This window comes from Megascapheus bottae, chromosome 2 (assembly GCF_031878675.1).
Source record: "Megascapheus bottae isolate mThoBot1 chromosome 2, mThoBot2.hap1, whole genome shotgun sequence".
NCBI classification, from domain to species: Eukaryota; Metazoa; Chordata; class Mammalia; order Rodentia; family Geomyidae; genus Megascapheus; species Megascapheus bottae.
In genome coordinates, this window is record NC_143510.1 from 18,854,699 (window position 1) to 18,926,787 (window position 72,089).

The window sequence follows — 72,089 nt, forward strand, 5'->3', positions numbered from 1 at the left end:
CAGATTTGAGTCTGACAGGAGCTGAGAGAGGGGTTAGTCTAAACCCAGGAAGAGGGATCACCAGCTCCCACCAAAGTCCACTGCCTGAGAATGTCACAGGGCTAAATGACAATCAAGGCAGATGCCATCTGTCACCAGTCCTCCTTTCTTAGTGGAACCTAACTTCGTTCAGAAATTGAGCAGTAGATAGTTGTAGGAGTCTGAGCCATCTTTAACCAATAAAAACTGGGCATGTGCTGTGTGTCATAGCTATTCAGGAAGCACACATATTCAGGATCACAAATGGACCAGGTGAAAAGTGAGACCATGTATGAAAAAGAACAGAAGCAAAAAGGGCTGGGGATGGGCACAAGTGTTAGAGTGCTTGTATACCAAGTGAATAAGCCAGCCCTAAGTTCAAACCTCAGTACTGCTCCCCCAAACTTAAACATTTATATTTCCTAAAGCATTTACTTCCTTTGTTATTTAAGCCATTTCGTATGTTTTCTAGCTTTTACCTTTTTTTGTTGGGGGGTGCTTGAACTCAGGGCCTAGCCACTGTCCTTGTGCTTAACTCAAAGCTAGTGCTCTACCACTTGAGCCACAGCAACACGTTTCGCTTTTTCTATGTATATGGTACTGGGGAATCGAACCCAGGGCTTCATGCATGCTGGGCAAGCACTCTATCACTAGGCTATGCTCCTGGCCCTAATTTTTGTTTTTGAAGTCATGTATATATGTATGTATATGTATAGATTAGATAGATGAATAGATAGATAGATCTACTTTCAGTTAATTTTTTTTCTGTCAAAAAGTCATCAGTAACAAACACACAAATAATCCCTTAAAAGTGGACAAAGGACCTGAGGAGACATTTCTGCACAGCACAAGAGAGGTGTTCAGCTTCACTTGTTGCTATGGAGATGCAAATCAACACAATAAGGAACCACTTCACATTACTAAGATGGCTGTGATAATAATACATCCAAAAATCATGAGCCAGGCAAGGTGATAGCACCTGTAATCCCAGCTAGCTGGAAGATGGATGTAGGATCATCCTAATCTGAGACAATCCAGACAAAACTCTTTGACAAAAGTGTTTTTTGTTTGTTTGCTTTTTTTAATTGTCAGGGTAATGTATAGAGGGGTTAGTTACATTTGCCAGTTAGTGGTTACATTACTTCTCATACATTAATACTCCTTCTCATGTTTTTGTCCTAACTTTCCTCCCCTCTCCAATCATCTTGTTTTCCTCCCTTCCCTTTCCTATTTCAAATGTGTTTTTTAAGTATAAAAATCATCAAATCATAAGTATTGGTGAAGAGACATTGCTGGTGGTAAGAAGGAAATGTGTTCTACTGCCATGGGAATTGTTGACAGCTCCTCTGATGATGAATCTTTTCCACACCCAGGCATAGAACCAAAAGAACTGGAAACAGACTCAAACTAGTTCCTGGACACAGATGCTGACAGAGGTGCTAGTTACAAAAACAAAAAGTACAAGCAAACCAAACTTCCATTGATGGATGAGTGGATTAAGAAATGTATATACATACAGTGGAATAGTATTCAGCCACAAGTTAGAAAACATACCATGAAAGACATTGTTTACAGAGGCTTCAGCAATAGCAACAAAATCACAGGAAGTCAGAGTCAACAAGAAGAAATACAGAACTGAAGACATAAAACCATGACTTGGAATGCAGGGAAATGTCATGCGTTTGATCAAATCAGTCTGTAAAGTTATTAGATCTTTAAGTCTTAGGTACAGAGGGATAGTACTAAGGTTTGAATTCTGATCTTCGTACTTTCTAGGCAGGAGCTTCACTACTTGAACCATGTGTCCGTGTGTCTGTGTGTGTGTGTTTGCCCAGAGCAGACCTGGATCATGATCCACCTCTACATTTCCCTGGTAGCTGAGATGAGAGGTTCTTGCCACCTTCATTTCATTTGTTGAGATGAGGCATCTCATTAATCATTTGCTAACATTTTCCCAGCCTGGCCTCAAACCCAATCTCAACTTCCCAGATAGCTAAGAGTACAGACATGAACCTTACACACTGGCTAACACACTGAATTTTAAACTATACCACAATAATAAATCTTGAAGAAAAATGGTTGTATTGTGTGTGTGTGTGTGTGTGTGTGTGTGTGTGCGCACACGTGCGTGTGTGCATGTGCGTGTGTGTTGATCCTGGGACTCTGAGCTCAGAACCTGGGTGCCATCCCTGAACTATTTTTTTTTCTCAAGGCTAGAACTCTACTTCTTTTTTTCCAGATTTTTTTTTTGCCAGTCACAGGGCTTGAATTCAGGGCCTAAGCACTGTCCTTGGGCTTTTCCATGGCTAGTGCTCTATCACTTGAGCCACAGCACCACATCCAGCTTTTTCTATATATGTAGTATTAAGGAATCAAACCCAGGTCTTTGTGCATGCTAGGCGAGCACTCGTACCACTAGGCCAAACTCCCAGCCCTATTTCCAGCTTTTTGCTAGTTAATTGGAGATAAAAGTTTCAAGGACTTACTTGTCTGGGCTAGTTTTGAATGGCAATACTCAGATATCAGCCTCCCAAACAGCTAGGATTACAAACTTGAGTCACATGTCTCACAAATAAAGGAAACAGATCGTTCTACATAATCACACATATTTCAAATTTACTGTCATTTGGGAAGTTATCAACCTAAGAAAAAATGGTTATTATACCAGAAATCTAGAGAGTAGAATATACATATACTAACATGGGTATTTACAGGGAAAAGAACAGTCAGCTAAGACTACATACTAAAGTAAATTCTAAGTGAATGAAATGTTTAAATAGTAAAACATAACCACCATAAATCTAGAAGAAAATCTAAGTAAATATTTATGTCATAGTATGGGGAGAGCCAGGCCATGCAGGAGTTACAGGGAAATAGCTATCAGTACAGAAGAAAATTAGAGATGTTTGTGATATATATCGATAATACACAATATCATCTGTGGTTGGGCCATGTACCCCAGAGTTCACATTTTTTGGTATGTGTCAGTCATGGGGCTTGAACTCTGGGCTCTTCAGCTCAAGGTTACCGCCCTACCCCTTGAGCCACAGCACGACTTGTGGTTTTTTGGTGATTAATTGGAGAAAAGAATCTCAAGTACTTTTCAGTGACTGGTCTGGCTTTGAACCATGACCCTCAGATCTCAGCCTCCTTCGTAGCTAGGATTGCAGGCATGAGCCACCATACCTGTTCACATTTGAAAATGTAATTTCCAAAGTCAGATCTGAGGGTAATTAGGGTGGTAATTACATGTGGCTGAGATCATGGAGGAGTCTGTGGCTTTATAGAGGAAGAAAGGCCTGAGCTGACACACTAGCCTTCGTGGTGCTCTTTGGTGCAGAAGGAAGCCCTCCTAGAGGCTTAGCAAGTGCTTAGTCTCATGCTGTTGGGATTCCCAGCTTCTAGAGTGGAAAGCCCAATCAGCTTCTATTTTGTTAGAGCAGCAAAAAGTAGTCTAAGCCAATATTCAATATATGTAACAAGCCTTTACAAATCAATGAAAGTACAGCAATATATCAATAGAGAAATAAGCCACATATATACACAGAAACTTACTGAAAGAAGAAACATGGAAATGCTTGCTAACAACCTTGTAAGTAGTAGACTAGTAGTTAAAAATGTAAGCATAGTTATGAGTTTTGTTAAATTAGGAAAGATTCAAAAGTTCTAAAAGCAAGAATGCAAGGCAGGGGGATTCTTTAATTTGACAAAACTATTCTGCAAGGGGATTTGACAGCTTAGTGAGTCTTTATGTGCCTCTGCAAAGAAACAGAAGTTACACATTTGTATTTTTTAAAGTGTTAGTCCTGGGGCTTGAACTCAGGACCTGGGTGCTGTCCCTGAGCATTTTTGTTCAAGGCTTGAAGTCTACCACTTGAGTCACAGCTCCACTTCTGACTTTTTGATAGTTAATTGGAGATAGTAGTCTCACAGACTTTCTTGCCTGGGCTGGCTTTGAACTGTGATCCTCAGATCTCAATTTCCTATGTAGCTAGGACTACAAGCATGAGCCACTGGCACCAGACACATTTGGAAATTTTTTTGAAAAAAATAAAATAAAAAGGGATGTTGGGTGCAGTGGCACATGTCCTAATCTCAGCTACTTAGGAAATGGGGATCATGAGGATTACAAGTCAAGACCCTGGCACAAAATTAGGGAGACACCCATCTCAACCAATAAGCTAGGCATTGTGATTTATACCTGTCATCCCAGGTACATAGGAGATATAGGTAGGAGGGTCACAGTTTGAGGACAGCCCTGGACAAAACCATGATTCCCTACCTGGAAAATAACTAGGGCAAAAAAGGCAAGGGGCCTGACTCAAGTGGTGGACCACACTGGTGAGACTGGCTCAGTACTGCTGGCTAGGGGAAAAAAACCAAGCAAACAAAAACACAAATGCAGTTTGACTTTATAACAAATCTACTGCCAAAACAAACTTGTGACCTGCACAGGTGAGACTATTCACACCTATGAAACAATACCAGGAGAAGGGGGGTGAATTGGGGTCTCCCTAAGCCCTAGGGTAGAGCTGGGGCTGATCCTCCCTGAGGCTTTCAGCCTCCATATGTGCACTGGAAATCCACAGTTAACCTCCTGGCTTTTCCATTTTTCCTCACTGGCTTTCATCACAGCTGGCTGAGGGGGCAGGTTGTGGGGGGGAGAGAAAAGAGCTGCTGTGTCATTTCTAATTGTCCAGAGCAGCTGATGGGTGTCTGTGTGATTTCTTGAACAAAGAGTGGATTGCAGTCTTTCTGTTTATTTCATTTAACATGTAAGACATGTCAACGGAGACACACAAACACTTGCTCCCTAGGCAAAGGATTAAGGCAAATTTCATTTTATGCTTGGCACCAGAGTCATGCTATATTGTGTGTTGAAAGGCCCCTTTAAAAAATGAAAGAAAAGGAGGAGAAAGAGAGGAAACAATTCTGACTTAAAAATTCCCTAAGAATGGAAGAAAAGCAATTTCCACTGGGGCATTGTCCTTGAAAGCTTTGTTGGCTTGAAGCGCTCTCTACTGGGGCCACTGAGAATTACAGAAGGGCTGTTACAGCCTTGAACACAAAGGTGGTCAAGGGCTGGGAATGTGATTCTGAGGATTTCCTGTAGATACAATCTCCAAGTTCTGTCTCTGCTTCCAGTTAGTTACATAACTTTGTTTTTGTATTCACCTGCTCTGCCCTTGGGGATCTCATCTAAAGTGAGTGTTCCCAAAGCCTTCTCTGAAGTGCTGCGAGGTCAAGGAGGGGTAAGTTTGAAGTAAGATGAAAGTCAAGGTGCTGACGTGATGCCATGAGACACAGGCTCACCTTCAGAAATGAGTTTCCCAACAGTTGGGAAAAATGGCAGCTATCCTCAGGGTTGAGTGGAGCAGGGAGCTGTGGGGGCTGAGATCAAGTAGACACCCATCTTCTTTTAGGGATCCTCAGTTGAGGGTGGCCTGGAAGAGGTGCTGGATTTTCCTGTATACCAAAGGAAACCAACTTCCCAGGCAGTATCTCTTACTTTCCAAACTTCGAAAGTAAACAAGGGGCTGAGAAATGCTATGTGAGCACTGAGTTTGAGTTCAGCTTGTGTGTGTGTGTGTGTGTGTGTGTGTGTGTGTGTGTGTGTGTGTGTGTGTCACCAGATTGGGGGGTGGGGAAAGAGGGGGAAGGAGATGGAAGGGCCCTTCTGCTTTCCAGTCTTCCACACCATCACAGGTCCTTGAGATGAGCTCAGGAAAAGCATTTCAAGGTGTCTCCCAACTAGGAGAGTCTCACAGGGTGAAGTTTTAGCCAAGATGTTAGCAATTCAGTGCAAGAGTAAAGGAGGGAGAGACGAGGGGAAGGAGAGATGTTCCCTGCTCCACCAGCAGGAAATGGAAGCAAAGATCCAAAATGGCAGGCAGCTCCTATCTGTGGCCTTTACACTGGCTGAGCTGGGACATTTCACCCTGATCCCCAGACATTGGGTCGTCAAGATGGGTGTTGTTAACTGTTCTAGGATATGGAGATGCCACCTTTGGCCCCAAATGTGAGGATAATAGAGCCAAGGACTATTATAGGGAAATTCAATCAGTGAGACACAGATAAGTGCCACACTCTGAGAGATCAAATCAAGTGTCTATTAGAAAGCCAGAAACTGCAGGTGCACTAGCATCCCAAGGAATCTGAAGTCCCAAAGGTAGTTATTGCAAAGCTTATAAAGGCAAGAACCACATCAAGGCAGATGGCACATGGTATGAGGACTAGCAAAGCTTGTTCTGTTATAGTGAACTATCTAGAGGGACAATTAAGGAAAACCAAGGGCAAGTATTCTCTGGAGCAAATGTTTCCTGGACCTAACTAAGCAACTGATGACACACCTACAACTCAAAGAATACCACTTGTATCTTGCTCAACAACCCATAGATAACACTGCTGCAGATCAAAGAAAATCCTACATCTCTTCTAGAGTTCCTGGAACTGGGTGAAAATTCCCCATCAGCTATTAAGATGCCAAAATGGTATCTGGCTCCCAGTTTCTACAGATGAGAGAACTGGTGGTGTCAGGAGCTCAGGGCCTTCAGAGTGGGCAGGAGAGTAGGTGTCGAGTAACATCACTGGGGGAGAAAAGTATTTTGGCTTCAAAATGAACATCAGTCAAGTGAGGCCTCCCCTGTTGTCCAGCATCTCTGCCTGGACATCATGCCCTTCTTCTCTCCCAGAACTGTGAGATTTCCTTCTGAGAGCTTCCAAGATCCAGGTAGTCACTGGATCCCACCAGGGGAACTGTCTCTTGCTGCGTAGCTCTGAGGCAGATTAGCTATAGGGAAATAATGCTGAAACCTACCCCGTTCCCAGTCATGCCCTAAAGACATCCCTGTGCCCCATTTCTTCCCCAGTGCCTCCTATGGCCACTCCACCTTAGGAGTAACCTGTCACTTTGCCATTTGGATTTCTCCCTAGGGGAAGAAAAACTTCCAGAATCTGGGATCCTTATCTCCAGGACCACCCATCCACTGCTAATAGCTTTACCTTCTGAGACTGCTCATTTGTCATGTGAGGAGGGAGAGAGATGCCTTTCCTGGCTTGGTAGGATGGTACAGTAGAACTGTGAGTGAGACAGTGCCTGATAATCTCATAAATTCAGAAGTGTCTGGTTATTTTAAAACCAGGATGTCTACTTTGAATAATTCTTAAATGTTGCAAATCCAGTGTTAAAGAATTGTCCACTGTTGAGTCATTCTCATTCAACAAACACACATTGGGCACTATTATGTGTCAGGCTCCTCTCAGAAGTAATTAAGACCAACATGGACTTCCTGTCACACAATGTCAATTCTAGAGAAGGAGGTAGGAAAAGGAAGTGGAGACTAGGTGTAACTAAGCCTATCAGTAGCTTGAAAGTGGTGGATAGTGAGTAGGGTTGTTGGTGTGTGTGTGTGTGTGTGTGTGTGTGTGTGTGTGTGTGTGTGTATGAGTGTGTGTGTGTGAGAGATAAGAATCTCCCTGATTTTCCTACCATGGCTGGCTTCAAATCTTGATCCTTAGATCTTCCTCTTCTGAGCAGTTATGATTACAGGTGTGAGCCACAGGGGCCCAGCAGCATTTGTTCTTGGATCAGCTATTGGATAAAAGATGGAGTCACTGCTGGTGAATCAGATAGAAAGACTCCCTGCCCACAATGAGCTTATAGTTTACTGGGAGAAAGAAAACATGCTAGGAATTTATAAACAAGTCTGAAATTACATGGTTAATGGATGACACAGAACACAGGAAACCTCAGGAGACCTAGCCCCATCTGGAAGCGACATTGAACTTTTATCAAGACAGGTAAGGAAACATTTAGGATATTTCCCCATCATTCTAACCTGGTTATGCAGTAAAGTCAGCTCTTAGTAATGGAGCAGAGTAGAGAGGAAGCAGGAATCTGTGAGTCTTCTCTCTGTCCCAGCCATCTTCCTGCCAGCCTCTATGCTTCGCCTCTTCAATCCCAGAGCTAAATCAAATCGTGTGGAAAACCTGGGGAAACAGGTTGCCTAGTGGAAGGAGAAACAAAGACAATAGGGCTGTTAGTGTATGGGTCATTTAACAATTTGGAAAAGAAGGATTAGCAGGCACCCTGATGAGGAGAGCTTCTTTAGGGCATCACTTAGATCTCCCTATGTAGAGCACCATAGGATTGTACACAGGACTGTGATAATTCCAAGATTGAGATGGCATAGTAAAGTAGTCCTTAGACTTAGGGATTCAAGTTTTCCACCTTTGGCTCTGCCATGTGCTACTGTCTTTCAGAGCAATGAGAGACACAACTGCAAAGCCTGCCCAATACAGTCCTCCTAAGGTTAAAGGCATCACGTGGGCAGTCACATGAGCTAAACGATCATTGTTTTACCACACTGAGGTTTAGGGAGGTTTGTTACATAGCACTAGCTGGCAAATACATGGCTTTTGACTGTGTGTTGTTCTACAATGTAATTTCCCCAGTGGTTCCTCTTCCTAAGACTGAAATAAAAGTGCTTGCCAGAGGGTCACCCGATTTTATATATTTTTTTAATAATTTCACTCTGATGAGACTGTACAAGAGTTTTATGAAGTTAGTTACCTATACTCAGATCTTGCCATTATCCACATAAAGCTCCTCTATGGTGTTTTCCAGAAAATTGATACTACTTTTCTGTAATATTTTGCTTTTCTCATGTCTGTATCCCTCTACTTATTAATCTTATATTAACTACTATAAAATAGTATAACAATTCTAAATTCCATGCCCAGAATTTAAATCATGTTTCCATCTTTTGTGTGTGTGTGTTTGCACCAGCACTGAGGCTTGAACCTAGGGCCTGGGCTCTGCCCCTTTGTTTTTTACATTTGCTGCTAGTGCTCTACCACTTGAGCCATAGCTACACTTCCAGCTTTCCTGGTGGTTAATTGGAGATAAGAGTCTCATGGACTTTGCTGCCTGGGCTGACTCTGAACTGCGATCCTCAGATCTCAGATTCCTGAGTAGGATTAAAAGCATGAGTCAACAGTGTCTGACAGAAATTGCAGTTTTTAAAAAGACCAGTTACAATAACATAAAAGAAAAGAGAATACAATCCTGTGACAACTTCATCCCATGCAGGATTTGGCTCTGGGACCTGCAACTTGCCTCAATCAAGAGAAAACTTAAATATATAAATTGGGAAAAGGCATTCTCTTGTTTTCAGTAAAACTTGGGTAAGACCCATTCTCAGTATGTCTCCCCTTTCCCACAGCAGTCTTACATGTGTAAAAAGGATAGAACAAAAGCCAAGAAATAAGCCTATTGAGTCTTAGCTGTGGACTGCAGTTTTCTGAGTTAGAAGCTAGGGTCTGGAGTGGGATATCTCTGCTCCCAGTGTATTTCTAGTGGAACTGAGACTGAAAAATAGTATTTAAAAGATCTTAAGTGAAACTGGTGGCTAATGCTTATAGTCCTAGCTTCCTAGGAGGCTGATATCTGAAAGATCATGGTTCAAAGTCAGCTTAGGCAAAAAAATCCACCAGATTTCGTCTCCAAAATAGCCAGTTTACAAGTAGGATTGTCTGGGCAACAGTGGCTCACACCTGTAATCCTAGCTAAGCAAGAGGCTGAGATTTGAGGATTACAGTTTGAAGATAACCTTGCAGAAAAGACTGCAAGACTTTAACTACCAAAAAGCTGGAAGTGGAGGTATGGCTCAAGTGGTAAAGTACCAGCCTTGACTGAAAAGGCTAATGGCAGTGGATAGGTTCTGAAGTCAAGCCCCAAGAGCAGCACCCATAAAAGCTAGGCTAGAGGTATGGCTCAAGTGGTAAGAGCTTCAGCTGAGAAAATTCTAGTCCCTGAGTTTAAGCCTTTGTACTAATAAAAAAAAACCCAATTTCAAGCGAACTATGGTATATCCAAAGCAATAAAAAATAGCATGAGTTCATGAGTTGAAAGAATGTTGCTAAAATGTTCATACTTCCTAAAATGAGCTATGGATTTAATTCAGCTCCAAACAAAAGTGAACTTGGGCCCTGATTTCAAATCCCAGTACCACCAACAGAAATAATAAAAAGAAAAAAAAACTTTAGTAAGTGCTCAGTAGTACAGTATTTACCTACCATATGTGAAACCCTGGGTTCCATCTTTAGCACCACAGAAAAAGGGGGTTATGTATATATGGGAAACATAGCTTAAGTGATAAGATTCAGGCTTTGAATCTTTCAATTTTTGGCATTGAAAAAAAAAAACAAAACCTGGGCACTGGTGGCTCAGCAGTTGTAATTCCAGCTACTCAGAAGGCTGATATCTGGGGGCTGGTAGTTTGAAGTCAGCCTGGGCAAAAACGTTTATAAAACTTCAACTCCAATTAACCAACAAAAAAGACAAGCTGAAAGTATAGCTCAAGTGATAGAGCACCAGCTTAGTAAGTATACTGGGTAAGTGCAAGGTCTTGAGTGCAAACTTTGGTTACATATATACATATATATAAAATATTATATATATATATTATATATATATGTAGTACCAGAAGTCAGATAACCCAAAACAAGTATAGAATTGGTATTAAAAACCAAACTGGGGGCCAGGAGTTTGGCCTAGTAGTAGAGTGCTTGCCTAGCATGCATGAAGACCCAGGTTCGATTCCTCAGTACCACATACATAGAAAAAAGCTGGAAATGGTGCTGTGGCTCAAATGGTAGAGCTCTAGCTTTGAGAAAGTCCAAGGATAGTGCTCAAGCCCTGAGCTCAAGCCCAGGACTAACAAAAAGAAAAAAAAAAAGGGCCAGGAGTTTGGCCTAGTGGTAAGAGTGCTTGCCTAGCATGCACAAAGACCCAGGTTCGATTCCTCGGTACCACATACGTAGAAAAAAGCCAGAAGTGGTGCTGGCTCAAGTGGTAGAGCTCTAGCCTTGAGAAAGCCTTGAGAAAAACCCAAGGATGGTACTCAGGCCCTGAGTCTAAGCCCAGGACTGGCAATAAAACAAAACAAAACACAAAACCAAACCGTGGGCCGGGAGTTTGGCCTAGTGGTAGAGTGCCTGCCTAGCATGCATGAAGACCTGTGTTTGATTCCTTGGTACCACATACATAGAAAAAAATGCTGGAAATGGTGCTATGGTTCAATTGGTAGAGCTCTTGCCTTGAGAAAGCCCAAGAACAGTGCTCAGGCTCTGAGTTCAAGCCCCAGGACAGGAAAATAAAACCAAACCCCTATACTACTTACAATTAGGAGCCCAGAAAAATAAAGTACACATACATATTATCAACTAGTATTTGGAAGAGCACCAATAATTACATAATAGGGAAAGGAAGATCAAATCAATAAATGTAATGGAGAAATGGCTACTCACTTGCAAAAGAATGAAGTTGGTTAGGTGTAGTGGTGCCTGCCTGGAATACCAGTACTTGGGAGTTCTAAGTAGGAGAATATTGAGTTTGAGGTCAGCCTGGGCTACAAGTGAGATCCTGTCTTATAGAACAAACAAACAAAAAACCAAAAAAACAAAAAAGAAATGGGATCCTCATCTTATACTATTCACAAAAACTAAAACTCCTAGAAGCCAGCTCCTTGACATCTGTTTTGGTGATGAAATTTTGGATATCATAAATCCAGAGAATAAACCCCAGAATAAATTAATGCATCAAAGCAAGGAGCTACACACATCCAAGGAAAAAAATGAAAAGGAAGAAAATATTTACTACTCATGTAGCTGATAGAAGTAACAGCTGAAGTTTACAGGAAAATCATACAGCCAAACAGCTTTAAAAAAAAATCAAATAATGACAAAGGATCTGAACATGTATTTCTGCAAAGAAATGTATATGGTTTATCAGGTTATCAGGTATCTGAAATGGAATTGGTCATCACTAATAACCAGACAAATGGAACTCCAAACTACAATGAGATATTACCTATTATCTAATAGGATAACCATTATACAAAAATAAAACAAAAACAAAAACAACATATAGAAGTTGGGTGCCAGTGGCTCACTCCTGTAATCTTAGATTTTTGAGTGATAAGATCACAAAGATTTGGTTTGAGGCCAGCCCATGTAGAAAAGTTCACAGGACTCTTTTTTTGACCTGTCATATCAAACTACATGGGAAGCTGAGATTAGGAGGACTGAAGTGTCAGACCAGCCCAGGAAGCAAAGTCCAGGAGTCTTCAAGCTGGTCACTGTCATCATGGGAAACTTGAGGTAGACTGACCAAGATGTTTGCCCAAGTGGGAAATGACATTCTATTCTAAAATAATCAAGTCTGGCAGTTATGCTCAAGTGGTAGAACACAAACCAAGATCCTAAGTTCAAACTTCAGTGCCTCTTGTTTCCAATAGGCCATATATAAGATCATTTCTGTGTCTGTCAATGAATGGCTGGGAAAGAAAATGTATATAAAAAGATGACAATATCTTTAACATTCTTAGTTTTAAATTGATGGCTTAAGGCCAGTAGATTAACATGAGAATCATCCATTAAAAGGTGGAAATCTTGCCACTCAGGACAACATTGATGAACACAGAGGACATGATGCTAAATAAAATCAGCCAGACACAGGGAAACTCCAGCTATTCCATCTCCCTCTATAAAAGTCAGACTCACTGAAACAGTAGAATTCTGATTGCTAGGATATGAGTATGGCAAATGTGGAATCACTGACCTAAAGGTGCAAATGCTCAGTTCTGAGAATATACTGTAAGGTATATGAAGACAGATCTGTTGATTTGGTTTGGTAAACATGACATAACTAGACTGTTCTGCCTGGGTAGGCTTCAAACTGTGTTCCTCAGAACTCAGGTTCCTGAATAGTTTGTATTACAGACATGAGCTACCAGGTGAGATCATCTATTTAGCTGAAATCTGAAATGCAACTTTCCTAGAGGGCTGAGATAGCACCTGAGCCCAGGTATCATATACTTGTCATTTAGGGCTAAAGCCATGACCCTGTGTCTTAAGTGCCATGACAAGCTCCAACCAGCAAGTTACAAAGTTCCTTTCAGTTAGCATCTATACTCCTGTCTTTTCTAAGCCCCCCCAGTTACCAAAGATGAGAGGAGAGACACTTCACAAAAACTCTGCATTCATTTCATGAGGCCCACTGAATACCCACATGCTAGGCACATGACAATGAACAAATCAGCATCTTCAGCATGCCTGTCCTGAAAGGACTGACAAAGCAATCAATAAGAGGTACCTAGTATCTAGGAAGTACAAAGAGTAATGTCAACTTCATGGTGTGTCTGAACACCAAACTTTTTATTAGATTTGTTTTTATGTTGTCACTGTAGAAAATTCAAACAATTCAGAATAATATAAAGACAACATAAAAAGTCCCTGAAATGTAAATATCAAAAAATTAGTGCCAAGAGTTGATGTCTCACACCTGTAATCCCAGCTGCTGAGGAAGCTGAGATCTGAGGATTGTGACTCAAAGCAACCTTGGGAAGGAAAGGCCATATGAGTAGTATCTCCAATTAACTACCAGAAAACTGGAAGTGGAACTGTGATTCAAGTAGAAGAACACTAGCCTTAAGTAGAAAAGCAAAGGGGCATCACTCAGGCCCCAAGTTCAAGCTCCATGACTAGCAATACAAAAAGAAAATGAGGATCACTAACATTTGGTGAATATCTTTTCTATTTAAGTATTAGACACATGGGAACTATACTCAAAATGCTGTGTCCTGGTTTTGTGTGTGTGTGTGTGTCTATATCCATGTATGTGCATATGTGCTGGTATAAGACTCAAGAGTCTTATATTCTCATTTGGCTTTTCTGATCAAGGTTGGTACTTTTTTTTTTTTTTTTTTGCGTCAGTCCTGGGCTTGAGCTCAGGGCCTGAGCACTGTCCTTGGACTTTCTCAAGGCTAGAGCTCTACCACTTGACCTCAGCACCACTTCCGGCTTTTTTCTACATGTGGTGCCGAGGAATCGAACCTGGGTTTTCATGCATGCTAGGCAAGCACTTTAACCACTAGGCCAAACTCCCGGCCCCAAGGTTGGTACTCTTATCACTTGAGTTTCTTTCGGTCCTTTGCTGGTTAATTGAAGATAACAGTCTCATGGAACTTTTCTCCCTGGGTTGACTCTGAACTGTTATCCTCAGGTGTCAGCTAGGATTAGAGATGTGAGCCACCAACCCCTGATTTCAGCCTTTCTTTTCTAAGCACCAGTATGTGGATTTCCTAAGATGTCCTTAAACTTCTTTTTAAAGGTAGTAATCTCACTATTATCATTATGTGCCTTGTCATAAAGTCTGGAGAATCTTATGGAAGCCACTGTCTTCATTCATTTCCACCTTAACATTCCTTGTTCCACTTCAAAGATGTAATGATGGTGGGCAGAGAAATATTTGTTATGCAAGAGTCACAGGAAGACAGCACCTTCAACCCATTTTTAGATATTTTTAGGGTGCAGATGTTACGCTTTATGCTTTAACAGACAGTGCACTGGGGGTGGAAAAGGAGGCATGCATAATTGGTAAGCAGTCCTGGTCAAAACACAGTATGGCTGATAATTATTTCAGTCCTTGTTTGGGGAGGGGGTCAGGAGATGGTCACTTTTCTCATTGGTCAGTATAAATAAGTCAGCATTGACTGAAAGGTGGTCTGTCCTAAGGAAGCTCCTTAGGGGGGCGTTTTAGTCCCCATAAAGATGCTATTAGTTAATCCTGTCCTACCTAGAGGCAAGGTGATTATTGCAATGTGACTGCAGGTAAATTGGCAGATGCACAGACAATGGAGACGTAGAGTTTTTCTCCTGTTTCCAAGTCATAGACCCAGTAAAAGCTACTTTTAAGAATTTCTTGCAGGATCAGGATGGACAATAAAGCACTCCTTGATCACTGGGAGTCTATACACTTATGGAGAAGACAAGACAAAAGCAAGGCACAAAATACCTTATAGAAGACTGCCTCTTTTGTGTCCAGGTACTACACTGAATATCCCTCTTTAAATATGTGAATCAAATCAATCCACTGCTTTACTCAGGCATTCCAGTAACCCTAAATTCATTCCAAGTAAATTCTAAGAGAAGCTGTGTGAACTAGCTACCCATTTATACATCTGTTCCTATCTTCTACTCCTTTTCAAAAAACCATGAGCCAAAAGAACTTGCCAAGTGAACTAGGGGTATGGCTTAAAAGGTAGAATATTTTTCTAGCATGTGCAAGGCCCTGAGTTCAATTTCCAGCACTGAAATAAAACATTGCAAGTGGGCCAAAGGCATCATGCCCCTCCAGAAGACAAGAATGGTATCTCTGCCTCAACAATGTCTACCCTGCCCCATTCTGCTTGAGCACAGGCTTCATCCTACATCTTACTGTATTTGGCCTGGGAATCTCATGTCTACCTTCTATCATTTATTTCTGACCACAAGTCATAGTTTTCATACTTTGTTTGATCCAGTTATCAGCCTGTTCAGACTCCAACTTGCCTGTAATAGCTGCACTCATGGGTCATAAACATGACATGGAAAGATGGAAATAAAAAGGAATTCCTTTAGTCATAATGGACTTGGCAGATGTTTCCCAAACTGTTAATTCTGTAAGTAGAGGCTGTGTGGGATGATCCTCTGAGATCCTCTCAAGGGGCCATACTTCAAAAGTGCATGTTGTACAGATCTAAGCCACCTGTGACACTTAAAAAACACTTACTTGCAGGTTCACCAGGCCTTCGGAATAAGAGCATGTGAGAATGGAGTTTGGGAATTTGCAATTTCTTTTCCTGAGAGGTGTGTGTTTGGGGGGAGGGGGTTGTTCTGGTACTGGAGCTTGAACTCAGGACCTGGGTGCTATTCCTGAGCTTTTTCCATCAGTATAGCACTCTACACAGCTCCACTTCTGGTCTTTTGATGGTTAATTGCAGGTGAAAATCTCCGTGTTTCCTGCGTGGGCTGGCCTTTTGATCTCAGCCTCCTGAATAACCAGGATTACAGTTATGTCCCATCCCTATGACTGTTACGTTGCAGAGACACTGGTATCACTGAGGAAACTGCTTGTCAAAGACTGCTCTGACCTAATCATGGATATAACCCTGGACAGTAAATATATATTTTGTCCAGAACAAATACTACCAACCAAAATGATAAGCAGCATCCATGTCAAGTTCAGGGTTAAAAGGGGGCAGTTAAAACTTTTGTAGCGTGGCAGGTATACTGTGTGGATCTTATGCATTAAAGCATCCCAAACACTAGGTAAGGGGTAGCACATGTAAAAAAAGAGAAAATAGCCTCTATTTTACATTGTCTTTCTGTACTCACTGGTCCAGACAGATTAGTAAGTAACATGAAATAGGCAGAACTGTGCAAAGTCAGAAAAGACATGTCCATTGCAAACTATGGGGCTGATTGAATCAGTGGGGATCTTCAGCTCTGCTTGTCCTCTACAGTAAGTATTACATCAACTTTGAACTACAATAATGTATACATCCCTTTTATTTGAGGGGGGAGACAATAGATGTGATTACAGTCCTAATGTATTTTTTGTAATTTCTGTAAAAAAGGAATTAAGGTCTATAAAGCCCTCAAGTTCCTAAACTGCTTGCAGTACTAGTGTTTCAAATTTATGAACAACTTCTATAACCTGAACATTCCAGTTACACAAGCATTTGTTCCATTGCTAAAGACCTAGTGAACTGGTATGTGGGAGTTTATACATGGGAAAAGGCATATTCCTGGCATGCAGCCTTAATTGAAGTATATACTGACAAAGCCTTGCCTTGGGAAAAGGAACTAGAGATTAACTAGAAAACTTTCTTTTACATACCAATTAAAAATGTAAAATATGGCTACCATACAACTTAATTGTACAGTGGTAGTTTCAACTTCTCTATCAGGAGACTATTTTTTTAAAAATTTTCTTGGGATTGGCCTATAGCTAGTCATATTGGGACAGATGTTTTTAATGCTAAATGCAATGCAGAATTACTTATCACTTCTTTGCTATGCAGATTGAATATTTTGCATGAGCATTCAAAAACACGTTTATAGTTAGAACTTCTTGTGTTTATTGGTTTTTTACCACCAAATGTACTGTCTACAGATGGAAAACTAGAGTCTTTGATGGGTGGTAAGGAATTACAAGAATCAGTTACACAGAGACATATACATAATGCTGGGAAGGGCTGGATTACAGTTATCAAATGTATATAAGAGCAATCCTCATGTATAAGTGTTTCTGAAACTCCAAATGGTCCTACTCAACAGCTGGCTCTCTTTGTAAGACTGGGTCAATGGAAAACACTGCCATGTTTCTCTCCTATGGTTCCACACCTCTGTTGCTGTCTTTGTGGAGTGCCATGCTGCTGTTCCTTACTATTCTCAAACAGTAGCAAGAGAAGCAGGCAAAGCAATTATGCATTAAGCATTAAAAAAGGTATATGTGGTCTACTCTGGGGGCTCTTACAACACTAAAACTTAATTCAACCTGATTGCAGATAATATTTGGGATAATTTATGGATATATATAGTTAGGTTCACCTGGAAGAAATGACTTCTTCCCTTGGCTCTCTCCCCCTGCACCCTGGAAATCCTCGCCCAGCACCTGTAACCCTTGCAACTAGCCTGCCTGGGGGCAGTGGGAGGGCCCGTCTGAGGTATTTCCCCATCCTCTGAGATCACAGCTGCTTCTGCTGTGGCTATACCCCTCCCCCTATATAATCTCTCTTCCCGCCATAAGCTCTCTTGCTCTCCTGACTCCATCTTGAGTGGTGGGAGTCTGCTCTCTCCTCATGCAATAAATCCTCTTCTCCTGAACTGTGTGGAGTTTCCTTTTGCCAGATCTTACATATACATCTTTGTATTTTAAGGATTACTAATGTTTAGAAATTATGTACTGCACACTACCATGTAATTCCTGGTGACTCTGAAGTTATTACTTTTCTGTGCCTTGTAGAATTGCGGTGTTACATGTATTTTCTGGCCATCAGTCAGTTTATGGAAGCTTACTAACTGATGGAACATAGTACAAGAGTGTCTGGTAGTGAGAATTTCTTCACGTATGGCCTCAGCTCACACAACTAACCACAACAGGAAGAGATAATAAGTAGTGATCCTTTGGGTACATCTTTAGATATGAGGCAATTGCAATATAAGGAATCTAAGTGCAATGGGAGAACTACAATACGAAAACCAAATAGATAAAAAGATCAATAGCTCCAAAGAGCACAGAAAAAAAATATGGAATATTTTGTCCCAAAATGAGAGGGACCCTTGGCCACAGGATTGAGTAGTCAAGATGTTTTCGCCAGTATTTTGACTGGGCATTTTTGTTCATGTACCACAGTGTGGCCTACTGTTCATTTCCAACTCAACATGGACTTTTTCATAAAAACGTGTATTTACAAGGTACATATGTATGTATAGGCAGACACAGGTAAATATATATTGCTTCATTTCTTATAGAAGAAAAGCATCAGAATACACCAAAATGCTTTTCTAACTCTGCTTGGTTTAGTTAACTGAGCAATAATATATTTATGCTTAATTTTGAAAATTTAAATATGATATGGACTACCCACCCCAATGCCCCACCACTTCAGAAAATATAACATTGAGATTAAAAAACTTTGAACAAAGCTTCTTTATTCATTTACATGAAGACAGTCTCAGCAATATGTAATAGAAACATATTCTAAGTTTAAAATTAATCTTCCATTTTGAAAGGTTCAGGACTTTGTCTTTTCTTTCTACCTTACTCTTCAATACTATCCTCCAACAAAATAGCAAATAAGTTTATTTCCTTACTTTTCCTTAAGGTCAAAGGTCATATTGGGATAATTAAAATTGGCTCTTCAGAATTTAGGTATCAGAATTTAGGTAAGCTGAAGATTTAATCACAGATTAAACATATGTAGGAATTTTATAATACGCCCCAAACGAACAGATACTTTTTAAAGGACAAATTTTAGGACATGTTCTAATACTGAGGTTTAAGAAAACCCTCTGAGGGAGCTCAAAAATACTCTGCTCTTCAGCTCCAGATAGAAAATTACTAATTACAGACCATAATGGGCACTGGTGATAATGACCCAAGATGGTTACACTAGGTTAGGGGCAAGTGGAGTCTCCACATTTTAGGGAAGAAAGGCCAACAAAGCTCTTTAAACTCATGTCCGTGGCAGATCAATTGATGCTGAAACAACTGTTTCCCCAGAAAAGTATTGTTCCACTAGTACCTTCTCAAGGATCAACCCTTGAACTGCTCATTCTGCTAACTTAGCCTTCTTTATACCACCAGTTCTAGGAGCAAATGTCCCAGAAGAACAGAAGCAGACACTGGGAAAACAATACTGGGGGTACAAAAGGGTTTCTGGTGCTCTAGATTGAATGTTATAATGAGTGCACAATGCCAATAAAGAAGTAAGCTAATCTAGAAAGAGATTAACTCTGAGCACATTCTTGAGAGAGGCTTATAAAACAATTTGTGTGGTTTAGAAATGCCCAAACTACCTACCATTGACTTTTCTGGACATACTTTACAAAAGGAAATATGATAGGCTAACAAACAAAAATAAAAATCTATTTACTTTTAACAACTAATATTTTTTAAGTTTTTATAAAAACAATTCCTTTCAGATACTCTGATTAACCTAGTAAGTGACATAAAAAATTTCAGCACTCTTTAATACCAATATTTTTCACAATTTAAGATACAGCCATTGAGTTCAGCATTTCAAGAAAAAAATAAAAAAGGAGAATGTTAAAATTCACTAAGAAGCCGGTATATTTAGTAAAGTTTAGTTTGTCTTGGATTCTCTAAACAAAATTAGGCCCAGAATTTTGGTTATCCTAATTACTTTCCCAATCAAATAAATAGGATATATATGTATACATGTGTGGACTCTACATAAAGGATAAAATATTTTGAACGTACCCACTGATTGGACTGTTTAGAATCTTGTCTTACTGGGTTTAGATAAGTTAGCTCAAGAGCTAACTGTATATTGAGTTCCACTGATTATAAATGCAGTTTTAAAATTCTGCTTTGTGGTAAATTTTTAGACAAATAATAAATGCAAGGCACAATATTGTAATACTGTACTATTCATAGGTACTTGTTGGAGAAGTGAAATGCTTGTATTCAGACTATCAAAATTCTGACCTCTCAAAATAAAAATGTTAAAACAATGTTTTGAAAATTAGTTTTTGCTCTTAAACTTTTAAAACGCCAATTTCAATAAAAATCCTTACAGATAAATCTTAAAAAGTTATTACTTTCAACTATTTTTCAGTTATTTGAAAATTATTTTTTACTTTCAATTATTTTCCCAACTATATATTAAACACAAAACCAACTAGTTTCTAAATAAACATCTAATCTAAGAACAGTTTGAATGTAAGATAAAACAAGACAATCTAATGCAACTTGTACAGAAAGTCTGAGTGATTTGTCAAAATTTAGAGTTAAATTTCTCTACTAGTGAAAACCTTTCAGTCTCTTCTTAATATTCAAAACCAGTAACTTTCAGTGAGACTAAAGGCTAGTAGAGAGGATCAAACAGATTTAAGCACTGCCCGGCTTCTTCTGAAGTGATGCACTCTTTTATCCTAGGAAAGACAAGAGAAATAGACATTTCATGTAACTCAATACTTCCCATTACCTCTACTAACCTACAAGATGCAAAACACAAAGAATATTTATTTTAGGTTTAAATATTATAGCAGGGGTGGGGCTTAGGTAATAGAGCTCATGCCTAGCAGCCCAAGGCTGAGTTCAATCCCTATATACTATTTTAAAAAAAGTAATCACAGTAAATATTCTAAATGAGGAAAAGAGATAGATAGTTCTGGGAAAGCATTCTTGAACTTTCAAATAATAAATGTAAGCCCAGTTTTATAATACAATTTTCTTTAATAAGTCAGAAATATCATCTGATTTGTCAAGCAATGCCTCAAAGACAGATGGTGAAAAATGTGATTACATCTATTATTTTTAAATGCACTGCATCTAGTTTTTACTAGATTAAGAATAGCATTCTACTTCAATCTGAAATTGTACAACTTTTAGGTTAGAAGAGCTAGGATTTTACTATCAAAACTCTTCCATAACACATGTGGTATTTGCCTATATAACATGTGTAATCCCCCTATATATAAATGATCTGTACTTATCCTAACACATACAATGTAAATTAGCTACTATTTAAGGAATGATGGCAAGGAAAAATGTGTGTAGTTTTCAGCATAATTACACATTTTTCGATTTGGTAATGGTTGAATTCAAGTATGATGAACCCATGGATCCAGAGGACTTGTACGTGTGAAGTTTCTCTTTCTGTGTTGCCCACAGCGATTCAGATAAAAGGAAATGGGGCCTTAAAAAGAGGAATGAGGCTTGAGGAAACCAATAATGAAGTCAAAGTGTTTTCTTCTTTACATAGTTTAGCCACGTCAATTTCTTAGGGATTAGACTCAGGTGTTAAAGAAGGGTAGCTTCTAGCAGTTACATAATGTGTCAATTGAATAACCATTTAGGTTAAAGACTAGAAAAGTGGCCTAATAGTTTTATTTCCAGAGGTCAGGTAGGGAACTAAGATTATCAATAGGCTATAATTAAGAGTAGATTCAACCAACAAAATAGTGCAAATACCTGGATACATTCAATTTCAATTAACATTAGTCAATTATATCAGATGCCAGCCAATTAAAAGATGCCAGCTTCTGCCTTTTAGCACAGGCCAGAAAGCTCTGTAGTTTAAAAGGAGGTGTTCTAATGGCAGATGAGATATTAAACTTAAATATTATATCTATTTTCAAAAACTCATCCAATTATGATATGATAAGCCGTGCAGTTCTTTCCATGTTATACTATCTATGTGGAATGGAACAACAAAGGAAGAAACAGTGTTTTTTTTTCCAGGCATTAGTTTCAAAGGCATTTACTCCTTGTTACAAAGATGCTAAAAACTTCATCCTGCCATGATACCACTCTTTTGCAGTACTGGATGTCCTTACTATACCCTTTAACAGACTTTATGCTTCATTCTAGATGAAACAAGGTGATTCTCCCTTCTTGTTTTAAGGCATAAAGTGGTGCTGACTTCTTTCTAAATATAAAATGGTGCTGCCCCATTGGACAATTTCTGACAGCTACTCAAAACTTCAATGACTCAGAACTTCAATTCCTCAGTAAACATTTTAAGTGAAATAAAAAAATGCCCATAATAAATTGTACACAAATGTTTATAGTATCACTAACAATGGCCACAAAATAAAACAACACAAATACCTATCAATTACTGAATAGCTAAGCTAAGCAAATTGTGGTGTATTTATAAATAATACACTAATGAACCTTGGAAATGTCATAAAAGGCTACATACTGTATGATTCTAATTCTATGAAATATCTAGACTAGGAAAAAGTTAAAAGAATTAGTGAACTCCTAAGGCAAAAAGGGTTGTATGAATTACAGAATTACTACTAAGTTTATTTTTAATGTCATTAAATATTCCTAATTTGACTGTAGCTACAGTCGTACAATTCTGCAACTGTTTTAAAAAGCACAGAGCCATATACTTTAAATGCTTGAGTTGTATTGTATCCAAATTATCTGTACTTTTGGAGGCGGGGGGAAGAGGGCCAGTACTGAAACTTCAACTCCAGAGCCTTCTTAACTCTAAGCTTTTTGCTCAAATCTGAAGCTCTACACCACTTGAGCCACATTTCCTCTTCCATATCAATCTATTATTGAAAAACCTATTATTTAAAAATCATCATTTAATAATACCCATTATGTAAAAAAACATAAAAATCCAGAAAGCAGAGAACATAAAACTGGAATCTTTCTAAGACAAGGTGGCTAGAAGATCTTTTTAAAATTTAAACTGCTGTAACTCCTCTATTTCATCAACTCAGAACATTTTCATTTCTACTTGTTTTAATGGTACTGGTGCTTTGCCACTTGAGCTGTGCCTCCAGAAGAGCTTTCTGCTAGTTATTTTGAAGATGCTAACTTGTTTCAAACAGCATCCTATGGATCTCAGCCTTCTGAATAGTTAGGATTATGGTTGTGACCTACTGGCAGTTGGTTGTTACTGGTTATTTTTGAAACAGGGCCTCACTTATGACTAGATATACACCTGGACCACGATTCACTTATTTCAGGCTTCCTATACTTGCTGGTATACAAGATGCATGCCAACGTGTCTAGCTCCTTTCTGTTGAGAATCTTGTGGACTTCTCTGCCTAGACTCATTAGCCTTCTATGTAGCTGGCAGGCATGTGCCAAATCGCCCAGTTAACAGCTGAGAAAAAAATCTGACATGCTATTTTTTTTGTTTGAATGAGCCTCAAAATATAATCTTCTAAATATATCTTCCAAGTAGCTAGCATTATTTAAATTGTAAGCTAGTAGCACTGAGATGGAGAGTCTTAAGAACAATTTTCCTGGACTGGTCTCAAACTGCAATCCTAATTTTTGCCTCCTGAGAGGCCAGGATTAGAGGTTTAAATCATGACACCCTGATGTTTTGTCTTCTTTAGTTGAATGTTCATATGAGTTCTGCTTTCTAAATTTTATTTTGTTATTTGGGTGAAGCTAGTATTTTCTTTCATTTGATTTCTCTTGTGAACCTTGTTAAAACTTCTTCTAAAAGTTACTTCCCTAAAGACAAATCATACACGAACCTGTAAGTAGCCTCAACTATATTTCCATTTAAAACATGATACGTGAGCCACAAAGAAAAAGATACTTTAAAGTTCACACATACACTTTCTATCCTGTATACTGTTCTTTTCATACCTTGAAGTAGTCATCCTGAGTAACGAGAGAGTTTCTCAGTCTGTTCTCTGGATTAAACAGACAAGACACCACTGTCTGTATGCTTCGATCCACAGATTTCTGAAACACAGATGTTTATGGTAAAAAATACTCCTTTTACTGTTTATTTTTAAAAGTTTAGTGAACATTTGCCACATACTTCATTCTTATGGAATTCATAATTCTAACTATATTTAACTTACTACTTAAGTTTTCCTCAAATTAAAAATTGTTTTAGAACAACTTTACCACTTGGGCAATACCCAAAGCCCATTCCATTTTAGTTTATTTTTCAGGAAAAATATGGTTATTAAAACCTCATCTCAACAAATAAGGTAGGTGTAGTGATGTGCACCAGCAATCCAAACTATGGTAGAATCAGTAGGTAGGAGGAATACAGAGCTCTACCACTTAAGCAATATCCAAAATCCATGTTACTTTATACTGTTTTTCAGATAGGGTCTTGCTTTTAGCTTGTGGTCATCCTCTTACCTATGGCTTTCCATCTAGCTATGATGACAAGTATCACCATGCCCAGCTTATTTTGTTGAAATGGGTTGTTTTTTTTGCGTGGACTGGCCTTGAACTAAAATCCTCCCAGTCTTTGCACCCTGAGTAGCTAAGGCCCAAGTCACCTGACTCAAACACTTTTGAGAACTAGTTACATATAATACTATGGAGAGAATCACCAAGTAAATTACTATATAGCTAAGCAAGTATTTAAACTGTCAAAGGCATGCATAGATAGATAGATAGATAGATAACTCATACAAATTATATTACCTTTCAAAGATAAAATTCTTAAGAGAAACCGGGCCATTGTATCTGCCAGGTTTCATTTAAGTAGTTTTTATTAAAAACTAAAAACAATCAATAGAAAGGGATGCTGGGTACCAATGGTTCATACTTAGAATCCTATTCAATGGCGGAGGATCCTGGTTTGAAGCCAGCCAGAGAAAACAAGTCAAAACTTGACTCCAATTAAATGCCAGACTGGGGCTGTGGCTCAAGCAGCAGGCTTTTGAGCAAGATCGCCAAGAAAGCAAGTACACAAGGACCTGAGACCTGAATTCAAACCGAGCATTAGCATAAAAAATACCCCAAACATGTACATACTACAAGTTTGAGAGTAACTTTTTAGCCTTTATAGTATTTGTGGAGAATTTCAATTCTTAAGCTCTCTGTCTAGCTATGGCTTTCATCTTAACATCTAAGCAAGTATACCTACATCTTAAGAAGCCATTATTAACACTTAGAAAGTAAATCTACTATCTAAATATCAGTAAATGAAAATGGGAATTTTGCCTTTTGTGGGCCATTTCCAGGGGATGGGGTAGCTTCATGAACTGAACATTCATTTGCCAAAACTTCAGTTCCTGGATCAACTTCATTACAGTGGTAGTTAACAGCTGTATAAGCCTACATTTAAAATAAAAGTATAATTAATATACATGGATATATTCCTAAGCAATCTATTCCTTAAAATGCAGTGATGATATTTGAAGTTTTAATGTAGTCTGTAACCACAGCTGTATAAGCCTACATTTAAAATAAAAGTATAATTAAGATACATGGATATATTCCTAAGCAATCTATTCCTTAAAATGTAGTGATGATATTTGAAGTTTTAATGTAGTCTGTAACCATTATTTCAGAAACTTTTGTTTTTTACTGAATAGCAGAAATCAGTCCTTAATTTTCTGCTAAGTGTTAACATAATCACAATTATTAAAAGATAACCACAATCGTAAGAAATTAAACAAAACCCTATTTCTGTAATATGTAGTAAGGGAGTACCCGAGAATTGTAACTCATAACATAGTCACCAAGTACCCAATCCTAATGAAACACAGAAGCATTTTAAAATTTTTACACCATGTACAAATGATAAAAGACCAAACAAAAAAACAAGGAAAAACTTTTAATTTACAAATATTAAAATTTACCGGAGGTATAACATAACTCCTTTGTTCCCCAGTAGGCCATTGTGGTTGTATCTTCAAAAAAATAGAAATTATTCAAAATTATATATTTTTACCAAGATAGGTTATAAAATAATACTAAATTACTTGGCATGGCTATTTCTTTAATTTGTGGTGATAATAAAACAAAAAAGGTACTTAATATTTCTAATACTTGAGAAGTCTTATTTACTTTTACATATAAACCTCACTTGTTAAGTAGAAGCTGACAGGAAAACTTAAAAATAGTTGTACTTTGAAATTATTACCACAGATAAGGTCGTAGGCTACTTAATATGGTCATATCTATGGAAAAAATTCACAGAGCCATTACTTTGTAGGATCTAGCAAAGTAAACACTATCAGCTGCATGCTGCTGCCTCACATATATAACCCTAGCAATCCAGGAGGCTAAGATCTGAGGATTGTGGCTGGAAGTCAGCCCTAGCAGGAAATTCTGAAAGACTCTTATCTCTAATTCACCATCTAGGTGGCTCAAAGCTGTAGAATGTTACCCTTAAGCAAAACAGCTCCTAAGGACAGTTCTTAGATCCTGAGTTCAATCCCTAAAACCAGCACTACACTAAACAACAGCCATCTATCAAACACAACTATTAAGCTGTGCTCTAACAAACTGGGTAACAAAGAAAAGCTTTTAGTAGTATTGGGGATTGAACTCAAGATCTCAGGCTTGTTAGGTGCTCTACGCTTGAACCATGCCTCCAGCCCTCTTTGCCCTGAGATAGGGTGTCAATTTATTCCAGAGCAGCATGGGCTGTGATCCTCCTAATTTGTGGTTCCCCCATGTTGCTGGTGCTGACACGCATCATACTTAGCCACTGGTAGGTTAACAGCAATATACAATTGAGCCCAGCCATTGGTTGAGATGGGAGTTTCAAGAACTTCTATGCTTGGGTTGGCTTCAAACCTCCATTTCTGCCTCTCAAGTAACTTATATTACAAGCTTGAGCCATTACCCCTGGGATTTGGATCATCTCATTTCAACCTATCCTTGTAGAAAGGTTTTTAAAAACCAAACTGGGTATTTCAGCTGATAACAATGGAAGAGTACTTGTTGAAATAAAAAAGGTAACAGATCTTAGAAAAAAATTCTAGAGAGCCCATTTTCCTGGTCAAAATATCATTTCAGGGGCTGGGAGCATAGACTAGTGGTAGAGTACTTGTCTAGCACACATGAAGCCCTAAGTTTGATTATTCTGTACCACATACTCAGAAAATGCCAGAAGTGGTGCTGTGGCTCCAAGTGCAGAGCACTAGCCTTGAGCAAAAAGGGTCCAAGGACAGTGCTCAGGCCCTGAGTTCAAGCCCCAGAACTGGCAAATATAAATATATATATATATATATAATTTCTTACATGCAATTCTATACTAATTCTATTTCTCCTTTCCTTTTAGGTATACTAGTTTAAACATCCACTATTTGGGAAATTTATAGAACTAAAGACAACAATAATATTCCAAAGTTGTTGTTTTAAATTACCTGGTAGTTATAAACAGGCAGTTGATATCCAGTGATGACTTGAACTGGCGAACTTGGGTAAGGAGGATATGCCTAAAATGAAGTTTACAGAAATTATAGAGTAAGATAAATATTTAAAAAGTTGTTTAACTGTGTATGTGTGTGTTGGTTCTGGGAGTTGTCCCTGACCTTTTTGCTCATGGCTAGCATTCAAACACTTGAGCCACAGCTCCACTATGGCTTACTGGTAGTTAATTACAGTTAAGAGTCTTACCAACTTTCCTGCCTGGGCTGGCTTCAAAAAGAGATCAGATTTTAGCCTCCTACAAGTGTGAGACACAGGCACATCATTCCTGAACTTCTTTTGTTCCAGGCTAGTGCTCTACCACTTGAGCCAGAGCTCTATTTCCAATATTTTTGTGTGTGGGTGTGTGGGGGGATAGTATATTGGCGATAAAGAGTCTCACTGACTGTTCTCTCTGGGTTGACACTGAACTGTATCCTCAGATTTCACCTGATGACAGGCTTGAACCATTGCTCCTGGCTGTTTAAACTTTTTAAATATTTTTTATTGTAATTAATAAAAGGGTTACATGATATTTGCCAGATAGAAGGTGCATTAATTCACATACATTGATACCCTTTCACATGTCTTGGTCCCCATTACCTCCCTGCCCCGTCTTGGTTTTCCCCCCTTCCCTATCCAATTTCAAATAACCAAATATAAATATATCAAATATATCAGATAACAAAGTGAGATACTGTAACATGAGATAACCAAGGGATGGCAAAAGAGATGAGAGATAACATAGTACATTAAGGACAATAATCATTCATTATATGGCTTTTGTTTCAATATCCTGGAGGTCCTTTCAATTAGCTTCATACTATATGGCCTTATGTATCAAGGTTTTGCTCTATTGCAGATCTCTACTAGTAGAGCCCATGGTTTCTACTGATTATGACAAATGAGGGAAACCATTGAGCCTAAGTTCCTTTGAGTCTGGCTTACTTCACTTAATATGATTTTTTCTAAGTCTTTCCATTTCCTTACAAATGGGGCAATGTTGGTTTTTCTGACAGCAGCATAGAATTCCACTGTGTACAAATACCATATCTTGTTGATCCACTCATCAACTGAGGGACATCTAGGTTGGTTCCATACCTTTGCTATGGTGAATAATGCTGCAATGAACATTGTTGTGCTAGTGGATTTAGTATGCCCTAGTTTCTGGATGGTTGGGTAAATGCCAAGTAGTGGAATTGCTGGGTCATAGGGGAGCTCTATGTTTAGCCTTTTGAGGCACTGCCATACTGCTTTCCATAGTGGTTGAACAAGTTTGCACTCCCACCAACAGTGTAGTAGTGATCCCTCCTGGCCACATCCCCTCCAGCATCTGTTGTTATTAGTTTTCCTGATCCTGGCCATTCTAACTGGAGTGAGGTGGGATCTTAGCGTTGTTTTGATTTGCATTTCTTTTATGACCAGAGATGTTGAGCATTTCTTCATGTGTCTATAGACCATTTTTGTTTCTTCTTCAGAGAAGACTCTAAGTCTTTGGCCCATTTTTTAATGGGATGGTTGTTACTTTGGAGATTAGTTTTGGAGTGATTCAATTTTTTGTTTAAATTTTTTAAATATTTTAAATTATATTTTTCCAGTGTAACAAAAACAAAAAAAATTACACAGTACAGTATCCCAAATAAATGACTAGCTTCATGAATAAAGAAACCATTATCTCTATCAAATGTTAGTTTTTGAAGTGGGAAGGAGGGGTAAAGGTCAAGCTAAGTAATTGATTTGAGAAGTCTATATTATCTTATTAGTATATTTATCCTCATACTGGCAATAAGGCAGGAAAGATGTCCATTTACATATAATAAATCTGTTTTTTTTTATAAAAATACTTTCAGATAGTTTTGTATTTCTTAACAGTACCAGTGGGAAATCTGCAGTACTAAAGTCTTTATGGCTTCTTTTCTATATCTGATGTCTAGAGAGTAAGGCTAGTATAATCTAAAATTGACAAGGGACAGACTGATGTCTCACACTACAATATTACTGATTAAAAGCATGTAAGTAGTGGCAAACATGAAAATAATCAGTAATGATTTACAAGGAGGACTTCTAGAAAAATAAGATACACTTTATACTTCAGGCAAATAGGAAATGTAGTAAGACAGATTCTACAACTCTGTTTCTTTTCTGGTAAAGAAAATGTCTTTGGAACTGAAGAAAGTAAAATGAACAAACAAAATAAATATTACTTATCATCAATAAACAACAGTAAGTACACTAAATTGCACTTTGAATAATAATCATGCCCAAATTAAATGCCAGAACTGAAACTCAAGTTCCAGTTTATAGCACAAAGACTGAGATATTTGTAACATAAGTATAATAGATTTCTCATTACTCAAAATATTCAAATAGGTATTGTATTATTAATGATTAGAAAAACAGTGGGTATCACTTCAGAGGATGTAAGATGATAATGAAAGAGAATAGCAATGTAGGCAATTCTCACCTGAACATACTGAGTTATAGGATTCATCATAGTTGGAGGTGGCATGTAAGTTTCTGTGTTTGGGTTACTCCAAACACTCTGAAACTGTGGTGGAGGAGGAGGATTAAAAATCAGAGGACGTGGCTGCACATGATAAGCACCTTAAAAAAAAAAAAAAAGAAAATTCAGTTCTGTGGAATATTAAACCTGTTTTATTTAGCAAGGCATCTTATATTTTACTCACATAAATTTTGTTTCCTGATTGCAGGGCCTAGTTTCAGCTTTTTACCATGGAAATTTATCTGTGACTAAAAACAAAGCAACATTGAAATTACAATATTTAAGTCTTTAGGTAAATATTGTTGGGTAAATAGATCCTAAGTTTTCTAAAGTTCTTATTACTAAAGAAGATCAACAATAAGTATACATAAAATTCAAAGCCATGACATTACCTTTGTCCTTATCATACTAGTCAAGTGTCAAGAAGTGTCAAGTGGAATTCAAGTCTTTTTTTTAAATGCATATCTCAGTTTATTGAAGAGAAGACCTAATTGGATTTTTTAAATTTTTTTTTTTTGCCAGTCCTGAGCTCTGGGCCTGAGCACTGTACTTGGACTTTCTCAAGGCTAGAGCTCTACCACTTGAGCCTCAGCACCACTTCTGGCTTTTTTTTTCTATGTATGTGGTACCAAGGATTTGAACCCGGGTCTTCATGCATGCTAGGCAAGCACTCTACCACTAGGCCAAACTCCCAGCCCCCAAGTCAAGTCTTTTATCTGGCTTCTACCTTTTCTGTCTCTACAGCTAGATACCCTCCCCCCCCCCCAAAACAGGTTGAAACTAGTTAGAAAACCTAAGTTCTAGTTTCATAAGGAAAAAGTTTATCTTTCTATATAAGGCTAAATATATAGGACTTAAATAATACTGTATTAGTAATAGAAGTTTTCCTTAACATTGTTACTTACTTCTATTATCTTCTGCACATCCACGTCATTATAAAATGACACAAAGCCATAGCTAGAAAAGCAAATAAAATGTAAAATCACTACACTGTGACTTACTTCTAGTATCTTAGAAAATAATCGAAGTGTATAAGAAAGAGAAAGGAGAGTGAGTAAGGGGTGAGATTAATTACAACATACTTTAAATTTGTATTGAAAAATACTCCCTCTGTGTAACTAATGTAAACTAGTAAAAAAATGATATGAGCTAGGTGCCAGTGGCTCATGCCTATAATCCTAGCTACTCAGGAGGTTGACATATGAAGATAACAGTTCAAAGCCAGCCAGGGCAGGATAGTACATAAAACTTTTTTCAGTTTATGCATCTTTAAAAATTATTATTATAAAGATGATATAATGATGGGTTATAGTTACATAAATTAGGTACTGTAATTTCTTTTTGAATAGTGTCACATCGGCCCTTATTTTTCCACAGTCTTCCTCTCAGCCCCTCATAATGTCTAGAGTATTAACTGCTGAATTAATTCGCCCTTTGTCCCATCATTTGTGCTTTCCCTTCCCAAATCAGATAAACCAGTTTATTTCTATACCTTTGTCTTGTATATACATTTATATTTTATTGTAAAGATGATGTATAGAGGGGTTGCAGTTTCATAAGTTGGGTGATGAATACATAATTTTGTTAACAATGTCACCATTTCCCCCCAGTTTTCCTCCTCCTGACCCTTTCCCCAAGTTGTATAGTTCATTTCAACAGTATCTACTGAGTATCACTGCTAAATTACTAGTTAACCCTTTGTCCCACCCTTTCTGGGCTTCCCCTTACCTTCCTCAAATCAGATAAAACTTATTACAAAAGGTACAGAAATCAAAAATAGTGATGTAAGGGGGAAAACGGGAAAAAAAATCCACAAAAAAATGATCTTACTTTTTTTTTTTTTTTTGCCAGTCCTGGGCTTAAGCTCAGGGCCTCAGCATTGTCCTTGGATTTTTCTCAAGGCTAGAGCTCTACCACTTGAACCGCAGCATCACTTCCGGCTTTTTCTAAGTATATGGTATCAAGGAATCAAACCTGGGTCTTCGTGCATGCTAGGCAAGCACTCTACCACTAGGCCAAACCCCCCAGCCCACTATCTTACTTTTTATTTTACAAAGACTCTTACTCCCAGTAACCTATCAAAGAAGCCAGAAATGGAACTGTGGCTCAAGTGGTAGAGCACCAGCCTTGAGCAAAAGCTCAAGGGACAGAGACCAGGCTGAGTTCAAGCCCCAGATGTGGCATGTATATGACATATACACAAAGTGAAAATGGTAAATATATTGTGTGATCATGTAAGACAGAGATCCTTGTGAATATTACTTGTGAATATTCCTGTTTCTTATTCTTAACCTGATCTATGTCAGAATGTGCTAATATTAGGGTAGCATGGACCCTTAATGAACAATTTGTGTCTAAGACCCTGAATTTAACTTAATATCTAAGGCAAGATAACTAAAACTTAAGGTATTGTGAAAACAATTCTTTATTAAAACCCTTAAAGGTACATGTGTGAGAAAAATAGAAAATACTGAAAACATTTAAAAGGCAAGAAAATAAAAGAGCTGAAAAACTTCTACCTTTTGTTTGAAATAAATGAAGAAACCAACTGATCTTTCACAGTGAGTTTTTCAGTCTTTTCTGATACTTTAGAAAGTATGTTTTACTCACCCTTTGGACACACCAGTTCGATCAGTGATTATCTTCACTTCTTTTACTGAACCATATCTAGCAAAGAAACTTCTAATTTCAGTTTCATCCATCTATGGAAAAGAATTAAATATTAACAGTAAAAATTAAACCTTCAAAAAATTCAGTTATATGACAAAAGAATGGATGATATGGAAGTTATACCCCCAAACCACCTGTAGTTTGTTATTAAAGATTTTTAGTGCCTATGTGTTAAACACAATCCCAAACTGAAAAACCTAAACCCCATTATCCTTAACTTAAAAAAATTATTTAATTTTTTAATTAATTTAATTTTTCTCTTGAGCTCCTCCTGAGCTCAAGTGATTCTCTTGCTATAGCCTACCAAGGGGCTGAGAGTGTTGGTGCATGCCATTGCACCTAATTTCATGTTAAAATGTAAGTGAAATATGAATACAATACCCTAACATCAATTCCACCAACAAAAACGGTGTTTGGCATGATTTTGCCTTCTGGTAAAACATAGCCTTGGCTGGTGGTAGCTGACGAGGACTGGGTGCTGGCCTCTCTAGAGATGGTTGAGTTTGTAGTCTCAGAATTTGCAGCAGACTGTAATTAGGAAAGAAGATATCATAACCAGACACACAGAAAAAATGCAATGTGAAATATAATTTTTGTATTTAAGGTATAAAATATTTTTTGTAAATTTCATGATAAATTAGTCACCAATACAGCTTAGCTCAGTCTCAGTCTAAAGCAATTAGGCACTTTTTTTTGGCCAGTCGTAGGGCTTGAACTCAAGGTCTGAGCATTGTCCTTGGGCTTTTATCCAGGTGAGAGCTCTACCACTTGAGCCACAGCACCACTTCCAGCTTTGTGTATGTATGTAGCTAGGAAGCACTCTACCACTAGGCCAAACTCCCGGCCCTAAAGGCAAAATTTTTAATGATATAATACTTTCTTAAACCAGCTGTTACTCATCAACTTGTACAATCCTGTGGAATAATACTGACTATAGTTTATGAAAATACTACATGAATTGGTTGCAAATCTTTAATTTGAAAAGCTGAAATTATGAAAATCGCTCTGCATTAATTTTCAATTTACTGAGTACATTAAGTGTATTTTTTAAAAATAAAAAGCTAAGAAAAATTTATCAGTCTTCACTTCTTTTGGCTTCTTTTATCAACATTAACATGAATTTTACACCTTTAGTATTGTTAGTACTCTTGCCTTACTTTAGAAATGGACTAGGAAAACCTTACTTGCTTACACATCACAAGTTCTTCATAAAAAGCGGGATATATATATATATATATATATATATATTTGCCAGTCCTGGGCCTTGAACTCAGGGCATGTGCACTGTCCTTGGGTTTTCTCAAGGCTACAGCTCTATCACTTGAACCACAGCACCATTTCTGGCTTTTTTCTATGTATGTGGTACCGAGGAATCAAGCCCAGGTCTTCATGCATGCTAGGCAAGCACTCTTACCACTAGGCTAAACTCTCACATCTCTTTTGCTGTCCTTTGGTTATCTCATAGTGTTATAGTATTTTACCTTGTTATCTGATATATATATGCTTCTTTGCTTATTTGAAATAGGACAGGGAAGGGAGAAAACAAGATGAGGGGCGGGGGTGGGGGGAGGGAAATGGGGACTAAGACATGAGAAAGGGTAGCAATGTTTGTGAAGTAATGCACCTTCTATCTGGTGAATATAATGTAACCCTTCTAATAATTACAATAAAAATATATGAAGAGGGTTATAGTCCTCCTTCCTGAAGTTACAGTGTTCAGTACATGTTCTGTAATAACTTTTCTTCTTGAGTAACCCCAAAACATTTCTATCAACAGTTCAAATTTTCAATAATTTGATATGAACAATACCGTATTTAAAAATAAAGAAAATGATATCTATAACTATTTTTATTCTGATTTGAACTGGTTTTAGTCTTCACACCCAAGACTCTAAAGTTAATAGCAATTTCTTCTAAAGCATAATTTATTGGTAATATATATGTTGGAGAGAGAATATGGCATAGTGAAACTCACTGGTTTAGTCAGGTCTTACGATTCATGTCCCTTACTAGGTTATAAGCCAGTCATTTGCCTGTTATCTCTGGGCAAATTGAGAATGAAATGAGGTAACCTTTGTGATTTCACTTTATGAAGTATGAAGTAGCATGCTAATGTAAGTGTCCTGTTATATAAATTTACTTTTAACGGATTTTTTCTTTTTCAAATTTAATACTTATTTTGTACATAGTTTAATTAAAATTTTAAGAAACAGCCTTATGACACACCATTTGCTTCCTTAATTGATTGTAAGTGGTAAATAAAGCTGCAAGAGAACAAAAAAAAACTATTAAATAGTCTTAAGGAGAAAAAAGACCAAAGACAAAACCTATGTATGTAAAAAAAAAAGATTACCAGAGCAATTTTATAAATGAAAACAAAATTGTCAAGTCACTAAAGTGGAGGGGTGTTTTTGCTCTTCTTTATTCATTGTGGCTTACAGTTAATATCCTGTTTTGATTTTCCTATTTCTGTATTCCTTTCTTTAATTATGATACTGTGGGTATTTAATAAAAAATCAAATTTTTCCTTCTTATAAATTTTTTGTAAATGTGACTACACTAAAAACTGTTTTGAAGTACTGAAATGTGACTATCCCTATAGATAATCGATCAATCTTTCCTCAATTACTTCATTCAAAAATCCAGAACACAAAAAGCTGGCTGTGGTGATACATGCCTATAATACCAAATACTCAGAGGTAGAAATACAAGAATCAGTGGCTTAGTCTGGCTGGGACAAAAGTTTGAAAACAAATTAAATGTCAATAGATTGGTACTTGGCTCAAGTGGTTAGAATGTCTGGCAAGCAAGAGTAGTTCAATAACTATTAACACTCCTTTCTCAACACAAACCAAACCAGCAGTTCTAACTTCCTTATCTCATCAATTTTCCATTTATAGGTAAGTTTCGGATACAATTTTATTTAATAAATTTTTATTATTTGTGTATACACCAAAATGCACAAATGTTTTCTAGAGGTATAACATCCAACTAGAAAAATCATGCCATATTATAGGAAGTTATCACTAGGCACTGACTTTCAATGAGGAAATATTTTGTGTCACACAGGCACTTAGAATGTCTGTATAAATTTCTGTTTGTTTAGAATGAGATATATTCATAGCCCTTGGTAGGTAAAAGGCCAGGAATATCACTAAATAATGCAAAGGCTCAGAGCAAAGGACAGCCCCTCGTCCCAAAAATAAGAATTAGGAGTGTAGCTGAAAAATCCTAGTGTTACCAGAATTGAAGAGGAAAAGTATTAGTGAAAAATACTGTTCTTCGGTGCATAAGTCTTTAAGGACTCTCAATTTCTTTGCTTAAGAATAAATGGTTAGAAGAGATTTCTGTTGTCATAATTTTTGTATTCTATTTTCTTAAAAACAGAAATCTGAGAAAATGTAATGGAAGAAGATATTATATACTATAGAAATTCTAACTTTGGATTCAGTCTTTCCAATCAGTTGCCTGCTTAAGTGAGACGGTAAATGTAAAACTGATCCATTCTAATAATGTAATATAACACCTTAAGGCAGGCATCAACATGTTTTAGCCCTTATTCACCAGGTGGCGCTCAAAGCTAACGAAGTGAGCAAAGTGCTCCAATTTTTAAGAAGACATCAACAGTAGGAATTTTTAAACTACCATGTCTATTTTCCAAGCAATTAAATGTATATAAAAATGCTCACAAATGATAATAATCTACTTTAGTACTGTGAAACTATGTTCAAAACCACTCTGCAATTGAATTTATTTGTATTTGGTTATTTGAAATTTGATAGGGAAGGGGGGAAAACCAAGACGGGGGGGGGGGGGGGGGGGGGTAATGGGTACCAAGACATGTGAAAGGGTATCAATGTATGTGAATTAATGCACCTTTTATCTGGCAAATATCATGTAACCCTTTTATTAATTACAATAAAAATATTTTAAAAAAAGAAAGAAAAAAAAACCACTCTGCAAATGAATGCTCAGGATAGGCATTTTTTCTTTTGGGTGCCTGTTTGGGGGTTTGAACTCAGGGCCTGGGCACTGTTTCTGAGCTTTTGTGCTCAAGTTTAGTGCTCTAGCAATTGAGCCACAGCTCCACTTCTGGCTTTCTAATGGTTAACTGGAGATAAGAGTCTCATGGACTTTCCTTCCTGGATTGGCTTTGAACCATGATCCTCAGAACTCAGCCTCCTTAGTAGCTAGGATTACAAACATTAGCAGCCAGGGGCCAGCTGGCCAGTTCTAGGCTGATCTATAACTCCTGTGCTCCAGTGATCTTCATCTTGCCTCAGCCTCCTAAATATTTCGGATTACAGGTGTACACCACTGTGCCTAGCTAGAAAGGGTAATGCTAGCCACTGATATCATACTAAAAAGAATCTGCATTGAACATAACATGAAATTATTTTTATTATATTTTCAGATGGATTGGTAGATTTTGCAACAAGGAATGTTAGGACAAAAAAAATAAAAAGTGGGCTGGGAACATAGCCTAGTGGTAGCATGCATGAAGCCCTGGGTCAATTCCTCGGTATCACAGAAAAAGCCAAAAGTGGAGCTGTGACTTAAGTGGCAGAGTGCTAGCCCTGAACAAAACAGTGTCCAAGGGCGATGGCCAAAAAAAAAAAAAAAGTATGCTTGGAAGCCATTATATACAAATTCTCATTATAGTGAAACTAGAGGTCTAAGTATAAATGGCCAGAAAAAGCCTGTAATTTGTAGCCATCAAAATTAATCCAAAGCAATAGGAAAAAAAGTATATCTAAAGAAAGACTAAAATTAAAGAAATAGAAAGCAAGAATTAAAATTTTAAAAGTAAGTCAAAGAACAAACTCGGTTTAGGGATATCCAAATAATAAACAGTAATCCTAGCAAAGTTAAAAAGCAAGGGAAAAAAGCATATTAAACATGAAAAAAAGGAGTGACTACAGATAAGAACACTATGTTTAAACATTGGAAATATTTTTGGTAATCTGGAAAGAATTAATTTAATTTCTAGATAAAAGTAAATGTCCATAAAAACGCACCCCCAACCCAATCCTAGGGCTTGAATTTTTGGCTTGGACACTATCCCTTAGCTTTTTTTGTGCTCAAGGTTTGCACTCTCTTATTTAAGCCATAGCTCCACTTCCAGCTTTTTGCTGGTTAATTGGAATCTTACAGACTGCCTGAGCTGGCTTCGAACTTTTTATATCTCAGTCTCCAGAGTAGCCAAGATTAAAAGTGTGAGCCACCTGCACTCAGCTATAAAAGCATTCCTAAGATTAGAACACTCAGATGGTGGCTCATGCCTTATAATCCTAGCTACTCAGGAGGCTGAGAGACTCTAATCTCCAATTAACCACACAAGGTCGTAGAGAGCTAGCCTTGAAGGGACAGTGCCAAGGCCCAGAGTTCAAGTCCCACAACCTATCCCCCCAAAAGATTAGAATGCTCACAGTCTGGATCAGTTTTCACTAGTTTTAAGTAGTAAAAAACAGGTGACCAGGAATATACACATGACCAAAAAGTAACACCAAAGATAGGAGAGGTATAGGAAAAAATAGTCGATGGTTTTCCTTAAAAAGACTTTAAGAGTGGGAATGTGGTTAAAGTGATCCATGTATTTTCCCCTAGCAAGCATAATGCTCTTAACTCAAACCCCCTTACTGCTTAAAAAAAAAAAAAGATTGTGATCATCTAAATAACAAAGACTCAAAACGGCACAAACCGTTACCCATTTTCAGAGATACAAAATCCTAGCAATATATTAAAACATAAATATAGTTTGTTCTTAGGTAATCTGAACTTCATCATTGAGAAAGCATTTGAAAAAATACAACTTTGTTTTCCAATTAAAAAAAAAGACCTACAGGGACATAATTTTTTGAATTTCCTATTAGGTGAAATACACTCCAGTTGTTGACAATTTCAAATATTTTACTACCTCTCATTAGAAAGGGTTTGGAGAAAACATTTATATATAGCCATATACATGATGTAACCCAAACAGCTTGGAAAACTTAAAATGTTACAAGGTTAAACGTTCAACAGCACTTTCACACAGCAATTTTACTCAATTTATCTGAAGGATTAGCATATTTACAAATGAATATCTATTGTAGCATTGTTTTGATATAGAAAATTATTGACCATAAGGAAATTTGGTAAGATAAGTTATGGTACACTATTGTGAAAAAAGCATTTTATACCATGGAACCACTTAAAAAATACTCATCTAGAAATAACAGGACGTGTGTACATATTCACCGCACCCTCATGAGATAACTGAGATTAAGGTATATGTTTTCTTAAAGAGTACTTTCCAAATGAGAAATATGATCTTATCAGAAAAAAACAATTACTATTTCCTCATTTTGCCTCTAATAACGAAGAGGGGAAAAATCCATAACTCATAACTTGAATTAAAAATACTACACAATTACATTATGTTTAAGTAATTTTAATCCTTTAATGTCTTTATCATAAATTATATAATTCACTTCATTTAATGCCTCTATCATCATGTAAATTAGAATACAAATTTCCTTCCTTTACTGCTGGAATGGAAATGATTAGAAAATGCACAATGTGATGTCTTTGGTCAAGTTTGGACTTCGTCAGTTTTACTTTTACGTCAGGGCCTCTCAATGAGGCGGGGGGGGGGGGGGGGGGCTGGCCTTGAATCTGTGATCTTCCTTCTCTCACGGCTAGGCTTCTAGATCGCGGCAGCCTCAAAGAAAACTACCTACAGGGGGACAAGGCTCAGGACGAGAGCGCCTTACATGGGGGCAGGAGCCGGAGTTCAAGCCCCAGTACTGCCCAAACGCAAATTTGTCAATAAAAAGTACACACGAAAAGCACATTAGGCTAAAAAAAAAAATAGTTCGTGATTTAACGGAAGGTTAAAGATAAAAACGGGAACACTTCTCAGGGGTAACTCCTGGAGACACTATCCACTCCCAGCAATGGCGCCGGGCTGGACGCCGCCGCAGGAGGGTGCCAACCTGCAGGGTCTTTCCCTAGATTCAGGCCTACTTCGAAGCCAGGGCTTTCGGCCATGCCTGTTCCCACCCGGCCACACCCAAGCACCCGCGGCAGAAAGCTTTCCTCAACTGCTTCCCCGCCCCTCCAAGCGCACCCCGCCCCAAGATGCCGGACAGCGGCCGGCTCCGAAGACCAGAGGCTTCACGTGAGCGGAGGCCGCCGAGGCTCCGCCTAGGCAGTGCGTAGTGGGAGTGGCTACGTAAACCGTGGCCGCCGCCTGGGCTGAAACTCGCCCACGACGACGCTGACGCAGCCCCGCCCAGCGGGCGCACCGGAAGGCGGGAAAGCGTGAAGGTGGGGGTGGCTGCAGCACTGACGCCGCCGACGTGGTGCACGTGGTGCGCAGAGGGCCAGGGCCTCTCCCCCAGGGCCGCTCGCACACCCCCTCCCCCCAGGGCTTCTGCCACTTCCACACCCCTCCCCCACTCTCCTCACAGCGCCTGGTAGGCCGCGATGTTGCTGCCATGCTGCCGCAAGGCCGCATGACCCATACCCTGCAGGCCGTGGGCCTCTATAGGCCCGCACCCCAGAACTGGAAAGCTGGGGAGACCTCCCCACACCGCTTTCATACCTTTTCCCCACCCTTTCCGTGCTAAACACTCCCAAGGCCTACCACTTTCGCCCACCCCAGAGGAGGAGGACAGCGGGCCTCCGTCACGCTAGGCCTCCCCCTCAACTCACCATGATGGCGGCAGGCGGCAGGTGTCGCCTACGTGGACGAGGCTCGATGGGGAGCGGCAGCCGGGGAGAGCCGTAAGGTCCACTGGTGCGGCCGCCCGGCCTCCAGTGGGTTGGAGGTAGAAGGCGAGCCGAAGGCCGGTGGTGAGGCAGAGAGCCCGGAGGTGAGCGGCTAGGCTGGGGGCACCGACGCACTGAGGCGTGGGCCGCGCGCTCCTCGGGAGGAGGCTCCGCGGTGCCGCGCATCCCTGTGTCTCAGCCAATGGGTGTCAGCGCCCCGACCTCCCCCTCCCCACCCACGGGCGGGGCCGGGCCAGGGGGCGGCGCCTGGGGAGCGGGTGCGCGCGGATGGGGGTGGGGGGGAGACCCGGCGCCATAGTGGGCGCTACCCTGGGGCTCCCGCACGGGCCTCTGAGAAGAGGCACACGGCGCTTCCCCAGCGCTTTTGAACACCTCACTGAAGGAAGCATGTGCCCTGACATACGTGGTAAAAGGTTTGCTGTTGGAAAACAAAACAAAAAAAGAAAATTAACGTAGCCCGCAGCTTCAAAATGGCGTCGGCCTAGAGCAGGGTTAGCTCCATTGCCCGGCCCCAAATGATGGCAATAGCTACAGGAGTAGCCAACAGGAACGCATTTATGGAAAACAGGGAGGGAGTCCTCCTCAGACCCGGCACCTGGAGGCATTTCCATCCCTCTTTGAGGTCGATGGGGTTGGATGGAAGGGAAGGCCGGGCGCGCTTGCCTGGTTGAGCTTCCGGGACCTTCTTTATTCGTATTATGTTTTTTTTTTCCTTCGAGAAGCGGTCTTTGAACGCTTTACGATAAATATCAGGTGCCCTAGCGACTGCATGAGTATATTTCCCTCATGGAGTTTAATATGTAACGGAGGGGTTATTTTCCAAGATTTTTTCCGAAAGATGCTAGACCGTCATAGAAATTCTAGAACATTCTCAAGGGCAGGAAATAGTCTACGGTGAAAGCAAGCTATGTCGCAGCTGGGTGTCATCACGACTTTGGGAACACCTTATGTCCACGGGGGAAACGCTCTGATTTTATGTTTATTTTTTGTTCTCGTCTTGGGGCTTAAACTCAAGATGAGGGGCACCATCCCTTTTTGATCTAGACTAGCGCTCCACCCCTTGAGCCTCAATTCTGGCTTTACCTGTTAGTTCATTGGAGATTGGAGTCTAATGGACTTTCCTGACCGGGTTAGTTTAAAAAATGTCATCCACAAGCCGGGCACGCTGGCTCACGCCTGTAATTCTAGCTACTCAGGAGGCTGAGATCTGAGGATCAATGTTCAAAGCCAGCCCGGGCATAAAAGAACCTGAGACTCTTATCTCCAATTAACCTCTAGAAAACGGAAAGTGGGGCTTGGTTCAAGGGTAGGGCTGTAACCTTGAGCTAAAGAGCTCAGGAACCACATCCAGGCCGAGTTCAAGCCCCATGACCCACCAAAAAAAGAAAAATAATGTCATTCACAGATCTCAGCCTCTTGAGTAGGTGGGGTAGCAGGCCTGAACCACTGGCATCTGTCTTGGGTCTGATTTTTTAAAAAATCTTAAAACTTCCTTTCATACTGATAAAACACATTAGAATTTTCCTTTCAAGCTTACAAAATGATAGACCTTTGTTAATGAAGCTTATTAATAACATTTATTAATGCTGGCTAAAATGGCTTATTTTTAATAGAATTTTGTAGCTAACCCTATAATAAAGGGACATCCAAGGTGAGAAAAATGAAAATAAGCTGAAAAATCACAATAGTGATAAAGTAAGTTTTCTCTGGCCCTGGGGTTGGGGGTTGGGTTTCAGGGTACTTTCCCCAGGAATTTTCTGGCTTCAGCACTGAACAAAACACCTACTACACAAATAGGATGCCTGGTTATAGGTGTATGAAGAGCAGTCGGTAAGGAATTGTGGCAGAGTGGTAGGTGGAACTGAGTGCTCTGTAAACGGTCATCGTTCTTAACAAGCATTACCTTAAAGAAAATAGGATTAGGTAAAATGGAAAACACCACTGGTGGGCAGATGAGGAATGCTGGATGAAAAGAGAAAACACACACACACACACGTGTGTGTTTGCACACACACTAATCATTTAACACTGCACTGCTTAAGTTTTGAAACCCTAGACGTTATTTCATAATGATATGGCATTTAAATTTGTGGCACTTTTACCATTATTGAATTATCAGAATTGCCCTCCTGCCCCATTCCTCCCTGCTCCTGACATCAACTATCCCAACCATGGTGCATGTGGAATGCCTGGCAAAAGCAAAAAACAAAACAAAACAAACAAAAAACACTCCTCCCCCCCAAGAAAAGCAACGTAGGAGGGATAATCTACAAACCTAGACTTAAAGAGATTCTTGAAAGAAAAGTAATCTTTAAATATTATCTCACAGTAAAAATATTAAATGCTATTTACCATGAATAATAATGACACGCAAAAAGAACATAAAAATGTTAAAAACCTACAGAAAACCCTTCCTTTAGAGGGTATGGTTTTGTGTAAGCATAAGCATACACACATAACACACATAGATAGTACAGAAATATTAAGTTTAAGGCAGTGTTTCTGCATTAATCACATTAAGGCATTGTTTCAGGGCAACTTTCACTTTGGGGAAATTGGTTTAGCAGAATTCCGGTCTATATATATACAGAGGTATGCCCAAGGAGGGTAAGGTGTCCAATTGTAATGCATAGTAAGTTAGAGTAAATGCATTCAAACAGAAAAGCCAAGGCAGAGAAAGTGGAAACCTCAGAATTTGGAGAAAAGAAACAACTACAAAATGATAGGGGGAAAAAAAGGAGCCTCCACTGGAAGGCATTGTTCTGGTGCCTTTTAAAATACTTTCTTCTGGAAAGTATTTTAAAAATGGCATATGCCTTTTGGGTGCTGGGGGCTCACTGTTACCATCCCAGCCACTCAGGATACTATGATCTAGGGATCACAGTTCCAGGGAGCATGGGCAGAAAAATTGGACACTCTTACTTGCAATTGACCAGCAAAACCTGAAAGTGGAGGTATGTCTCAAGTACCAGTCCTGAGCTAAAAATTTAGCCAAACTAGAGCATGAGTTTAAGTCCTGGTACTTGTTGCCCACTACTCCACACCCCCTCACCAACAAAAAGATCAAGAAAGAAAAAGAAAGAAAGAAAGAAAGAAAGAAAGAAAGAAAGAAAGAAAGAAAGAAAGAAAGAAAGGGAGGAAGAAAGAAAGAAAGAGTGAGAGAGCGAGCAAGCATATGCCAAGGCCTCATTCTAAAATTAGGATAAGATCAGTGCGTTTTTGTTTCAGTGGGGTTTTTTTTGTTGTTTTGTTTTGTTTTTTGTTTTTTGTCAGTCCTGGGGCTTGGACTCTGGTCTTGTGTGCTGTCCCTGAGCTCTTCAGCTCAAGGCTACCACCCTACCCCCTGAGCCACAGTGCCACTTCTTTTTAGTGGAGATAAGAATCTCAAGATCTTTAATATACTGGCTGGTTTTGAGCCATGATCCTCAGATCTCAGCCTCCCGAGTATCTAGGATTACAGGCATGAGCCACTGTGCCCAGCTTGTTTTAGTTCTTTTTTTTTTTTTGCCAGTTCTGGGCTTGAGCTCAGGGCCTAAGCACTGTCCTTGGACTTTCTCAAGGCTAGAGCTGTACCACTTGAGCCTCAGCACCACTTCCAGCTTTTTTCTATGTATGTGGAACCGAGGAATCGAACCTGGGTCTTCGTGCATGCTAGGCAAGCACTCTGCCGCTAGGCTAACCTCCTGGCCCTTGTTTTAGTTTGGTTTTGTTTTTTTGCAAGAGACTAAAAATATTTTATTTTTTAAAAATATTTAAAAATTGTTTTAGTTTTTAAATGAGGTATCTAAAGTTTCTCCAGTTTGGAAATTAGTTCTATAGAGTTTTGCTTCTCAAAGTGTGTTTATCCAGCCAGCATCACATACCTAAATATAGTAGGTCTGACTAAATCAGAACCTGAATTTTTTAGCATCATCTCCAACTGCTTGAATGCAATTGAATTGGTGGCTATGGAGGCACTTTAATGTACCAATTCTGCACCTGATTTTGTGTACTCTTATCGGAACCTGACTCTGTAGTCCTTTGGGGGAATTTTATTATCTGGCTACCAAGTAGATTTCAATAAAATCTTTCTTCTTTAAATCAAGTGAAATGACTGTGCTTGCTCCTTGACTGAAGTGGGTGGTGCAAAAAATTCAGGGTGCTTATTTTCTTATCAGAGTACCAAGGGTTGACTCAAGGCCTTGTACATGCTTTATCACTTGAGACAGCTTTAGTGCCGTTTGCTGTAGTTAGTTTTGAGATAGTGTCTTACATTGTGCCTGTGCAGGCCTGAACTACCCTGACCCTCCTATTTATTTTTTCTACTATGTCCAACTTTTTCTGTTAAGATCAAGTCTCATGAACTCTTTTGCCCAGGCTGTCCTGGAATCTCAATCTTTCTGATCTCAGCCTCCCTAGTAGTTTAGGATTATAGGCCCAAGCTATCAACACCTGACCAAAGTGCTTCTAAGCAGGCTCACAGCTAAAATGTTGATGGCTCCTTACTTTTTAAAAAAAATTATGTAACAGAATGTCCTTTTATTGCTTCTGAACTTTTAAGTAAGATTTCGTTGCTTAACAGAAAAACCATATGATAGTGCTATTTTATGAAGAGAATCAAAGAAGGGGCCTCCTTTCTCTCTGATAGAACATGATAAAGACTGCATACCGAGCAGCATGGTGACCCATAGGTGAGGTAATTCAGCAGGAACAAACGTTGAGAGTCAGCAATCACTTGGAAGAATGTGAATTGTACTCTCAGAAGTCCCACTGAGCTACAAAAAAATTTGTAGTATTTCCACTGCATGTGAGCTGGGATTTGAGCCCATCCTACTTAAGTTTCCAAGTATGGTACTTCAGCTTCTACTTGATTTATGTCACAACTCTGCTTATTCATCTCTAACACTAGTAGTACATAAGCACACATTCAACACAATCTCCTAAGCAAGTTGCCTGAATTTGGGGGATTGGTCTCAACAAGTTGATCAAATTTTCATAACTCTGAAAAGTGACTAATTTGTTAAGGTAATAGGAATGATGAGAGGCACTGATATTGATGTAGGACTTACTGTGTGTCAAAGGTTATGGTAATCATGTTCTGTTACTTCATTTAACCTCATAACCATAAGGTTAGAGAAGAGAGCAGTTGAAAAGAGAGGCTAGTGTACCCAACACTGTGTTGGTGTGTCAGACCTGCAGTTTAAACCCAGTATGCCTTGCAGTGTTTCTTAACTACTATGCTGTATTAGCTAACTACATAGAGGACGAAAGGACTAGTGTCTTGCGTGGTTATATATTAAATCCCTGGTTTTCTTTTTTTTAAATAATTTTTTATTGTGATTAATAGAAGGGTTACATTATATTCACCAGATAGAAGGTACATAACTTCACAAACGTTGATACCCTTTCTCATGACATGGTCCCCATTTTCCTCCCACCCTCCCCCTGCTTATCTTGATTTCCCCCCTTCCCTATCCAATTTCAAATAACCAATTAAGCACATATAAAATATATCAGATAACAAGGTGAAAAATTGTAACAATATGAGATAACCAAAGGGAAACCCCTGGTTTTCTTAACAATAGCCAAAGGAAGAAGGTTTGAAATCTTTTATCTTTGTGTGTGTGTGTAGGTGTTTGTGTCAGTTCTGAGGCTAGAACTCAGGGCCTAGGCACTGTTCCTGAGCTCTTTTGTTCAAGGCTAATGCTCTATCATTTGAGCACCAGCTCTGTTTCTTGGCTTTGTCTCTCTGTCTCTCTGTGTCTCTGTCTCTGTGTCTCTGTCTCTGTCTCTCTGTCTCTCTGTCTCTCTCTCTCTCTCTCTCTCTCTCTCTCTCTCTCTCTCTCTCTCTCTCTCTCTCTCTCTCTGTGTGTGTGTGTGTGTGTGTTTAATTGTATTCTTACTGACTCTCCTGTTCCGGCTAGCATTGAATTGTAATTTTCATATCTCAGCCTCCTGAAGATCTAAGATTATAGGTGTAAGCCACCAGCGCCCTATGAAACCTCTCCTTAAAGTATTTTTGTTAATTTTAGTGTGTCTGCATTAATAAGTAAGGCTTCATATATCCCATCAAACTGATGGAACTCCCTGAATCTAAACCAAAAGTAACTGTTGTCTGAATATTTGGGCTCTTCCAATTCTATTTGTAAAGCTGAAGCCCTCACCCCTAAGGTGGTGGTGTCAGGAGGCATGGCCTTCAGGAGTTAATTAGAGCCCGAAGGCTGCCCAAAGGATGAGCTAAGTGCCTTTGTAAAAGAGGGAGCTCCTTCTACCATGTGTGGACACAGTGATGAGTTGGTTGTCCATACCCTTGCTGTGGACTCCCCAGTTTCTAGGACCATGACAAGTACATTTCTGTTGTTTCTAAGCCAGTTATTTTAAGGTATTTTTGTAACAGCAGTTTAAACAAAGACAGAAAATTGGTAATGGGGAGTGCTACTTTAATAAAAAACCAAATGATATGTAAGTATCTTTGGAACCAGGTAATAGGTAGAGGCTAGAAATTTTCAAGCACATTGCCATGAGGAAAGGACCTGACTATAAAAGATTTCCTCTGGTGAAGGATCAGAAAGAAGGGAGGAAATTTTGTTCTTAGAAAATACTTCTGTTGTTGTGAGCAGAATGTGGGTAGCCATGTGGAAAGTAAAGGTATTCTGATGAGATCTTAGCAATGAGGAACTTGCTATTGATACTAGAAGGAAAGGTTGTTATACAATGGCAGTGAACTTGTGTGGATCACGCTCATATCCTAGTGTTTTGTGGAGTATGGTTTTGATATAGCAGCCTTAACAGAATTAAAACCACAGCTTAGTTCATTTTGTGCTATTATAATAGAATATCTGAGACTGGGTATTGTAGAAGATAGGGATAGAAAGAAATGTCTCATAGTTTTGGAAACTAAAAAGTCCAATGTTAAAGTGCCAGTATCTGGTGTGAGTCTTTTTGTTGTGTTAACCCATGGTAGAAGGCAGAATGGCAAGAGAATGCAAGAAACAGAGGGACAGAAAACGGGATAGAGAAAAGAATGAGGTCTCAACTCATCCTTTTGTCAGGAACTTGTCTCCCTTGATAGCTTACTCACTGCTATGATAATGATATTAATTCATTAATCCTGTAAGGACCTAAACCTCTCACAAAGATCTTGCCTCTCAACACTGTTGTTTTGTGGTTAAGCCTTTACTGCAGGAACTTTGAATTAACAGTGAACCTATGCTAATGAATTGCTTCAATCCAACTACCCTTGAGAGGCTGTAAACTGATTAAGTTAATGGAGGAAATTCCCACATTTCCTTCTTCCCTTTGTCTGTTAGCAACCTATCTGAATACTATTCCCAAGTGTCAGGATCAAGTGTAAGGACCTTATGGTCTTACAAATGATCTAGGGACTACCTAACCTCTAGCCATGGTCCTTATCACTGGCTCCCTATGTACTACCAGTCACTTTGAGGATATAATTTCAATATGGGAACATCACTGAGCAAACCTCTAAAACTTAGAGAAGCTTTGAACATTTGTGGACAGAGCAGGCGGAAAAAGAATAGAACCTATCCATCATACTTTCCTAAGTCCTAAGCAGCCACTTTCATCTCCATTTCTGTAGTTTGATTTATTTCCTTTTCGTTTTCTTACTAATTTCTACAAGTAAGCCATGCAAGTTTCTTTCTTTAAAAATTAAGAGCAGGCCAGGAATGTGGCCTAATGGTAGAGTGCTTGCCTAGCATGCATGAAGCTCTAGATTCAATTCTGTGTATGGTACCACATACACAGAAAAAGCTGCTCACGTGGCTCAAGTGGTAGAGTGCTAGCCTTGAAAAAACTCAAGGAGAGTGCTCAGGCCCTGAGTTCAAGTTCCAGGACTGTCAAAAAAATGAAAAAAGCATCAATCTCAATAAAGAAAAAAAATAAAAGGCAATAAAAAAGAAAATTCCTGAACACTAAAAAAAAGTTAAAAGCATCAAAGCTAAGGTTTAAGTCCCTCTGATCATGAGTTTTGCATCCCTGAACACTTTCCAATAGTGTATTTTCTATGACTCTTTGAGCTCTTTTGCTAGATATATCCCTTTATATATTTATTCAAAATATTTAATATATGTACTTACAGAAAGTACTTATTTTATTAGAAAAATTTTAGCCATATATAAGCAAAAGTATACTTGTATATTTACATTTATAGAGACTTAGTATCTTATGTATATTTTAAGCATAAATTAAATAATATTGGTTTTTCCCTTCATTTAATTTGTTTTGCCTTTTTCTTTTATTTTGGGGATATTTGTATTTGAACCAAGGACCTTGAAATTTCTTGAGCCACACATCCATGTTTTTCTCCTTTAATAATATAATGCTACTGGGACCTAGTGGGTCATACCTGCATTTCTAGTTACTCTGGAAGTTGAGATCTGAGGACTGAGGTTAGAAACCAGCTCAGACAGAAAAGTCACAAAACTCTAATTCCAATCAGTCTGCAAAATACTGGACTGGAGTTGAGGCTTAAGTGGTAGAGCACCAGCCATGACTAAACAAACAAATAAGAGTGTGAGGCCCTCATGCTAGGCACTAGCACATAGAAAAAGTGTAACTCAGAAACTCAGATAAGCGTCTCATGGACTTTCCTACCTCGGCTGGCTTGGAACTGTGACCCTCAGATCTCAGCTTCCTGAGTAGTTAGGATTACAGGTGTGAGCCACTGGTGTGTGGCACCAGGTTTTTTTTTTTTTGTTTGGGTTTTTTTTGTATTGGTTATTTTTGTGATAGGACCTCATTTTGTACATGGGCTGGCATGGACTATGATCTTCTTATTTGTATATCCCTTTTGTTGCTGGAAAGACAGGCATTCCTCACTATGCCTACCAATTGTGCTTTTACTGTTGTCAGGGTAACAAGTGCTCACTTCTGTGCCCAGCCATTAGTTAAGATAATCTCTCAATTTTTTTTTTCTATGTATGTGGTACCAAGGAGTTGAACTTGGGTCTTAGTGCATGCTAGGCAAAACCACTACCACTAGGCCAAACTCCAGGCCCAATCTCTCTCAAATTTTTAGGTCTAGGAAGGTCTCCCCATCTCTGACTTCCAGGTAGCTAGGATTATAGGCTTGAAACACTGCTACTACCCACTTTTAACTGTGGCACATTTTTACACAAATACACCATCATTATTAACCATTCTGTGGTTAATGGACATTTAAGTTGTTTTAATTTTTACATTGTTACAAATAAAGTACAATGGGTGAGTCCTCAGTTGTCTGTCTACTTGGCAGTGTTGTTGACAGTTCCTTTTGCAGTTTGCCAAACTGATGGGCAAAAAATGGCATGTCATTTTCACTTTACATTGTATTTCCCTCATTGCTCATTGAGTTGAACGTTTTGTTTCTGTTTGTCAATTATTCAGATTCCTTTTCTTTTGTTTATTCCAGTAGTGGGACTTGAACTCTGGGCCTGGGTGTTATCCCTGAACCTTTCATTTCAAGGCTATTGCCCTACCCCTTGAGCCACAGCATCACTTCCCAGATACCTTTTCTGTAAAGGGTCTATGACCATTTTTGTGGGGAGGGAGGTTGCTTGTTTTTTATATTGTTTGTAGGGTTTTGATTTCTTTCACTGTTTGCCTCTGTAGCCCCAGGCAAAGGGGGCAGTCATATTGGGGCCTCTTTGAACTCTAGTTCAGTGTAATAGAGTAAAGCTATTAGGGAATTTCTTTTCCTAAACTGGAGAGCATTAAGTCAAAACCAAGAGAGAAAACTGCATTTTTGGTGCTAAACATTAACTGTTGAAACTTTTAGTGCCTTTGCATGTTTCAAGTCTTGCCTAGATTTTTTTTTGTCAGTGGTGCTTGAACTCAGGGACTTAGGTGCTATCCCTGAGACTAGGGCTCTGCCACGGAGTCAGAGTGCTACTTCTGGCTTTCTGGTGGTTAATTGGAGATAAAAGTCTCACAAACTTTCTTCCTAGGCTGTCTTCAAACTGTGATTCTCAGATCTCATCCTCCTGAATCTCTAGGATTATAGGCATGAGCCAATGGTACCTGGCTTTCATAGATATTTTAATATACCAGACAAAAGGGGATACTTATGTCAGTTAGTTCCTTACTTCAAAATATTTTAAGATAAAAAGAACTTTCCCAATATATATAGTATGTATATGGAATATATAAATATATACACATATATGTACATATGTTTAAAACAAATATATGTATATTTAACACACATATATGTATATATATGTTTTATATATATATCAGTTCTTGTTTTCATATTCTGTCTAGGTGATTTTAGTAGGTATGTGACCAGAATCTATGCCATTTTAAGTCAAAATCAAATTCTATCAGTGTATTGTTTTTCTTTGCCTGCTAATGTTTATGGGCACCCTAATATTAACCTTGTCAAATTACACTGAAGCAGTTCAGCATTTTCTGAAATACTGCTAAAAGCCAGATCCCACCACACTTGTACATCAAGAATAAGCAAGCTCCTTATACTTCCTTTCCCATCAAACAAAGTAATACTTAGAAGATCAGAGTAAAGATAGAGTAGATGGGAAGATTGTTATATGATGTTGAACACCATGCCTGGCACCTGAAAAACTGTCAAACATGCCAGTCATTTCTTTCTACTGCTATTTCTCCTTCTTGAAGACTCCATCCCTGCCACTGCTCCAGAGGGGATTTTGGACACTTTAGATGCTTTGGAGGTTTAAGTTATAGCATTACCTAAACTATTAGCTTTGTAAAAAGTGATTAAATAGTTACTAATTAAAAATAAAACAAAGTGGAAGCCAGGAGCAACAGCTCATACCTGTAATCCTAGCTACTCAGGAGCTAAGATCTGAGAATCTTGGTTCAATGCCAGCCTGGACAGGAAAGTCTAAGAGACTCTTACCTCCAGGTAACCACCAGAAATGGAAAACGGTGCTATGGCTCAAAGTGGTAGAGCACTAGCCTTGAACCAAAGAGCTTAAGGAAAGTCCCCAGGCCCTGACAAAAAAACAAAAGCAACAGCAAAAAAAAAAAAAATAGGTTCTCATACATCTAATCCTAGCTACACAAGAAGCTTGGATCTGGACTGAAGGTGAAGCCAGCCTGGGCAGAAAAGTTCTCTAGAATACATCTCCAAAATAACTACCAAAAAGCAGGGGTAGAGGTGTGGTTCAGGTAGCAGACCATCAACTGAACAAGTAGAAGGTCCTGACTTCAAACTCCAGTATCAGGAAAGCAAAACAAAACTAAATGGACATGAAGTCTGATGTAAGCAGTTTTAGTATTTGTATCCAGGTTCATAGATACTATGGCCCTGAAGTGGCACCTTGGGAGTGAGTTAATTCATGAAGCAAGTTTATACATGCAGCAGAGCCCTGAGCATGGAAGGAAGAGCCTATCATCCTACAGTTTCTTTTTTTTGGGAGAAAAATCTTTTGTAGTGGGCTTCCTTTTATGTTTCATTGGCCAGAGTTATGTGATGTGTCTGCTTTCAGCCCAGAAGGACTCTGGGTAAGTATATATTGGCATGAGGGATGCCTTCTGATCATAATTGGCCTAAGCCAGTTTTGATTGATCTCTTGGGTATGGGCACTTTCCCACTGAATTCAGTGGTGGAGTTCTACTGTTTTGAAAGAAAAGGGGATGATTACAAGTAGACATCACCCTTGGCCAACTCACAATGCCTCTTGACCCCTTTCTTATGGCCACAGTCAATTGGATGGGAGTGAACAGTGATCCTTGCTAAGTCCACCAGTTCTCTACCATTAAGATTATAATTAAGAACCCCAAGTCCACCAGTTATCTTCCATTAAGATTGTAATTAAGAACCCCCTGATTGTAGTGCCTTGTGGTACAGCTGAACTTTAGAACCTTAGATTTTATGTTACATGTATGTATCTTCCCAGTACTCTGTTTAGTGCATTTGTATTTCTTGAAATTGAATGAGTTTGGATTATGCTTCAGATTCACATATAAAGGACTTGACTCTCTCCTCTTGGCCCAATCTTTTTATGTATCTAAAGATAGAATATGAAAGGATTGGTTCCTGTTGTATTTCCTCATGTCAAGCAAGACACCAGGTGTACATGAACAGGCTTGACCACAGATAGTTCTGGTCAAAAGTCCCCATTCCAGGTGGAACATTCTATTGTAGACCTAACCAAAGTACCTAGCCCTAGCCTCTAAGTAATTACAGCCTGATTTTCACCCCTTTGCTTCTTTGTTAAGCCTCATATAAATCCAGCTCCAAAATCCAATCTCTTGCACAACCTCTGTGCCTCTTGCTGGCAATAAACAGTCCTCGCTTGTTGTCAAGTCTGACCTATCCCTATTCAGTTCTCCATTTTCCTAACAAAGGTAATACCATTAGAACATTAAGAGATCTATTTTGCTTTCTAATGGTTCCATATTTGCACATAGTTTATAAGTTATTTAAGGCAGAAGTTAACATATACATTATTCTCATAGTTCATGTGTGTGTGTGTGTCTGTGTGTGTATGTCTGTGTCTGTGTGTCTGTGTGCCATACAAGGTACTCAGCTTGTTTGTTCTATTGGCACTTTCGTACTTGAGCTATGCCTCTGGCCTGTTTTTTGTTTTTTGTTTATTTTTTGCTGGTTGGAGATAGAGTCTCTCAGACTTCTTTGCCCTGGCTGGCTATGAACCAAGAACTTTGAATCTCAGCCTCTTGAGTAGCTAGGATTGTTAAGCACGAGCCATTGGCACTCTGACTCCATAGTTCTTAAAACACTATTAAAGGCTGGGCACTGTGGCTCATGCCACAGTTGGAAGCCAGCCTAGGCAGGAAAGTCCATGAGATTCTCGTCTCTAATTAACCAATAAAAAGTCAGAAGCAGACCTGTGGTTCAAGTGGTAGAGTGCTAGCTGTATGCAAAAAAAGGTAAGGTATAGTGCCCAGGCCCTGAGTTAAAGCCCCAGGACTGGCAAAAAACAAAAAAACAAAAATATCATTATCAACAAAACATAATAAAGATCCCTAAACATATGTTCATTAATTGGTTGTTTGTTTGCTATCATTGTTATTTTTAATATATTTTATTATAATTAATAGAAGGGTTACATTATATTCACCAGATAGAAGGTGCATTACTTCACAAACATTGCTACCCTTTCTCATGTTTTTGTCCCCATTTCTCTTCCCCCACCCCTCCCAATCATCTTGTTTTCTCCTCTTCCCTATTCTATTTCAAATAAACATATATACAGTATATCAGATAACAAGGTAAGATACTGTAACAATATGAGATAACCAAGGGATAACAAAAGAGATGAGACATAGCATAGTACATCAAGAACAACAATTACACATTATATGGCTCTTGTTTCTATATCTTGGAGGTCCTTTCATTTAGCCTCATCCTATATGGCCTTATATCATTGTTATTTTTAAGCTGTTCTAGAAGCAAAGACAAGGAGAAGCATGAGACATATACTTTACTGGATCCTAGCAACATGAAGTTCCATATTGGTGGCTGTATTAGCTTGTAGAATACAATGAATTTATATTAATTGGAGGTAAGAATTTCATGAACTTTCCTGTTTGGGCTGACTTTGAACTGTTATCTTCAGATCTTAGCCCTCTGAGTAGCTAGGATTACAAGCATGAGCTATCATGCTTGTAATTAGTAATTTGTTATCTTTCATAAGAAGGGCTGTGAGTCCCCGTCCTGGGTCTGTCTTCTTCATGCTTATCTAAATATTTCAAAGTTCCCACACAAGAACTTTACTTTCAGTATCTGTGAGAAAAATAAGTTTACAAAACAGACAACCATGAAAAAGCATATCTGGCCGTTTAGCACATGTTCCTTACTTTCACTTTATTTAAGCATCTACTACAAATAAACTTTTACCTTCCAGACACCAGCTTTGGTCTTCATTGAATGGTGTATCAACTAAGTTTTGATTTTATCTTCTAAGAAAGTTTAACACATTTTTAAAGCATGTAGGCTACTAAATTATAAATATTCCCTTAATGAACTTTAGAAGGAGTAGAGCAGTGGCTCAGAAGTAGATAAAAGATACCTCTTCTGGCAAAGTGAGTTGCCAGCATTCAGTTGCTGGAAGGTAGCCTCCATCCAGTTGTGGGAAAGTAGCCTGGTAGAGTTGTTACTGGAATGTGGTGTAGGGACAGACTAGGCCCAGCTGTCTGACTTGACTGCAGGAAGCTCACAAAGCATTATTTTAAATAATAATACAAAAGGAATAGGAATCAACACCAAACAACAGAATGGTGGTACTGAATTTCCTCTTAAATAAGAAAATTACCAAATGATAAAACCCATGGTTATTATTAGCTACATGGCATAATGTAGCATTTATTAAATGGGATGACAATCTAAAGAAATCCTGTTACTTTGCCATATTACTTACTAACTGATGTTTTTCTTACCTAGCTCCTTCCACTTCAGAATCATATATTAAAATAAATCCCTTCACCTGGAACATTCACTAATCACTTCTAATGCAGTCAGTCAGTAATCAATTAGTTACCTTCTTTGCAAATACCACACAGAACACAAAATAAAGGTGACAGATGAGTCTTGAACTGGTTCAAGGTAGAAAACTATTGCAGATGTAGTTCCAGACAGCATAGATCAAGGATCCTCAGGACAGAGAGGTATTTTGGGGAAGGGACTGGGAGAAACTACTTGAAAAGAAGGTAAAATACAAATGAGAAACCATAAGCTCCCCTAAAATCAGCCCAATGCATGACTAGTCCATAATGGTTCTTGTTAGGGTCTATGCTTCCTGCTCTTTAAGAAGACTGCTGCTGGACACTTGACAGTCCAGTGCTCCTTATCTACCAGCACAAGCCATTGGCTTCTCTGCCCAGCAATTTTGTGTTGTGCTCTTTCTGACTCATGACAAGCAACTCTTTGGAATGCAGCAGAGGTCTTTGTATGCTGTAGAAAGTAGTGCCTCATTGGAACAGCTCCTGCTTGGATCAAGAAGGAAAAAAAAAAGATAGCTAGAAATCTTCCAGCAATTACCTGTTCCCCAGAATATCAGATGATGCTTGACATAAATAGTTAGATGGTTTTTTTTTTCTCTGCACTGTGCTGCATTGGCAGCATTTACCCAAGTTTACGTTAGATAATTTATCTCTCTATCTCTGTCTCTGTTGGTCTGTCTGTCTCTCTATATATATTTATCAATATCAGTATGTACACACACACACACACACACACACACAAACAAACATACACACACATACACACACATTCTAGTAGCAGGGTACAAGCCACTGGTACCTGGCTAGTGTCATAATTTTCTAGTATTAGGAAGCCTCATGCTTTTGAATAAACTACAAAAACATTGTCAAAAAATTTGGTGAATTATGGTTAATCTCATGTGGTTGCTGTATCTGACTTTGTTACCTGGTATATTGTATATACGTTTATTTGTTTATTTGAAATAGGGAAGGGAAAGGGGGAAAACAAGATGATTGGGAGGGGGTGCAGGAAGGGAAACCGACAAAAACATGAGAAGTAATGCACCTACTACCTGACGAATGTAACTGTAACCCCTCTATACATTATCCCAACAATAAAATTTTTTTAAAAGAAAAAAATTGGTGAAGCATAATTTCTTTTAAAAGTATTTTAGTATCATTTATTTGTAGCATAATATATATATTTTTTTCATTTTACAAGTCAAATCTTGATCCATGGCTCAAGTGGTTGATCAGTGTGACTGTTTTTGCTATCTCCATTAACATAATCTAGACATGTGTTAGATATTGAGCTTTCATTCATATCCTTCCTGTCATCAAATTACACTTTGTAAAGTATTTTGTGTTCAAGCAAGTTTGGGAACGACTACTGTGGCCTAGTTCTCACTATGCCTTTACCACAGAAAGCTATATTTAGCAATATGTCATATAGTGAAACAGAAATTAGCACTCCCCAAACCCCAGGGGCTGGAAGTATATAGCTCAGTGGTAGAATACGGGCATGGGGCCCTGGGGTTAACCTTCCGCATTGCAAGGAAAAAGAAAAAAAATATCACCAACAAAACTCTCAACTCTCTATTGCTTTAAAAAAGAAACAAACTTCATTTTGAGTTTATATCCCATATCTAAGATGGGTCAGGAGAAGACTCATAGTAAGCACAGTAGGGGGTCAGTCTCCCCACTCACTCCCACAAGTATCTTGGAGAGGAGAGTATTGCAGTGTTTTTCAGAGGCCACTAAATTCTCCCTCTAGAGTAGAATGTGACTCTCCTGCTTTCTTTCCACAGAATAAGGCAAATTATATGAGCATACCTAACTTCAGAGGAGACAGAAGTTTATAGTCGTACTGTGTGTCTGAAAGAAGAGAATCTGCCTTTTGAGCTGCCCTAAGGTTTGCCTTTGGGTTCAGATGTGGTCTAGCCAAACTATATAAGAGCTCTTGCCCCCCATTAATTTTCCAACTTAGTATCAATATTAAATAGTAAAGAAGAGCAGATGCAGTTAATTTTAATTATGTGTCTTATTTAAACCAGTTTACCTAAAATGTGATTTTAATATATAGCTAAAAAACTTACTGAGGTATTTCATTCTTCTGTAACAAGACTTTGAAATCTAGAATGCATTTCACATACAGAATATCTCCATTTGGGCTTGCCACATTTCTTCTGTTCAGTAACCATGTGTGGCTGCTGGTGATTATTTTATAGTGTAGCCCTAGAATTTATGGCTTAGGAAATGTCCCTGAACGCTCCATGTATATGAGATTTAATTTAGAAATGTAAGATGTTTAATTATTATGAAAATTACTCTGGAAAATTGGTCATGTTAGCTCTATGGCTCTGCTTGTTGCCTGAATATTACCTTGATCTGGAAATTTCTTTCTTAGTTCCAAAAGATACTAGCTAGTTGAAAGGCCTTAAGTCATGTGACATTCATTTTCCTTATCTGTAACATGATGAGACTCTCTAAAATGCTTTTCTTTGGAGACGTTAAGATAGTTTTCCATTTAGCAGGACTAGGGCTGAATTTTAGTGTTGGTGTTTTGTTCAGAAAATGGCCTTATCTATCAATCATCTGTGAAACAACCCACCAAGTGTTTGGGAGCACTTTCTTCCCCATGGCTAGACACTACGCTAAATTATTACTATGAAGTCATTGGCAACTGGATGTTATAAGCTGAGTGGCACAGACACTTGTAAATGCTATCTAGAGTATAGTCCCTTACAAGGGTTAGTGAATTTTAGGATTTAGAATAAAAAATTGTTGGCAGTAGTTGCATGTAAAGGAAATCTGATGAATTTCCTCTGCCAGCATTTCTATTGCACTCCCATTGGCATTTCACCTCAAGGCAGGGAAAAGTCCAGGGTTCACAACTGATTAATGATCTACAGGGTGTTTCATAGTTCAGAGAAATTATTAGAACAGCACAAGGGAGGGGAATGAAAACTTCCTGCTTTTACCCTGTGGTCTATGAACTAGTTGGACCTCACTTTCGCATTCCCTCTGCTTCCACTTGGGTGTATTTGGGCACAGGAAGACACTGGCTGAAAGGACCTGGGTACAGGCTATCCATTCCCTAGAGGTGGCAGCCCAGCTATCTGTAGACCCAGAAACCTCCACCACTCATCTTTTCTCCTATGGATTTCTAAAGAATTTTTGTAACAGTGGAAACCTAGCTTCTTCCTGTGGTCTTCCATAAACTCACATACCTCCAATTATTCAGAATCTCCTCTTAGATAAGCCACCAATGCTAATTAGCAATGTTCATTTACTTTCACCCTGGCACATGGGAATAAAGAATTTAGAACCAGATCACTAGATGAGGGTAATTCATTATGAATGTACAGGGGAAATGGTTTACTTGAACTAATAATGTCTTCTCATATATAAATTGAGTTCATACAGTATTTCCTACTCTCTGTTTTTATGACTGGTTTTATGAGAATCTCTTTAGTTGTTGGGTCCTTGTATAGCTCAAGGAGGCAAGAAATTAGAAACTTAAATAATATTTACAATCTAAGAAGAGTACTTCTTTCCCTCCCTCCCTCCCTTCTTCCCTCCCTCCCTCCCTCTCTCTCTCCCTCCCTCCTTTCCTCCCTCCCTTCTTCCTTCCTTCTTTTCCTTCTTAGTTCTAGGGTTTTAAATTCATTTCTCAGATTACTGTTCCTTTTTGCTCAAGGCTGGCATACCTACTACTAGAGACACAACTTTACTACTGGCATTTTGGTGGTTAATTGAAGATAAGAGTTTCCTGGGCTGGCTTTGACCCTCTTTCCTCAGATCCCAGCCTACTGAGTAGCTAGGATTATAGGTGTCTCTCACTAATGATACCAGTTTTTAAATGTTCTATAGGATTTTCTAACCTTACACATTTTTAAATTAATTAATTTTATTTATTACTACTTAGGAGTACCTAAGTAGTTGTACAAATGGGTTTCAAACTAACATTTCAGTTTGTGCATACAATGCATTTTGATCAATATCACCTTTTCATCATTCTTCCCCATCTCTCTCAACCTCTTCCACATTTTTCTTACCCCTCTCATGTGAATTCATACTCGGGTTGAATTTCCCTTTAAGAAAGGCTCTTTGCCTTTAAAAACAAAACATATATATGATAAAGGGGACAAAAGGGTGTGTGGGTCAGTTTTCCTTCCAACTGAGATATGCTATCAATAAATTCCTACCTTGCATCAATTTCTGGGAGCAGAGCAAAATGAAATGTGCACTATGAGTTCAGGTGAGGTGAAGTGAGGCTGTTTACTTGACAGAATACCTGTATTTTTCTTCTGCTGCTGTTTGTGTTTATTTCTAGCTCTGAGCATCAGACGGTGTTATTGAGTGGGAGAGTGTCATTCATATTGACTGGCTCTTCTTTGTGATAGTAGAGAAAGGATGGAGGATGCCTATGAAATTAGTACAGCCCATCTCTGGGTGTCTGCTTTCAGAGACAATTACTTAAGGGGAGTGGCCTTCTGGATGGGTGGCACATGCCAATAGTCCAATAGGGATAGATAAAATGGGAAGAAGGAAGTCCATAGCACGTGAACTCCCTGGCTATGCCTTCTGCCTTGATGTTCTGCCCCAAATCCTGAACCAGTTCCCCAGAGGCTGAAACTTTTCCTCCTCAAGTTGTTTTTCTCAGGGATTTATCACAGTGCCAAAAATCTAACTATTGCATTATTCTTTGCCACCTTTGTGTGTATGTGTGTGTCAGGTGGGGCTGGGGGCTGGGGGTGTTCAAGACTCCTCAAATGAAAAAATGATAAGCTCAGGGCTGGGGTATGGATCAAGTGGTAGAGAACTTGCCTGGCCAGCTCATCCTCAGTACTACAGACAAACAAACAAAACCAAGACAATCCAGCTCAGGGAGGTTTCTTTGGGTTCTAGTACCTGCTCAGGACACTGGGACTCCCCATTGCCTCTCTTCTCTCCCATCTTTCCATCCCTGGTCTTTGCTCCTCCCCACTGCTTATAGCCTTGGCTGGCCTGATACTAGAAGAACCTTAATCTTTTTTTTCTTTTCATATATTTTTTATTATGATTAATAGAAGGGTTACATTATATTCACCAGATAGAAGGTGCATTACTTCACATACATTGATACCCTTTCTTATGTCATCGTCCCCATTTCCCTCCCCGCTTCCCCACCACCGCTCATGTTGTTTCCCCCCTTCCCTATCCAATTTCAAATAACCAATCACACATATATACAATATATCAGATAACAAGGTGAAATACTGTAACAACATGAGATAACCAAGGGACAGCAAAAGAGATGAGAGATAACAGTACATTAAGGGCAACAATCATTCATTATATGGCTTTTGTTTCTGTATCCTGGAGGTCCTTTCATTTAGCGTCATAGTATTTGGCCTTATGTATCTAGGTTTTGAAGAACCTTAATTTTAAGACACAACTTGGATTTCTTTTCTTTTTCAAATTCCTTGGAAAATTCTCTTCTCCCATTCTTACCACTCGCCAGAAGTAGCTGCCACCTCCCTCTGTACTTACAAAGCCTACTGATTCTCTCTACTGATTCAGTTAGTAACGGAATGATTTCATAGTGCCAAGTGTCCTCACACGAGCACAAATTTCTTGTGCATTCTGAACCTATAGCCTTATCGTCTGTAAAAACTGAGGTAAAACAGCCCTACCCCATGAGACCATTGCAAAGGATGACCCTTACACAGCCTTAGTACAGCACCTGGCACACAGAATCAACTCAGTCAAAAGGAGTTACAGTCATTCTTTTTGTAATTGACATCTTAATTATCACGGTGTGGAACAGTGATAGAATACCACTTGGTTGACAAGATTTAATAGAGACTAAGGACATAGTCTGTCTTTGCTTTAGTTTATTTTTGTGGTGCTAGGAATTGGATTTGACCTTTTACTAGGCAAGTGCTCTAGCACTTGAACTATGTCTCCAGTCTTTTTGCTTGAAGTTTTCTTTTTCAGTTTGAGTCTCAAACTTTTTCCTGGGCCAGCCTTGAGCCATGATCTTCTGTCTCTTGAATAGCTGGGATTACAGCCATAATGAGCCACCTCACCTGAACATCTTCCATCCAGCCCCCCACCACTCTCTTTCTCCTTCCCTCTCTCTGCCCCCCCCTCTTCCTTCCTTCCTTCCTTCCTTCCTTCCTTCCTTCCTTCCTTCCTTCCTTCCTTTCTTCCTTCCTTCCTTCCTTCCTTCCATGTCAGTAATGGGTGGGGCTTGAACTCAGAGCTTGGCTGCTTTCACTTAGAATTTTCACTCAAGAATGGCACTCTACCACTTGAGATATAGCCACTTCTGGCTTTCTGGAGGCTAATTAGGGATAAGTCTCATGGATTTTCCTGTCTGGGCTGGCTTTGAACTTTAACCCACAGGTCTCAGCCTCCTGATTACAGGCTTGAGCCACTGGTGCCTGGCTTCCATTTCTTTTTAAAAGCCTTTTGTTCTGATAAAGTTCTAACGGGGTCCGGAGTTTGGCCTAGTGGTAGAGTGCTTGCCTAGCATGCACGAAGACACAGGTTCGATTCCTCAGTACCACATACATAGGAAAAAAAAGACAGAAGTGGTGGAGGCTCAAGTGGTAGAGATCTAGCCTTGAGAAAGTCCAAGGACAGTGCTCAGGCCCTGAGCTCAAGCCCAGGATTGGCACAAAAAAAATTTCTAACTAACGCAAAGAAGAAGCATTGTATAATGAATTCCCATTGCCCATCACCCAGTTTCAGCAGGATGAAATTTATGCCATCATTTCTCTTTCTCATTGATTACAGATTACTATTTTCCCACAGCTTTATTGGTGTAATAAATATATTCCACAAAATTCACATACTATAAATGATTTTTAGAAAACTCATAGTTCTTCAACCATCAACCACAATCCAGTTTTAGAATCAATTCCTTTTTTTCTATAAAGAAAGCAAAAGCAATTATTTGACCTGTGCAGTATCTATATTTTACTCTTTCTGGATTTTGTTTTGTTCAAAGTAGTTTTAAATTTGTTACCTTGGACTTACTACTTCTAGGCAGGTATTCTACTGCTTAAGCCACATTTCCAGTCCTTTTTCCTTTGGTTATTTTTATTTATTTTTATTTTTTTGTGGGTTATGGGGCTGTCCCTGAGTTCTTTGCTCAAGGCTACTGCCCTACCCCTTGGTCTGCCTGTTGTCCCTGAGTTCTTCAGCTCAAGGCTTCTACCCTACCCTTGAGCCAAGCCCCATTTCCTGTTTTCTAGAGGTTAATTGGAAATAAGAGTCTCAGGTCCTTTTGTGCCCAGGCTGGCTTTGAACCTTGATCCTCAGGTCTCAGCCTCCTGAGTAGTTGTGCCTGGCTCACTGTGCCTGGCTCACCCATATGTTTTTAAATAGGGGCTACAATAATGACACCCTTCACAGAGGATCTGGTTGTTAGGATTAACCTTTGTATTTTTCATGTATTCTAGGATATTAAGTATTCTCTAGAATCTAAGAGTTATTTGGAATTGAGGATAATCTTCTATTTCTATTAATCTTGTCTTCTCTGTACAATGAAAAATGTCTGGGATTTTGAAAAAGCCATGAATAAACAAATTATAAAATGCTGTTGGAGTGGGGAACACCTGTAATCCTCACTAGTCTGGAGGCTGAGATTTGAGGATTCCAGTTCTAAGCCAGCCAGGGCAGGAAAGTCTCCATGAAACTCTTTTCTCCAATTGAGCACTCAAAACCTGGAAGTGCACTGTGGCTCAAGTGACTTCATACTTCCATTAGATATCATTTGCCCCAGAACCCTGTGCATTGTTGTTCTTAATTTGGAGTGACTGATATTCTTCCTGAATTCTCTACCAATCTAAATCCTATAGAATAGAGAATACAAGCAAAAACCATTTACATCAAGTAAAACCATTCAATGATTGACACTTTCAATTCAGATTTAAAAAGAATTAATAGAGGCGCGTTGCCAGTGGCTCACAACTCCAATCCTAGCTACTTAGGGGACTGAGACTTGAGGATCATGTTTCAAAGCCAACCCAGCCAGGAAAGTCTGTAAGACTCTTTTTTTTCATATATTTTTTATTGTAATTAATAGAAGGGTTACATGATATTTGCCAGATAGATGGTGCATTAATTCCCATATCCACCAGAAAACTGGAAGGGGCACGGTGGCTCAAAATGGTAGAACACTAGCCTTGAAAAAAAGAGCTGGGACAGAGCTTAGGCTCCAAGTTCAAACCTCATGAACACAAAATGGAAAAGAAAAGCCACTTAGGATTTAGTGTGGCACAATGTAATTCCTTTCTGATTCCAATTTATCCTGCTGCTTGGGTCAGCTCAGCACATTTGGATTACTGTGGAGATTGTAATAATTTGCAATAACCCTAATATATAGTGGCTCTCATTTTCTTAAATTTTGGCTAGCAGTGTTGCTAGTCAATTCTGCTTGTTGATATGGGAGAGTGAGCGCTCAGTCACTTACTCTGCAAGTATTTATTGGGTTTCTTTGACAGTTGTGATTATTCTAGTAAATCATAGCTGGCTATGCATAAAAAAACAGATGTTTTGGTCCCAAGGGCACCAATGTATGTAAATTAATGCACTTTCTAGCTGGCAAATATAATGTAACCCTTCTATTAATTATAATAAAAAATATATGAAAAAAACATGTTTCTGGACAATTGGGTAAATGCCAAGTAATGGAATTGCTGGGTCATAGGGGAGCTCGATGTTTAGTCTTTTGAGAAACTGCCATACTGCTTTCCATAGTGGTTGAACGAGTTTGCACTCCACCAGCAGTGTAGGAGTGATCCCTCCTGGCCACATCCCCTCCAGTATCTGTTGTTATTAGATTTCTTGATCCTGGCCATTCTAACTGGAGTGAGGTGAATCTTAGAGTTTGTTTTGATTTGCATTTCTTTTATGGCCAGAGATGCTGAGCATTTCTTCATGTGTCTATAGGCCATTTTTATTTCTTCTTTAGAGAAGACGCTCTTTAAGTCTTTGTCCCATCTTTTAATGGGATGGTTGTTTCTTTGGAAATAAGTTTTGGAGTGATTCAATTTTTTGAGCTGTTGACATATTTTAGATATGATGCATTTGTTCGTTGAATGGTTAGTGAAGAGCTTCTCTCACTCTGTAGGCTTTCTAGTTAATTTGCTACCTATGTCCTTTGCTATACAGAAGCTCTGCAGTTTAATGCAGTCCCACTTATCCAGCCTTTCTCTGATTTGTTGTGTTTCTTGGTCCTTATTAAGAAAGTTTTGAGCTGTGCCAAAAAGACCTAGTATATCTCCTATTCCTTCTTGTAAAGTTTTCAGTGTATCTGCTTTTACCTCAAGGTCTTTGATCCATTTGGAGTTAATCCTGGTGCAGGGTGACAAAGAAGGATCCAACTTTAGTTTTCTACAGGGGCTTAACCAGTTCTGCCAGCACCACATGTTGAAGAGGCTGTCTTTCTTCCATTCTATTTTTTTTGCTCCCTTATCAAAGATTAGGTGGCCATAAGTCTCTGGGTTAGTATGTGGGTCCTCAGTTCTATTCCATTGGTCTTCAGGCCTGTTCTTGTGCCAGTACCAAGCTATTTTGGTCACTATAGTTCTGTAATAGATACTAAATCCACTAGCACAACAATGTTCATTGCAGCACTATTTACCATAGCAAAGATAATGGAACCAACCCAGATGCCCCTCAGTTGATGAATGGATCAACAAGCTGTGCTATTTATACACAATGGAATTCTATGCTGCTGTCAAAAAGAATGACAAAAAAGAATGTCAAAAAGAAATGGAAAGACTTAGAAAAAAATCATATTAAGTGAAGTAAGCCAGACTCCAAGGAACATAGGCTCAATGGTTTCCCTCATTTGTCATAATCAGTAGAAACCTTGGGCTCTCCTAGCAGAGATTTACAATGGAACAAAACCTAGATACATAAGGCCATGTAGTATGATGCTAAATGAAAGGACCTCCAGGATATAGAAACAAAAGCCATATAATGAGTGATTGTTGTTCTTAATGTACTATGTTATTTCTTATCTCTTTTGCTGTCCCTTGGTAATCTCATATTGTTACAGTATTTCACCTGGCTATCTGATATATTGTATGTATGCATATTTGATTATTTGAAATCAGATAGGGAAGGGAGGAAAACAAGATGAGGGATGGGGGTGGGTAGAGGGAAATGGGAACCAAGACATGAGAAAGGGTATCTATGTATGTGAAGTAATGTACCTTCTGTCTGGTGAATATAATGTAATCCTTCTATTAATTATAATAAAAATATATGAAAAATAACCAGATGTGAGTTCAAGTCACAACTCTGCTATTTAACTCTGAGACTTGTTTACCCTCTTTGTAAAATGGGAATGGTAATAATTCTTATTGTACACAATGGTTGAGAAGAGTAAATTAGATCATGCTTACAAAATATCTATATGGTCCATCGTGTATTTCTGATATTTAGTTAATTCCTAAGCATTTTATTCTTTGTAGGGCTATTGCAAATGTGATCATTTTCTTGATTTGGCCTTCTGTTTGTGTATTGTTGGTGCACAAGAAAGCTACTGACTTTTGCAGGTTAATTTTGTATCCTGCCACTTTGCTAAAGTGGTTTATTAATTCTAGGAATTTGGGAGTGCAGCTTATTGGGTCACTCAGGTAAAGGATCATGTCATCTGCAAATAGGGATAGTTTAATGTCTTCTTTCCCTATGTGGATCCCTTTGATGTCTTTCTCTTGCCTTATTGCTCTGGCTAAGGGTTCTACCACTACACTGAAGAGAAGTGGAGAGAATGGTCATCCCTGTCTAGTTCCTGATCTTAAGGTAAATGGTTCCAGTCTTTCTCCATTTAGTATAATTCTGGCTGTAGGTTTGTCATTTATGGCTTTAATTATTTTAAGGAATGTACCTCTTATTCCTATTTTTTCTAGTGCTTTCAACATGAATGCCTGTTGATTTTGTCAAATGCCTTCTCCGTATCCAGAGAAATTATCATATGATTCTTATCCTTAGTTCTATTGATATGATGTATTACATTAATTGATTTGTGAATGTTAAACCATCGTTGCATCTGTGGGATGAACCCTACTTGATCGTAGTGTATAATTCTTTTAATTTGTTTCTGGATTCTGTTGGCTAGTATTTTATTGAGGAGTTTTGTGTCTGTGTTCATTAGAAAGATAGGTCTTTCCCTGGTTTGGGGATGAGTGTAATATTAGCTTCATAAAACGAGTTTGTTATTTGCTCCTTCTGCTTATATTTCTTGGAAGAGTTTCAAAAGTACAGGTATTATTTCGTCTTTAAAAGTCTTGTAGAATTCTGCAGTGAAACTCTCTGGACCTGGGCTCTTTTTGGTTGGCATTTTCCTGATTGCTTCCGCTATTTCATTGTATGAAATTGTTTTGTTCAGTTTGTTTACCTCTTCATGGTTCAATGTGGGTAGCCTATATTTATTTAAGAAATCATCCATTTCTACTAGATTTTCCTTTTTCTTTGAATATAGGTCCTGCTTGTACTTATTCATAATGGACTGAATTTCTTCATATTGGTCATGATTGTTCCTGTAGGGTCTCCAATCTTGTTTATTTGAATCTCTCCTCTCCTTTTTTTGATTAATCTTGCCAGGGGTCTGTCTGTCAATTTTGTTGACTCTTTCAAAGAACCAACTTTTTGATTTATTAGTTTTGTGTATAGTAGATCTTATTTCAATCTCTGATGTTTCTGATTTTATTTTTGTTATTTTTGTCCTTTTAGTTGTTTTTGGAGTAGCTTTTTCTTATTCCTCTATGTGCATCAATTTCTCCTTTAGGTTATTTACATGTTCTTCTGTCCGATATTTAGTAACTTCATATAGGTGTTGGTAGGTTCCCAGTATTTTAGGTCAAGTTTCCTGGAGTAGAGCTTGGATTGAGGGAATTTCTGTCAAAGTGATTTACTGAGGGAAATACATTTCAAGAAAATCCCCTAAAGGGTTGAACATGGTAATACATGTTTGTAATCTCAGTTCTTGGGAGGCTGAGACAGGAGGATCATGAGTTTGAGACCAGTCTTATCTACAAAATGAGACCTTGTCTCAAATGAAAAAGCAAGTAAAAAAGAAAAGACTAATCAGGGAATATGTGAAGTAAATTAAGACCGGAAAGAAGCTAAGTCATGTAAAGTATAACATGGGCCTGAGCCTCAGGGCCTCTGGAACATCAATACAACCATGGAGTTGCTCCCTACTGAGGCAGAGGCTGGCTTTTTGTATGTCCCATCTATAATTCAGAGCCTGTGAGCTCTCTTATGAGGACTGTGGAGTGTTACTTTAGGGGCCATTGGTGAGCTTGTGAGTAGAAGTCTGTTCTCAGGACCAAGGAGCCACTGTGGTCAGCCCTTGAGGAAGTTGTGGCATGGTTTCTCCGCCCTTGATGGTCTTCTAGTATTCCAGCTTTTTCTGCAGCAGAGAGGAAAGAGACATGGGCCTTGACTTTCACATAGGCTTAGGTAGGAGGAGAGATGGGAGAGTCATCAGAGAAGACATTCTTGCTCTTACTGCTGGAGGTTCTGTGGAAATGGACTTCGTGGAGGGAGATCTGAGAAAGGAGAAGGATGAGTGATGAGAACTTGACTCTGGATGGAACTATCTGATTTTTTTGAGATTCTGTTTTTAATTGGATAAAGACAGTAGAATTGAGAATGCAGTATTTAAGGTGATCAATAATAAATACTTTGCAGAGTTTTATCTTGTAAAACTATAGAAGATCTGGGTCCTATAATTTTATGCCTATAATTTTCTCTATTAAGAGTTTGAGATGGGGGAAGCATTGTGGTAGGAGGCCATAATGTGAAAAACTGTCTCAACAAGTAGCTGATTGAGGTAACACACACACACACACACACACACACACACACACTATCTCAGCTATGATGAGAAGCATAAAATAGATAGATTATAGTTCAGGTGCAGGTTTTGGCCAAAAATGATATCTCAAAATAACTAGGATATAGAAAAGCTTGACGAGTGCCTGCCTTTCAAACATGGGGTCCTAATTACAAACCCTGGTACTACAGAAAGAGGGGGGAGGAGAGAGGAAGGGAGGAGGGGGGAGGGAGGATTAAAAGCCATTTGAATGGACATAAAAAGACAATACATATAATAATGATTGGGCTGAACCAAACTTAAATTTTAAAATTAGACAGGCTGGGTGGTAGATTAAGTGAAAGAGTAATGCCTAACAGGTATGAGGGTATACACTCAAACCAGTGCCACTAAGAATAAAAATAAAAATTGTTAGTATCTGGTGGTTAGCCAGACTGATGAAATTCCTGAACTTAAGGAACTTCCAGTGGATTAGGAGAAATATCCATTATTCCAATAATTGCATAATAAAAATCAGAAGTTACAAATGCTCTTAAACTCTATGAAGGAAAACAATAGATCCTAATGAGAGGCCAGATGCAGATGGCAGGCTGTGGACTTTTCCTCAGAAAATGATGTTGCCTGATACCTGAAAGATGACAGGAGTGAAAAGGCAGCTCCAGTGCTGGGGTGGTTGGAGTCTGGTGTGCAAAGAGGAGATGACACTGCCAGGGCGAGATGAGGTTGTGCCAAGTAAGGAGGTTGGCTTTTACTCTTAGGGAAGAGCCACTCAAAGGCCTAATGTCAATGTTCCTTTGGGGAATCATGGAGCAAATCATATGAGTAGTTCAGACAGAACATCCACTTCAGAGCTCAGAATATCAGGACTAGTAGGTTCAGAAAACTCAGAAGAGTTTTGGAAGCAGGAGAGAGAAGAGAACAGGGGTCTGGAACCCCAGATGCTGGTAGATGTGCCATGGGAAGATGTGGCTTTTATTTTCTCCAAAATGGGATGTACTGAGTATATAAGGAACCTGATTAGATCTACATTTCGTAAGGATTGCACCTGCTGCTGTGATAATATAATCTGTGAGGCTGGGGGCAAAAGAGGAAACTAGCTAGGTAATTTTTATAGTAATAGGCCAGCTGAGGGTAGTTTGGACTGGAGCAGTTACAGATAGTCTGAGTGCACCTTGAAAATAGTCCTTTGTTTTTAGTGAATTGGGTATGACTTCATGGAAATAGATGCAATCATTAAGAAAAGACATGGACCCATTGAATGCTTCAGTCTGGCTGGAACCATTAGAGAGACTCTTATAGGCTTGCTGGATTGTTCTATCACTGGAGCCATGTATCTTCTTCAGAATTTTGTTAGTTTGGAAATGCAGTCTAGTGGGCTCTTCTGCCTGGGGTAACTTCAAATTGTTATCTTCTGGATCTTAGCTTCCTGAGTTAAAGCAAAGAAGGAAGAGGAAAAGAAGGCCAAGGGAGAGTTCAAGCTGTAGGTAAAGTAGGCTTTAGGTCCCAGAGGGTGGACCTAAAAGAGGTCCATGTGCTACTGGTAAAAAGGCTGCTAACCAGATACCTAACAATAGGAAGATTAATCAAGATGGACCTAGTATAATCAGTGTTCCTTTTTTTTTTTTTTTTTTAATGTGCTCGTCCTGGGTCTTGAACTCAAGGTCTGGGCATTGACCCTGAGCTTTTGTCAAGGTTAGTTCTCTTGCACTTGAGTCAAGCTCCACTTTGGCTTTTTTGGTGCTTAATTGGAGATAAGGTCTCATAGACTTCCCTGCCCAGATGGCTTTAAATAGCAATTTTCAGATCTTGGCTGCCTGAGTAGCTAGGATTACAGGCGTGAGCCACCAGTGCCTAACTTATAGTGTTCTTAAAAATGGAAGAGAGGAGATTGTGGTGTAAGAATCAGGGGCAGACATAACTACAGAAGGCCAGAGTGATACAATGTTTAAGGGGCTCAGTTCGCCAGCTTTAAAGATAGAAGATGTGTACAATATGAATCATAGAAGCTGGAGAAGCCAAGGAAATAGATCCTAGCCAGATCCTACAGAAAAGAATCTAGCTTGCTAATGCCTTGATTTTGTTTCTATAAGACCCATCTCAGCCTTCTGACCTACAAAACTGTAAGATAACTTATTTATGTTATTAAGGCCACATGGTCTGTGGTAATTGACTATGGCAATAGCAGAATAGCAGAACACTAACACATGATGTTAGAAGGAAGGAACTAGAAATAAGTTGAGATCTGCAACATTTGTATTAGTTTGACTCATACAAAAGACCAAGGGTGTTATGGTCATGATATAAGCCTTGGCTAAGGTTCTCACCTCTCATGGACAATTTTTTTCATGGACAATTTTTGCTGTGATTCCTATCTCTTGGTCAAAAATGATATGACAGATGCCAAAGATACTGGGGGTTGTTTTTGGCTAGCTCCTGGGTGGGCACTCCCGGCAGAAATTCTGGCCATCCTCTCCCTTCAGATGATCTTTATTAGTGTTTACTGCTCATTGGTATAAAGTGTGTTACTCAGAATTGGATTATGGGGAGATCTGGTCTAAATTAAAGCTGTGATAAATGAGCACTGTTTACATTTCCTCACACCCACCCGCCCTGCTCCACACATACATCAAATTACTCTGGAAATGAAATGCAAAATAAAATGAGGAAGGATTGTGTTCTTCATTAACATGTAATTATAAAATGCTAGAACTCCCCTGCTGGGTGGAGATGGAAAGCCCATAGCAAGGGTGGGAATGTTAGAGGAATGAGAGTGTTGGTACCTATTAACTTCGGGTGAATTATTTGCTGTGTTTACTGGGAGGTGCATGAAGGTGAAGACTTAGATAAGATCCATCCCTCCTCTCAAAAATACAACGAAGAGTGGACTGAACTGTACTGCCAGACTGGATCCTAATGGCCAGTGATCTTTGGATGCTCCCACACTTCTTTTTATTAATAAACTAACAATTTAATGAGTGGCTTTGAGGTCAGCCTTATTTCCTGGTTTTAAACCACTTAGCCATTTTTATAGAGGCATCATTAATACACTTGTGTAGCAATGAAGACAGAGATGCTCTCTTACTTGGACTTATTTTTAAAGATATTCAGGCTCTTAGCTGTGGGAGGGGACAGAGATAGCACATCATACTCTGTGGTCCTGGGGTTGAGCAAACTGTTAGCATCTCCAGCAAGCTGGGGGAGGTGGTGATATCAGAAGCTCAGGTTTTTCACCGGTATAATAGAAATGATGATAGTTTGATGGGCCAGAGTTTTTGTGAGAACTTGATGAGATGTAAGTGCCTTCAGAGTATTTAAGAAAGGAATCTCTATTCTTGACAGCCCTTGTGTGGGAAAGAGCTAGATGAGAGTCTGTGCCCTCACTCTAGCCTTTTCTCTCCCAACACTGGACATCTTGGTTTTAATTTAAAACTTTGTATGTAGTCTAAAATTTGGTTCTGAAGAAGTTATTACTTTCTACAATAGTTTACTGTATTCTAATATGAGGGTATTTTTTCTTGCTATTGTAGATTACACTTTAATATGAAGCAATTCTAATTACCTAGTTTTCCTGTTAATTCATATAATGATGGATACGATGTTTGTAAGGTTATGTTGATAAAAGGTATGCTTTTAAGTGTTCTTTTAGAATAGAGAATGGCACTACCCTTCCCAATATACATAGCCATATACAGCCACTTACATTTTAAGCACTTAAGTTAAAATAGAAAGTTCAGTTCCTCAGTTGTGTTAGACAATTGAAGCACTTATTGCCCACATGCAGCTAGTGGCTACCATCCTCGACAGTGAGGATGTAGAACATTTCCCTCATTGTTCTATGGTGCTCATGGTGAGTGACACAGCAGAAAGTAGAAGAGATGAGGCACAGTGCTGAGAGACAACTTATTGACTTAATAAATTTGTAAAAAATAAAAAAGACTACATTTTACCTCTAGTAAAGCCACAAACACAGAACAAAATTCCTCATAAATTGACTGTAGGATAGTATGGGAAGGGAAGCTGGATAAATATTTTTCAGCTTTAGGACATTTTACAGGTGTACATAATTTTGCATAGCAGACATTCATTCATTCAAATATATTTATCCAGTGACTGTCATGTGCCATGTGCCAAGGGAGGGAGTGGTGTGCCTATCTGGGGAAAAGTGTTCCAGAGCAATGGGTCAGAAAGCAGATAGACTCAGGAGCATTGGAAATGTGGAGGTAGGAAATAGGCTAGAGAGAGAAGATAATATTAAATAGACTTTTCTCCTCTCTCTCTCTCTCTCTCTCTCTCTCTCTCTCTCTCTCTCTCTCTCTCTCTCTCTCTCCCCTCCCTGTCACACTTTCTCTTTGTTTCTCTCCTTCCTTCCTTCCTTTCTCCTTCCCTGCCTCCTTCCCTTCTTCCCTGCCCCCTCTTCCTTCCTTCCTTCCTTCCTTCCTTCCTTCCTTCCTTCCTTCCTCTCTCTCTCCCTCTCTCCCTCCCTCTTTCCCTCCCTCTCTCCCTCCCTCCTTCCTTTTCTCTTTCTGTTTCTCCCTTTCTCTCTTTCTCTCTTTCTTTTGTACCAGAGATTAAGCCCAGAGCCTTGTGTTTGCTAGGACAACAGTCTACCATTTGAGCTATATCCATAGTCATCTTGTTTTTATTTTGCT

At 39.0% G+C, this 72,089-nt stretch overlaps 1 protein-coding gene across 1 annotated transcript; it reads right to left on the reverse strand.

The window, feature by feature from the left end:
- Window positions 1–18,537: 18,537 nt before the first annotated feature.
- Window positions 18,538–40,355, reverse strand: Dazl (deleted in azoospermia like). Its single transcript, XM_090352989.1, has 11 exons — window positions 40,113–40,355; window positions 32,796–32,942; window positions 32,355–32,446; window positions 30,650–30,701; window positions 29,929–29,992; window positions 29,706–29,845; window positions 27,199–27,270; window positions 25,684–25,734; window positions 25,043–25,156; window positions 23,720–23,818; window positions 18,538–20,523 (listed from the first exon to the last, which is right to left on the reverse strand). The coding sequence occupies exons 1-11, from the start codon at window positions 40,353–40,355 to the stop codon at window positions 20,470–20,472; spliced, it is 1,128 nt and encodes a 375-aa protein (XP_090209115.1). The 3' UTR covers window positions 18,538–20,469.
- Window positions 40,356–72,089: the final 31,734 nt, after the last annotated feature.

Excerpts from the sequence above, each read along its gene's own strand:
- Dazl (XM_090352989.1), bottom strand. The coding sequence starts at position 40,355 with ATGCGCGGCACCGCGGAGCCTCCTCCCGAGGAGCGCGCGGCCCACGCC. Across the intron at positions 27,271-29,705 it reads CTATAACTCAGTATGTTCAG|GCATATCCTCCTTACCCAAG; the intron begins GTGAGAATTGCC and ends ACTTCATTTTAG. Across the intron at positions 25,735-27,198 it reads TGCCTGTTTATAACTACCAG|ATACAACCACAATGGCCTAC; the intron begins GTAATTTAAAAC and ends ATTTTTTTGAAG.